This window comes from Ictidomys tridecemlineatus, chromosome 7 (genome assembly GCF_052094955.1).
Source record: "Ictidomys tridecemlineatus isolate mIctTri1 chromosome 7, mIctTri1.hap1, whole genome shotgun sequence".
Lineage (NCBI taxonomy): Eukaryota > Metazoa > Chordata > Mammalia > Rodentia > Sciuridae > Ictidomys > Ictidomys tridecemlineatus.
In genome coordinates, this window is record NC_135483.1 from 147,489,014 (window position 1) to 147,561,102 (window position 72,089).

The window sequence follows — 72,089 nt, forward strand, 5'->3', positions numbered from 1 at the left end:
TTTCTGCATTTGCTCTTTCTTAACTGCCTTCTGTTCAAACTAATTCTTATGCCAAACTGGCATATTTTTGGGTGGCATATTTTGAGTCTCATCAGGGTAAAGAGGGCTGGTGAATAGATTTCATTTAGAAAGTAACCTTTGGTCAAGGACTTTCTCACAGAAAGGGAGAAGAGGGTTCTGGGACCAGAGAACAGAGTACAATGCAAAAACAGGTAGCAGAGGACTGCTAGAACTCCAGGTGGGGAGAGGAGGGCCTGGGAGGTGGAGGAGGCAGGTTTCACAAGGTCATTGGCTTTGAACTTTAGGGAGATGGGAAAACATTGTAGGGTTTAGCCAAGAAATGACATGATCTACTGACCTTTTAAAATCATTGCTGGCTGGTAATATGACATTTTATTATTACTTAGCACTCTTATGTGATGGTAAATCTTGCCTATGTGGAGATATCATAAGATTTTTGAGAGAAATATATATAGAGAAGTTTTGATTAAAAATTTCTAGTCCTTGGGATGCAAAATATTCAGACCTCTCTCAAAAACTATAGTAAGCTCCTTGAGAAAAATGGTGGTAAGTTGTGTTTTTATTGTCGTTTCATTCATTGTGCTGATATGTGTTCCATGATTGGCCTGGTCTTCCTCTCAGCAGATTAACTCTAGATTAAGAAGTTCTGAGGTAACAGATGCAATTTGCATCTGTGCCACAGTGAGTCTTCATGGTCCAGATTTGGTTGGTAAATGGCTCAACAAAATCATTCATTCTTGCATTGGACCCTTTGCTAGGTGCTAAGAATACAAGAATAATTAATGGGTGGTCTCGTTCTCAATGGACTTATGACCTGGTGAAGATGTGAGAGTGATGTGTTTAGGTTCTTTTTCCTTATTTCTTAGACAAGAAACAGAACTGTATCTATTCCATCAAATATTCTCTTATCATACTCTTTTTTTTTTCTCTTGACTTCTTTTTCTTTTCCTTTTAGTAAGTACTTTCATTTAAGATAATATGCTACTAAGATTTTCCTGAAACAGTTTCGGAAATATTTTCTGCTAAATGTCTTCTCATTAATGTTCTTAGGCTATTTAAATGGTTACATATGTAAGTGGGAAAGTTAGATGACATAACATTTACGTGCTCCCTCTAATCTGATGGCTAATATTTGCAGTGCTGTCTAAAGCTGATATTGCTCACCATGCTTCATTGATGGCAAATCTACATTTTGTCTTCAAATAAATTCTGTAATTTTTGGTAGAGTTCACAAGTCGATTTATTTCCTAAAAATAGAAGGAAAACAAACTAGAGTTTCTGCTTAAGATTATTTGGAAAACAGGAGAACATTCCATTTTTGAGTAATTGATCCTGCTAATTGAGGTGATTTCATAGCTACTCACTTTCTTCCTTTCTACCTAAGGTAACATGATATTTTTGCCACCTGGTAACCATTTAGTGGCTTGCTGTCTGTCAAATTGGAATCATTAATCTAAGATCCACAAAACACACTGACCTCATCAAGAACTATCAGCCACATTAATCACATGGTGAGCAGTAATTAATACCCTTGCTACACATCTCAGCAGATGCCAAGAGTAACTGTGCCCAGAGACAGAGCCATTAGATGGCTGGTCTGAGAGTGGTGGTCTTTTAGGATGAATTGAGACATACTGAGCAAATTTTCTGTACAAATGAATGAGAAAATCAAGGACCCCTTCTTTATCTACCTAGCATCATTGCTTGAAGCATACCTACTGATTGTGTGAATATCCTTTATTCCCCTGGGTAAAACTAACCACCTTTACTAACACAGAAACTTTGACTTGTTTCTCTGAAGGTACTTACCATGATTTCCCATTGCATACTTTCCCTCTCTCCTACTGCTTCATGAGCACCTAGACGAGCAGATAGATGTTGTATTTTTATTTCTAACTTTTGACTAGTACCAACCCTGGCTCTTGCTACTATATGATGTGGTACGTATTACATGAATGACTGGTTATGGATATGCAATACTTAAAATTATAATAAAGTTGTGTGCTTCTTAAGTAGAGACTGGCTGGTGGTGTCACACTCCTAACCTCATTACCTAGCAGTGTATTCCACAAAGAAAGCACTCAATAATTGCTCACTGAATGTACACTGAGGCTTCAGTACGGTGCCTTTCCCTTTGGGATATTGCTGCTAAGGTGCATATTGGTAAATGGGCTCACACACCAAATGAAGTTTCTTCCTTCCTTTGTCTCTCTCTCTTTTTTTTTTTTCTGTGCTGGAAATTGAACCCAGGGCCTCCTGCATGCTAGGAAAGTGCCTTACCACTTAACAATAGCTAGACCTTCCAGCCTTTTTAAAATATTTTATTTTGAGACAATATCTCTCTAAACTTGTGTCCGTGCTGACCTTGAGCTTGCCATCCTCCTGCCTCATCTTGCAAAGTAACTAGGATTACAGACATGTACCATTATACCTGGCCAATAGAATTTTTAGAAGATACATTAATATCAAAGTAGAAATCCTATGTAGGAGGTTAGAAAACTTTTAAAAAAACCCTGTAGAGGTACTTACCATAAATGAATTTTTTTATGTATTTCCCTCAAAGCAAAGTATTAGCAAAAGTCCCAAATTTGTTTTCAAAATTCTCAGAGACCTTCTGATCCAAAGGAAGGAGACAAGATCTAAAATAAAAGCTCCATCTCTAAAGAATAAAAATAAAAAATAGACACATAAAATTAACTCTAGAAAAGTTACTAGATATTACAATGCCAATTTTACTGTAGCTACTAAGGACATCAAATAAAAGTGAAGTACATCCCCATGCTTCTAGTAAAACACACATAAATACAATGTTTTATGTCAAAGAACTTAGCTTATACTATCAGAAAATTTTTTGCCACTAGAACTAAACAAATTATATATGAAATGCTTGTTAGTGAATACATGAACTATTAAATAATTGCTAAAGTTTGGCTTTTAACTGTCCCCCTAAGGTACATGGGTTGAAGACTTGGTCCCTAATCTATGGTGCTATTGGGAAGTGGTGGAACCTTTAGGAGATGGAACTTAGTGGAAGGGAGTTAGGCTGAACTCATTATCTTGAAGAGGATAATGGAACACCCATTTCTTCTTCTTTCCTTTGCTCTCTGGCTGCCATGAGGTAAGCAGCTTCCTTTGCCATCTGTTCCCCACCAGGATGTTCTGCTTCATCACTGCTCTGTCTAAAGGCAATGAAGCCAACTGATCCTGGTGGACTGCAATCTCTGAAACTGTGAGCCAAAATAAATCTTTCATCTTTCTAAGTTGATCATCTCAGGTGGTAGAATGCTGACTATCACAATAACATAATGGGTTTCTCCCTTTTAGACTCAAGAATGTGCCATATGTAAAGCAACTGAAATTCCCTTGTGATTTTACTGAGCTTTAATTTTAATAGAAAATGAATGTAGTGTATAGAAAATCTGGAGGATGGAGGAATGATGATCAATGAGGAAAATATCTCTATTGTGCAAACTTAAAGTACGTTATAAATTCTAAATAAAAATGATAATTAGCCATGGTAAAAAAAGCAAATGAGGCAGATAGAAGCATTCAAGACTTGTCTTTCTAATTTAGTGACCTGTTCCTTTTTGACCTGATGCTTTACTCATTTGATGTACGTGTCAATTATTCATTTGTTTGGTTTCAGCTTCTTGCTCAGTCTGACCATCTCTGAGTCAAGCTAGTTTGGTGTCTCTGTAGAGTTCATGGTCTCCACTTCTTTTGCACGTCTTTGAGAGGCCAGTTGCTTAAAAATGCCCAATTTAGAAAGGTGAACATTTCCTTACCCTGTCCTTGCCATTTGGATTTGGTTTCATTTAACAATTTAATTTCAAAATTGAAATAGTTTAAAATAGGCTATTAGTAAATATACACCATCTCATCATTTTGGGGAGGGTATTGTTGGGGATTGAACTTAGGGCCTCACACATGTAAGCACATGATCTACCACTGAGCTATACTCTTCAACCCCATTTCATGGATTTTAAAATAGTCTTTCACAGCTATCAAGTGCACCACTTTCTACATTTTTAAGCATTAAGCTCTGTTTCTTTGGGCTCAAGTTTACATCTTATGGCTTGTAATACTACACAGTTATAATATGAGATATTTTATTTACTCATCAGCTTTAATGAGTATTTTTAAAGGATGAAAGTAATAATACTTTAACTCATATAATCAAAACATGGAAAGTGATTATTTATACCTGCAGCGATGCTGTATGTCTAAACATTTTATGTCAGAAAGCACATCATCTGGATTTGCCTTAAAAATCCATGGTGAAAGCACTTTTATTAAACTGAAATAATTTAATAATTCCCACTCTGAGAAGATGCTTTATTACAGCACATGTCTGAGATACTTATGTTGGGCTCATTGTAAAGAAAATTAAAAGCAATCAAGCCCACAGTTTATTTTTCAAGTATTCTGATAAATGACCTTGGCAAATCGTTTCTCAAGTTATGTTTCAACCTCCTGATATTTATTTTGTTAGAATGAAGCCTTTCAATTGGAAATAAATTGGTACTATCCCCTGAAATGAGGTTTAAAGATTTTTTTTTTTTTTTTAAAGAATGAAGCCTAAAATTCAGTAGGGAAAACTTGGAGGATTATTTTGAGTAACCAATACTATAATATTTGTAGAAGGGAGAAATGCTGAAAAGAAAAAAAAACCATTCAAAAGTTAGAACAGACCAGCTGACTATGAAGCTGAACTAATAGACAATAGAACAAGAAAGCATGTTTGACAAATTATTGTATGAAAGCTGTAGGAAAAGCCCAGTTATCAGAATTTGGCTCTGATAAGATGTAGGTTAGCCGAGAAAAAAAGGAGTACCTAAGTTTTTGATTTTCCTGAAGTTTCTATGTGAGGGGTGTAAGATATTTTTATTGTTAATCCAGTACAATAATTGAATCCTGCTGGCATTAATGTGAAAATGAAAATTCATCAGATAAGATAAACTCTGTCTCAGCACAGATAGTTGGGAATTGGTATATAAGTCACATCTAAAGTAAATTATGTGTTTAAAACAAAGTAAAATAACTTATTCAGATCCACTTTTAATTAATAAGTGCTAGTGTTTGATTTTAAATGCTTAGCACAACTTAAAAGCATAGTGAATGTAAGGTAAGCATAAACTTATGATTTAACAAGTTTAAAAACAGTACATGGTTATAGGACTTTTTGATCGTATATTTTTGTTCTTAGAATGAAATCTCTGAAGGACAGGACCATGCTTTCTGGGTCTTGCTTAATAATTAGAATAACCACATAAAGTGGATTATGAAAGAATTAGAGAAGAGCAAATATTGAGAATATCTTTTCTGCAAGTACAGCAACAAGCTGAATGCCAGCTGTAGCTTTTGCAAAATAAGCATGACCATTTGACCCTTGTCCCATAGTACTTGTAGAAGGGAGAAATTTTGAAAGGAGGATAGGAAAGGTCATGGAGAGAGGGTGAGTGTGTACGTGTGAGGGTATGTGTGAATCTGTGTGTGTATGTGTGTGTGTACTGAGGAGTGGAAACTGAGAAGTATCATGGAGTAGAAGAAATAACTCCCAGAGGTATTTCCTCTGGCTGCCTTTATTTATGTCTAAATTCTGAAGGTAGGCTAAATAACAATGTCCAACTTGCTGACAAGCAAGAAAACAAGAGATCTGTGGAAACTGAAGTCAAGAAAAATGCCAAAGAGAAAAAATATTCAAAAGCCAGACGAGACCAGCTGACTGTAAAGCTAGAGTGAGTGGTGTCACTACTGGTGGTCAGAAAGATCAGGAAAAAGGGGCCAGGGAGACTATGGAGGCAGATCTATCTTGAGCCCGGAGAGCGACTTCCTGGAGCAGTTAAGGAGCAGCCCTTAGAAGTATTTGAAGAGAGCAACAGAAGAAGGGTCCTGGTGTGAGTAAAGAATGGGCAAATAATTTTAGAAAATCACCATGTATAGTACCCATTATAGCATTTTTTTTTCTTCTCAAGTTTATTCTTTTATTAGGTAGCAGTTAGAAATGAGCAGTGAAATTTGAACCAAAAACATAGCAGGGTCACAGGGTTTCTTTGAAATTGCCTCTAATGAACAATCAAGTAACTTGTAGAACAACAACAGGTGCACTAACCATGAGAATAAATGGGTGGGGAACAAAGGGAATAAATTAAGAAATATGTCAGGAAAGAAAGATCAATGGGGCTAAATCCTGGCAGGGTCTACTGAGGTCATAATAAAGTTAGGATTTATGGTCATGGGTTCCTCAATGTATTTTGGAAGGGAAATTTCATCAGTAGTGCAGGTGCACTAAGATGAACTCTACCAGGTCATTGACACCAGCACCCTCATTAACATAAGATTGACTTGTAGTTGAAGCCCCCCTGAATAGAATGGCCACCATGACAGTTCTGGAGAGGACCAACTAGGGCCAAAAACTTCACTGCCCCACATCAAGGAGGAGTTGGACATCTGATCTGTAAAGACTGCAGGAGGCAGACCCCAGTTCTCCCAGTAAACACCAAGGAGCAATAAATTAGGAAGTAGCCTTGTTCCCTTTGTTGCTCTGCTCAGAAGCAACCCGCTCTCCCTCTTAAGAGTGCTTTTTTTTTTTTTTTTTTTTTGGGAACCAGGGATTGAACTTAGGGGCATTCAAACACTGAGCCACATCCCCAGACCTAATTTGTATTTTATTTAGAGGTAGGGTCTCAATGAGTTGCTTAGCACCTCGCTGTTGCTAAGGCTGGCTTTGAACTCGAGATCCTCCTGCCTCAGTCTCTCCAGCCACTGGAATTACAGGTGTGCACCACTGTGCCTGGCTTGAGAGTGCTTTTTGCTTGAGACTTACTTTACTTTCATTATAATAAAGTTCTCTTGCTTGACTTTTGGTGTCTAACTTCAAATTTTCTTTTGATGGAAAATAAGAACAGAGGTTTGGAGCTTCAGATCCCCACTTACCTGTGATGCTTTCTTTATTATTACAATTTAAATATTATCCTCTAAAACTACAGAGTACCTGACACTGGAATGCACATATGAATAAGATTTCCTGCCTGTCCTGAGTTTACAGTCTAAAGATAGGAAATCCCATATTTATTGAATATAGAGAGAGCAACGTCTCAAGAGAACCCTGTACAGAGTACTGTGGGAACATGTTAGAGCATTCTTGAGTTTATATCTTGAAACTCAAAATTAGTGTGGCGCAAAAAAAAAAAATAGTATTTCACATACCTAATATTCTGATGCCAAATTACAGGGCTGGTGTGGTGATTCCACAGTAGATGAAAGGAACTAGGTTCCTTCTATCTGCCATTAACATGTGTTACTTCATTCACAGGGTCCACAGTGGTTCTCACACCCATCCTCACTTTATCCAGCAGGAAGAGGAAAATGAGAAAGTTGAAGGCACTGAGAATCTCTTAGAGAGAGCACAGATCAGAAGATGAATACACCCTTTAAGTCCACTTTTGGACAGAAATTAGTTTTATGGCTATACCTAAGTAAAACATAAGTGAGAAACAGAGATATATTCTTTCTGATGGGAGACCATGCTTTCAGAAAAAATGAGAAGTTTTATTGCCTTTAAGCAAATAATGGATTGAGAAGAAGGTATAGCAATCCCTGCTAGAGAACTCATTTCTGTGTGTGCGTTAAGAGATGATTCTTCAAGCACACATTGGAAATTTTCAGGCAAACCGCATGAGAAATGGTGTTCCAGGCAGAAAGACAAGCATCTTCCGTAAGACTATGTGTCTAGACCTGAAAGGGTTCCCAAGTATACTGATTATTTGCATATTTGTTACCCTTAAAAGGGCTGTATAGGGATCAGCACAGATTTTGAATAAAAATGGTTCTCAAACAGGAACTCTTCATCTTTTTCTAAAGATGCATAAATACTAAAGGGTACATGCTGATAGTCTTTGACCCTTTTCATCCTCTAAGAGGAATTCTTTGCTGTCAGTGCCAGGTTCCTGGACTTCTGATATATTAACCAGGATACTGGATAGAAATACAACATTTGCATAATAAAATGATTCTCTTGAAGGTCATTATGGGAACAGAAGGTTCTGGGTTGAGGATACTTTTGGAAACACAAATATGGAAAATTTAGGGGATCAATTGCTTTAATTCAAGGGACTTAAGAGATGTCTATTCAAAGAGATTATAGAAAAACACATTTCTGTAATATTTGTTGTATTCCTGGTTCTTCTTTTTGCTGCTTTTTAAAAATATTTTAAAACTAATATGTTATTCTTTTATGCTTTGGGTCATAAGATTTTTACTTCTTTTGGATATAACACTATGCTAAGATTTGAAACTGGATAAGAAGTCACTATTTGAAGAACTTAGTATCTTACTCTTTTCCAAATATATTTTTGACTTTTGAAAAGCACTAAGCTGAATAGATTACTACCTATATAATGAGATCTTCAGTTCTAAAATAAAATTCACTTTCCAATCTTTCCCCTTCTCATTTTCACAAAATTTACCATTTGATATTCTCACCTTTTGGATCAAGCAGTGACTAGCTAATAATTCTTCACAGATCTGCTTTGTAGTGTGCTTATTCACTCTAACATTTTAGTGTAAGTTGACATAGATTTCAATTTTCTGATGACTGAACAAAGTATTGCCCTCGTACAGAAGCCAGAAAACTTAGTTGAAGGAAGATCTTTGAAATAATTTTCATCTGTTTACTTTTTTGTCCAAGACTGACAGCTACAGAATTTAAAAATGCATATTAGCAAAATGTCTTTTTCAAGAAATGCATGGTTTATGGATGTAAAAGATAGTACTTGTAACAGGAAAACTGTTCTTTTGGATAATATGACTTTTTAAGACAAAGTTTTTTTTCCTGGAATGCATGAAAGACATTTGCCACATTTTCTCTAATTATAGTTTGTTATCAATTTTAAGCCTTTAAAAAATATGAGAAAGGCTAGAAAGGAATTGTCCTTCTATGAAGTATTTTTGTAGGACAGATTTAAAAATTCATCATGTGTGTCAAAATATGACAATTATTTATCAAGTAGACTTTAGGACTGTTTGATGGTCTTATTTATTTTCTGTAAGCAATCCCTCTTCTTCCTTTGACAAATGAATACAAACAACATTTACAGACTGACATATTTTTCCTGAGCAATCAACATTGGACTTAATGATCTCCAGTGATGATCCCCCCCCCCATCTTTTCTGGCCCTATTTTCAGAATATAATGGAGCACAAAAGCAGAGATTTGTGGCAGGCGCTATTTGAGGGCTGTGTAGTTTGGGGCCTGGGAGATGTCTTGTTTATGGAATGATTCCTCCCATTAGCACTACCTGACCTTCAGTCTGCTCTCCCTTAACCCTCATGCACCGCAGATAACATGCCTGGGGACAACCAAGAGCCTATAAGCCACAAATCTTTGATTCGATAGCAGAAAACCCAAATTATCTTGTCACCATTTCACACAAATGAAATAGAAGCTCAAGATAAGGACAGCAACTGTCTTCCACCAGATGGCAGTGGTCTTTGTGCAAAGAACAGAAGCATAACATTCACTGGGTCTGATACCAACTGTGACAAAATCTTGCCCTTGTGAATTTAATGCTTGTGAAAGCCATGTCGTGGTTGTTTGCTCTGCCATGGGCTGGGTTCTCAAGAACAATTAGTCCTATTTTCTCAGCAGAGAAAAAATGCTGCATATATAATACAATGTCTTATATAATGTCTTTCTCTAAGGAGCCCAAAGTATTTTGCAGCTGTTATTTAATTAACCTCACACTATGCCTCTGAGGCAGGAAAAAGGAATTACCGTATATCCTATTTATCACAGTGAATTTAAATAATTTACTGATATCATTCATAAGGGGGAATGGTGGCACAGGGAATAAAACATTTGTTGAGTTTTAGTCCACAGCTCTAGTCATTAAGCTAAGTTGATTTTTTTTTTTGCAGGAAGTGATGTTTATAAATTTAGAGGAGATCCTGTTCAGTTTATATTTACAAAACAGTGGTTTTCACATTTTAATTTGAGACCTTAAGTATATTAGCTTTTGAGGATATTGCTTAAGAATACAGGGTAGTTTTTAAAATGCAAAATCCCAGAACCCCATCCTCAGAGATTCTGCTTTCACGGGTTTGAGAGCGGCCTTGGGGATTTACATATTTTAAATATAACAGGTGATTCTGAAGTGCTGTTCCCACCCCCCCTACACACACACACACATTTTGAGTTACTTCTCCACAAGCCTCAAGTAATATACTAGTAAGACAGAGAAATTGACCCACTTTCTGGAAGTTAAAATAATTTCTTTGGAGAAAAGACATTCTGTATTACATAAAGCCTGAAATATAACACTTTCTTCAACTTTTTGAAGGATAAATCCTTAAGTGTAAATTATTATGCCTTATTCATAAGTTTTATTTAAAATCAGTTAAAAACTTATGCATAATTATTTTTAAATCATGCTTTCAGAAACATAACTATAATGATTTTTGAAAAAAATTATCACATGCATTATCTTTCTCTTGAAGTTCAATGATTCTTTTACATAGGCTTTAGGTAAGCAGATTCTAAACTACCTGGAGTCTTTTACTTTAAAAAATATAAGGGACCCCAAAGAGATTGAGGTACCTGCTATAATGTAAACATTAACTGGCTTCTGGGAGTATGAAACTATTAATTTTGTTCCAAGACAGAAATCAACACAAAGATTTTTAACTAGGGTTTGCCTTCTTTTCACTTGGACCCACATTATGGTTTGAATGTGTTCCTGAAATTTCATGTGTTGGAAACTTAATCCCCAAATTCATATACTGATAGTATATGGAAGTATTATATAAGATCATAAGGGAAATTACGATTAGATAAATTCAGACCCTGGGATGGGAGTAGTGAGGTGATTTGCCTGGTCCCTGCCAAGATTTTGAAGCTCTTCAGGAAGAGGACCCTGATTCTGGCTTGTGCTTGCCCTGGCTCTCCTTGTCCTTGGCTGGGTCCCTGCATGCCATCTGTGCTCCATGGAGCAGAGGGAGCTGATCCAAAGGGCCAAGTTGACTGAGCAGGCCAAGTGCTAGGACATGGCCATCTGCAGGAAGGCTGTGACCCAGCAGGGTGCTGAGATATCCATCCAGGAGTTCCACCCACTCTTCAGGTCTATAAGAATGTGGTTGAAGACCAGAGGTCTGCCTGGAGGAAAGGACACCTCCAACAAGAAGCTTCAGCTGATTAAGAATCATCAGGAGGCCAGGGAATCAGAGCTGAGGTCCATCTACACCACTGGTCTGAAATTGTTGGATAAGTATTTAAAAGCCAATGCAGCTAATCCAGAGAGTAAGTATTTTCTATCTGAAAATACAGGAAGATTACTTCCAGTGTTTTGCTGAGGCTGCACTTGGTGATCACAATGCTTTGATTCAAGCAAGAGATACAACCCGAACATCCAGTCTACCTAGGCTGGCTCTTAACTTGTCTGATTGTACTGTGAGATCCATGATACAGCAGAGCTTGCCTGCACACTGGCTAAAATGGTTTCCGATTTGTTCATTGCAGAACTTGATATACTGAATGAAGACTCATAGAAAGACAGCACCCTCATCATGCAGTTGCTTGGAGACAATTTAACATGTGGCCATCAAATAGTGTGGAGAAGACTGTGATGCTGCAGAAGGGGCTGCAAGCGAATGCAAAGAGGATGTCATCTTTCTTCTCTTTGAGAGAAACCTTTTTACCCATCTCCATTTCTCATCACACTTGGATTTCCCATAGCAAAGGAGCCTGTTTGTGTGTATGGAATCATTACAACTTTGGGAAAGCTCCATCCCTTGATTTGTGTTTGTCTTGGCCTTCCTGGCGTGCAGTTACTGCTGTGGAAAAGTATTAATAGATTCATTTCATATAAACATAAGTAATGTCCAAAAATTAGGTAGAGGGCTAAAAATGTACTTGGCATTTAAATAATCTGAACCAATTCTACAAGTGACTGTGCTTTGTATTACTGTGAAGATATGAAAATGTAGTTAAGTACAGTTTGAGGAGTATTCTACATAACTTCTAATGTCTACATTTCCCTCCCTTACCCTACTTTAGGTGCTTCCTTTCAGTAAGCAACTTTTAAGCTCTGAATGTATTCCCTTTTAGTAGGAATTTGGAAATACTAAAATCGAGTGGAAAAATACTTTGTATTTCTGGGTTCAGGGTAACAAATTAAAATGCCTCCTATATTTTATATATATATATATATATATATCACAGATGGAAGTTGTGTCCATCTGTGACAATAAGGAGCTTACTGGTTCATTTGCTGCTGTTTAAGTCAACAACTTCTCTTCCCAATAAAAATTCACTTACACCTTCAAAAGGCAACAAGCTAGCACGTCTGCTCCATCTGATGCCTTCTACCATGTTATGATGCTGCAAGAGGGCCCCCACCAAATACCAAAATGATGTCAGTACTGTGCTTTTGGACTTCCCAGTCTCTAGAATTATAAGCCAAACAAACTTCTGTTCTTCATAAACTATCAGGTCTCAGGTTTTTGTTACAGCAACAGCAAATGGACTTGTAACATTTGTAACTTCAATAAAATGGAGAATTTTGGCTGACTGCTGAGTCGAGAGATGCCACATTTTGAACAAGTATGAGATTAAGGATTTTCAAGGGAGATATTAGAGGCTGTGTGAAGATGGCTGCATGACTCATTACTCTTCACTGGCTTTGAGCATACAAAAGGGCTAAGGGTTGCATTTTGAAGGCTGATTTTTCAAAGAGGGCTACTGGTATTCAATGACTCACATCCATCCACAGGGGACTGACATGCTTCTGCCTTCCTTCAAGTTGTAATTTAAGAGAGCAAAAACTTAACATGGACTTTGGTAGTTTGATGAATACAATGAGTGGGTGTATAATTCTTAAATGGAAAATGTTATGGGCAAGACAAGGCTAAGCAAGCCTCTTTGACAGCCATATTGCTCTCAAAGAAGCTGTGTGCTTATGTCACCATATCCTTGCCAGTCCTTGGCAGTGTCCGGCTTTAATGTTTGCCAGGTTTTAAAACTAAATTTCTTAGTTTTGTTTTAATTTGATTTATCTTATGACCAATAAACTTGAGCATTAGAAACTTGCTGGCATTTTGATATTTTTTTTTGTCCATTACTCTGCTAGAGTCACTAATTTCCTATTGATTTGCATAAGTTCTGAACAGATTCTACTATGTATGTATGAGTATATCATATCTTTGTGTGATTCTTTGATGTTTTTAGAAATTGCAAATATATTTTCTTCCATTATGTAGACTATTAATAATTTTGCAATACCTTTCACACAACAGAAATTCCTAATTTAAATGCAACAGAATTCATTTTTTTTCTTTTATCTTTGTAATCTTAAATTTTATCTTGGAGATACAAAGGGTGGTTTTCTTATCGGTGTCAAATTAATCATCAGCTATACTATATGTGTTTACATTTATGCAGAGAGATACTAATTATTTTTATTCTGCTTAATGCCAAAAAATAATTAAGATGATCTGTAGTAAAATAATTATATAATTTTTGCTATAAAAATAGATGCCTTTGGAATGTCAAAAGCAAAGGAAGTACTTGAAATCTATCTAAGGTGGTATTTCTCAACATGAGGCCTCTGGGTCATTTGTATGAGTTAATTTTTGTATTTGTTAAATAGGCAAATTTGAGGTGTTAACCCAGATCTGCTTAATCAGAATCTCTTTATGTGGACCTCCAACATTTCATTCTTAATCTTTATATATCATAATTCTGAATGTCTACACTAAGAACTGTTTAATACTCCTAATCTAAGAGTATTAATTTTGAGATTTAAATTTGGGTCTGAGCTCTTAGGCTGCAAAGACTATGAGGAAACATTATAGGATATAAATTTTAATTGACAAAAACTTAATGAATACATTTTTTTTAGTGGAAATGAGCTTTATCCTAAATTCTTAAAAAATATATCTCTATTCATGTTGACTCTTCATGAATCCTTTTGCAGAGGACCCTGAACAACATACAGACAATCTCTTTAAGAGGGTTTTAAAGAATGCTCAGTAATAGGTTTCATGTGGCCTTTGGTTTATTTAACCTTCAACAAAATCTAAGAGCAAAACATTAAAGTAACTGGATGAGTGCATTTCACAAATGAATTTGAGTTTCTTTTTACACTGTATCAAGGTTAACAGTGACTATAGCTCAAAGAGTTTTCCTTGGAGAGGAATTTTCTTGGTGGAGTAAAGGTAGTCACCACAGGGCTCCTTAGGGAAATACTAGTTTACTTTTTTTTTTTTTGATCAAAATGTAGTGTTAATATTAACACAGAAAAAGTATTAATGTTGCATTAAAGGTCATTGCAAAATGCGGGGGAGTATGGAAAGAGCAATTTTTGTTAAAAGACTTTCACCTTTTAGCTGAAGACTGAATTATTCCAGGATTTCTGAAGTGCTCTTTCTCTCTCTTCCCACTGCTATAGAGAAACAAGAACCTGAGGTGTCCATGGCAATGACCTTGTTGTTAGATGTCCTACTAGGAGCTCATTTTGGATAACTTGTTAGGATTACCATAATTTGTTTCATAAGTACTTAGCACTAGTTTAGTATACCAGGAATCATAGAATTGAGTTAGAAAGAACCCCAAAAGTTATCTAGCTTAGTCTTCATTTTATGTGGGAAACCTGAGGCCCAAAGAAGTAAAATGATATGGTTTAGATGATTTATTTATTAGTAAAGCTATGAATAGAATTCAGCCAAAATGCCAAAATGCAAGAGAAAATCGAGGACAGAGCTTTATCCTTCTGGATAAAGAAGCAAAATCAACAAGTATCAGATAAAATACTGTTTCTAGAATTTCCAGATTTCCTGTTGAGTGAAAATAATAGGACCATTAGCAGGGCCAGTTCTGTGTGTTGAATGATTTCCAGTAGTAATAATACAGGATATCTCTTCTGCCTATTAATTAAGGAAAATAGCAACCGATCAAGATTCCATAACTTCTAAATTAGATTTAGAATGAAAGAGACAAATCCTTATTTTTGAACGAGCTAACTAATAAATAAAATGGCATTTTAACAGACTCTGCTGGGAAGGGCTGGGATTTACCTAATCCCAGATACAGGTGCTTCCTTCTCTTTCATGGTTTTATTCCTTGCTCGATGACCTGGCATCAATGTTACTGACACTTTAATCCTAATTTCTAAAGCCCTATCAACAAACATTTCTTTTCCTTCCAAATGAAATAGAAGTTCCATGAAATGATTTGAAGTAATAAAAAATTTTGTCCATTATAAAACCGATCAAGAGGTAAGAAATAAAATCTTCTCATCTCTCCTTAGCAGTCCTAGATTGGTAAAAGTTTAATATTGTCAAATTTTTATAAACATTCAGGAAAGAGCCAGAGAAGCCATTAGCATTGAAATCTGACTTAATGAGATGAGTCACTCCCTTTGCTTTGCTATTGGTTAGGAAAGGAGGTTGAGCAGTCAAAACTTCATTAATTGCTTATAAATATAGCTCTAGTCATTTAATTATTATTTTCTGGTACTAGGGATTGAACCCCGAGGCACTCTGACACTGAGCTACAGCCCAGTCCTTTTAATTTTTTTTTTTTTTTTTAATTTTGAGACAGGGTCTTGACAGTTTCCCAGGCTGGCCGTGACTTTTTGATCCTCCTGCCTCAGTCTCCCAAGTAACTGGGAATAAAGGTGCCTGGCTTACTCATTCAATTATTAATTTAAAAATAAAAAGGACAGATAGTTTGTTCAACATAGAATAGCTCTTTGTGGAGCCACAGTAGGAGCTATTTAGGTAGGTTCAGATAAACCTTCATGTGAAATACCAGCATGCTTACTAGGGCACCCATCAGCTGGAATAGTGAAGAACAGGGAGGTTCAGAAGGCGGGTGAAGCCCCCTCACACAGGGCAAACGGGATCTCATAAGGTGAGCTTGCCCAGAAGACCATAGGCTTTCTTTCTAAAGTCCATGACGTATATATAACAAGGTTATGAGCAAGAAACCATGAGAAGTTACACTTTCTCTCAGTTGAAGAGGCTTGGAAGAAGCATGCTCTGGGTACCCATGTTTTATGACTTCCTTTATTGATAAATCAGAACCTGAATTCTCTTATCCAAACTGAGTTTTTTCTCATTTATCCTTTCTTCCTCAGGGTAAAGATTCTCGGCAGGAAGACAAAACAATCTATTTTACTGATGTGAATCAACTTGTTCTCTTTGTGAGAGTTTAGGTGCCAGTCTCTGAGAAACATACTGTTGATCCAGTGAGAGTTTATTAATGCCGATCATACTTTCTATTTTTAAAACTTCTTTCTCTAGTGCAATAATAGTAACAGTTGAAAACAGTCAGCCATCTGTATCTGAATCTTTGGATTCAACCAACCACAGATCAACAATATTCAAAAAAAGAGAGACAAATGGCATTATGTGAAACTAAAACTCTTCTATACCACGAAGAACACAATCAACAGAGCAAAGATAACATACAGAACGGGAAATAGCATTTACAAACTATACACCTGACAAGGAGTTAATAACAAGATTATGTGTGGAACTCAAAGAAAATAGCAAAACCCAATAATCTAATTTAAAAATGGGCAATAGATCCAAACACATTTTTTTTTTGAACCAAGAAATACAATAGTATTTGGAAAAGGCTCTTTTTTCAGGTATATGAAAAAAGGTTCTAAAGATTTCTACATTGCTCATCATCAGGAAAATGCAAATCAAAACCACAATGAGATATCACCTCATTCTAGTTAGAATAGCTATTATCAAAAAGACAAAAGAAAAGGGCCAGTGAAGAGGTGGAAAAAGGGACCTCTTACATACTGTTGGTAGGAACATGCATTAGTACAGTCACTATGGTAAATATTAAGGAGGTGTCTAAAAATTAAAAATAGAAGTACTTTATGATGTGGCAGTTAGTCTCACTACTGGGTATATAAAACAAAATCAGTCCGTTGAAAATATATCTGTACTGCCGCAGTCCGGCTGGGCAAAATAACCGGGAGGTGACCAGCAACTTGAAGGTTGAAGCGGGAACTACTTTATTGCAAGTGAACTCAGCGGGAACTGAGCGAGAACTCAAAGTAGCAGGCTCCTAAGGTAGCAGAACTGCTTTATTGCGGGACAGCAGAGGTATATATACCTAACTGATTACACACAGCTTGACTCAATTAACATCATCTAGATACAGCAGTCAGCCAATAAGGAATCCTCATCATCTTAATGGGTCGCTGGCGTTGCTTCACAAACCACTCCTCATGGCAAACTGCCAGGTGCCATCTTGACTTGATTTGCATCCCCAACACTGTACTCTAATCCTAATTACAATGACTTGATTGTTGCACAGTGTATACATGTATCAAAATAGCACATTGTACCCCAGGAATCTGACTTTTTTTTGTGTGTGTGTGCTGTTGGGGATCAAATTCAGGCCTTGCACATGCTAGGCAAGAACTCTACTTCTGAGCTATATTCCTTGCCCTATAACTTTTAAATCTGTAAATTTGTAATGTACAAATTTAAAAATGAATTTAAGACACCTTTTTAAATTTGAAAAAATTATGCATTAGTATTGGACACTTGCAGACTTTTTTCTTTTTCTTTCTTTCTCAGATTGTTTCTTTCTTACCATTATTCCCTAAGCAATATAGAACAACTATTTATGTAGTGTTTACATTGTATTAAGTATTATTGTAGTCTAGTGATTATTTAAAATATACAGGAGAATGTGCATAGGTTATATGCAAATGCTTGCCATTTTATATAAAAGACGTGAGCATCTGCCAAGTTTGGCATTCCTGTGGGGTCTAGGAACCAATCCCCCATGGATACTAAGGGATCTCTCCTTTTGTTTTGCCTTGTGAGGAAAAATAACAAATTTAATCTTACTTTCCCTTCATTAATTTTTCATAATTTTATTTTCTGAATTTGTAGTCACATAAAAAGCATACTCTTGTGTAATCCCAGGTTACATTTTCCTTAAAGACTGTAAATATAAACCTTTAAAATTCTGCATCCATAGTTTAGGGACATGAATTAATTATTTGGAATTCTTCACCATTGCCTGTGACTATTTTAACTTATGTCTGCAGTAGCCATATGCTCTAAATGTTAACCAATACAAATTAAGAAGATGTATTTTACTTCTTTTTGAACTGTATTATTGTCTGGATGATCAATGTGGGAATTATAAGGCCAGAATTATACATTGCCTACTATTAAATATTAAACACATGATTTGAAGTATTAGATAATTTTTTTTTATTTTTCTAATTTATGCCTTTTGGTGACCTTCACATAGTTATGTGAAGGTAGTTTGAGGATCAAAGAGAATTTAAGGTATGAGATCACTATCTTTAGTTCTCAACAATCAATCTGTAAGAGGAATGTAATTTTACGTAAGAGTTGCATGAGGATCACCAGGTGCAGTGTAAATGGTTGTTATTGCATTTTCTTCTTATTTCAATTGGATCGTTAAAGATAGTCTTAAATTGGATCTGATATGATATCTATAACCAATATATAGAGAAAAATTCAAGCAATAGATTTTATTTACCTATATTTTATTGAAGAGTGACAACTGTAATTCTGTTCTGTTTTTGACATTCATCACATATGGAATTTGCCCCTTGATTAAGGAAGATGGCAAAAGTGAGCTAGGCTGTAGTCCTGATCTCCTCACAGCACAGGAAGGAAGACAGTGAAGGGAAAGCAGAATTGAGAGGTAGGTGACAAAATAAATGCTCTAAGACTCCATATTACCGTAGCCTGAGACGTGGAGACACTGGAAGACAGGGTGCCATAGTATTAACCAGACACAGAGTGCCCTAACCACCTCCCCAACCTGAAATGGTAGACTGGACAAGAATGGGGTGTGTGGACATTCTCTTAAGCTCTGCCACTTGCAAATGGCTGGAAAGACAGATGAAACTTAAAGCACAGGGGTAACAGAGGCTCCTTAAAGCAACACAAACTGAACAGTGAAAAGAAAGTGGAGCTGGGGGTACGCAGCCATCTTGTGGAGCCCTCCTTTGAGCAGTCACCCTCTTAAATCAGCATGGGGTCTTCCCTCACCCACACAGCTGCAAATTAAACCAGAAGGAAGTACCCTGCAGGCGGACCTCTTAAGAATCCAACCAAAAAGAACTTCTTGAAGGACCACTACTAAGCCCTAAATCACCAAAATCCCTCTTGTCCTCTCCTTCCCCATGAACAAGGGGAATGGAGTATGTTGGAGGGGACCTGTCCTGGAAGTGTGCCTCTAACCCTGTTCAGCCTCTGTGACCCAGGCAAGGGTGAAAAGTGCTGCCCCACATCTGCTTGCTTGCTCAATTCAGAACAGAGGCAGCAATGAAGTACCTTAGGCCTGGAAGAAAGGAAAGCAGATTCACCAGGCCTCTGACCATTGAGAGGTACCTAGGAAGACTAGGAACAATTCCTGGAATCTAGATTATAGGACTGGACCAGAGGAAAATTGCCTGAATATCCAGTGGCATAGAAACTCAGCAAGAAATTGCCTAAGGCTATACAGCAGAAAGGGGCTGATACCAGCCTTAATAGGTGCATAGCCTGAACTGTGAGCACAGCTGGCAAGTGAAAGGACATTGGGTACTTGTGGGACCTTGCATCAGACTTAGGAAGCAGAGGTAATTTACATATGCCATTCACCACCTAGGGCCATAGAAACTAGAGTCCAGGTGAACCACGGGAGGCTATTCACCACCATACCTGAGAGAGCAACATTGGCTGGGGAAATACTTGTATACCACAGATCACCCACGAAAAATCCACAACCAGATTTCCTTTGCTCATGGACAGCCACCAGGACCTTTAGTACTGGGAAAAGGATCCAAAAGAGGATAACAGTTACTGGTGATACATAGCAATCAAAGGGACACTCTAGAGCCTGCATCCTGACCTACTGCATACAATATAAACACTGTACCATCCCAGCAGTCAACTTCAGGCCCTTGAGCTGACAAATCAAAAGCTGCTGTTTGGAGTATCATAGTAAAATTGCTCCCAGTTATCCTACAACTCAGGAGAGATCCACAGTCAAAGTCTGTGAACATCTGCTAAATGTCCAAACCCCAATGAAATCCAAATCAACAAGAATTTTCAACTGGACAGGTTATACTAAAACAACTCAAACTTTAACTTTGATCATAAAAATAACTCCTTAACTTGAACAATAATTGTTAATCTAATGGCCAACAAAGTACCTCCAACCCATTTGAATGTATTTCATCTAAAGGTTTAAAGCATTATTTGGAATCAATTTTCCTCTGTTTTCTTAGCTCTCGTTTATACCTGCTTCCTTTCCCCCATTCACCCTTTTGTATACTCTGTTACACCTCAAATTACACCCATTCATCTATCTCTCCTTTTTACCTTGGAATAAATTACCCGTTGCAGCTTCTCTCATCTGTCTATCTCTCCTTTCCCTCTCCTATTTACTCAAACTTTCTTCCTCTCTCCTTTTAACACTCACTGAAGGGTATAGTAATTTACCAAATTTCATAACTAACTCATTGACTTGTTCCAGAACTTTATTATAGGCACATGCCTGAGTTTGAGGAACAGTAGAGATCAACTACAACAAGTTTTTGTTCTTATAAGGTTGAATAGAATGACAGCTGGCTCAGAAGTGACTATAGTAAACAGGGCTCAGTGGCATCACTTTTAGCGAAACTGATATTGGGATCAGCAGAGGTCACATGTTGAATGAAAATATCATTCTCTGCATATGCACCCAAACTAGGACTCTTAAGAAAAGGAACTCCCAAAATAGTCCTTCACTTAAAAGAAGTCACAACCACATCAATGCATGGGTAGACATACAAACAATATAAAAAAGCAAAAGAAAAACATCCCAAGTAATCCCAAATGACTCAACAGACTTTACTGACACCACAGTGTTTTGAGAAAATATCAGAGAAGCTAAAGGATGATGTAAGGAGTGAACTCAGAGAGAAAATGCAGAAAGTGAAAGATCACTTCAATAAAGAGAGATTGTGAAAAAGAAACAATCATAAATCCTCAAAATGAAGGAATCAGTAAATCAAATTAAAAATTCAAAGCATCACGATTAGAATAGACCACTTTAAAGACAGATTTTCAGGCCTGAAAGACAGAGTATATAATCTTGAAAATAAAGTTGATGATAGAGAAAAGATGTTAAGAGACCAGAAACAGATCTATTTAAGAAATCTGGGATAACATTAAAAGGCCAAATTGAAGATTCATTAGGATAGATGAAAGTTCTGAAATATAAACTAAAGGAATGCACAATCTTTTCAATGAGGTAATATCAGAAAAATTTCCAAATCTTAAGAATGAAAATGGGAATTTAAATACAGGAGGCATATAGAACTCCAAATATACAAAGTCACAACAGATCTACTCCAAGATATATTATTATGAAAATGCTTAACATATAGAATAAGGATAAAATTTTAAAAGCTGCAAGAAATAAATTATTGGTGACATTTAGAGGTAAAACAGTCTAGATTTCAATTGATTTCTCAACCCAGTGTTTAAAAGCTAGGAGGTCTTAGAACAATATATACCAAGCTCTAAAAGAAAATGGTTGCCAACCCGGAGTACTAGACCCAGCAAAATTAAGACTTAGAATTGAAGATGAAAAAAACCTGTTTCATGATAAACAAAAGCTACAGGTATTCTCATCAGAAAATCTGCACTACAAAAACATACTCAATAAAATATTTCATGAAGAAGAAATGAAAAATAAAAATGAAAACCAAAATAGGGAGGAATTACACTAGAACAATGAAAGGAGAATGAAATCCAATTTCACACATTTCAAAAAATAAGTCAAAATGGCAGGAAGTAAAAATCATCTTTCAATTATAATATTGAATACAAATGGTCTCAACTCTTCAATTAAAACACATAGTTTGGGCCAGGTGCTGTGGCACATGCCTTAATCCCAGTGCCCAGGAGGCTGAGGCAGGAATATCGCAAGTTCAAAACCAGCCTCAGCAATGGCAAGGTGCTCAACAACTCAGTGAGACCCTGTTTCTAAATAAAATACAAAATAGGGCTGGGGATGTGGCTCAGTGATTGAGTGAGTTCAATTCCCAGTACATCCCCCCCCCCAAAAAAAACCCCAAAACCCAACCAACCAAACAATAAAACCCCACATAGGTTTGCAGATTGTATTGAAAAATAAGACACAACAATAGGTTGTCTCCAAGAGACTCATCTCACAAGTAAGACACCCACAGGAAGGTGAAAGAATTTGGTAAAAAACATACCATTCACATGGATCTAGTAGACAAGCAGGAACTATTATTCTCATATTAGATAACATAGACTTAAAGCCAAAATTAATGAGTAAACAAAGAAGGCCATTTCATCCTGCCTAAGGGAATCATACACAATAATATAATGATCACAAATATTTATGTCTCAAACAGTGGGACATCTACATACATCAAACAAACCTTTCTCAATATTAAGAATCAAATAGACCACAACACAATAACACTGGGTGACTTTAACACACCTTTCTCATCACTGGATAGATCATCCAACAAAACTAAAGATGCTTGTATTTTGATAATTGCTATTCTGACTGGAGTGAAATGAAATCTTAGTGTAGTTTTGATTTGCATGTTTCTAATTACTAGAGATGTTGAACATTTTTTCATATATGTATATATTTTTTTGGTACCAATGGTTGAACCCAGGGGTGCTTAACCACTGAGCCACATTCACAGCCCTTTTTTAATATTTTATTAGAGACAGGGTCTCACTGAGTTGCTTCGGGCCTTGCTAAATTGCTGAGGCTGAGTTTGAACTCTCAATCCTCCTGACTCAGCTTCCCAAGTTGCTGGGATTACAGGCATGTACCACTATGACTGGCTTCATGTTTGTTGGTCAATTGTATTTCTTCTTCTGTGAAGTGTCTGTTCAGTTCGTTTGCCCACTTATTAATTGGATTATTTGTTTTTTTTGGTGTTAAGTTTTTGGAATTCTTTGTATATCCTGGAGATTAATGCTGTATCTGAGGTGCATGTGGTAAAGATTTTCTCTGATTTGGTAGACTCTCTCTTCATGTTATTGATTGTTTCTTTGCTCTTGATTTACTTCTTGTGCTTTAGGAGTCTTGTTGAGGAATTTGTTCTGTAAGCCAATATGGTAGAGATTTAGGTTTGCTTTTTCCTTCTGGTAGGCACAGGATCTCTGTTCTAGTGCCTAAGACTTTGATCAACTTTGAGTTGTGTTTTGTGCAGGATGAGAGAGAGGGGTTTAATTTCATTTTGCTACATGAGGATTTCTAGTTTTCCCAGCAACATTTGTTAAAAAGACAATCTTTTCTCCAATGTATGTTTTTGGAGCTTTTGTCTAGTATGAGATAACTATATTTTTGTGAAACGAAGAGTTGGTTTTTTTTTTTGTTTTTGTTTTTTTAGTTGTCTTCTATTCTGTACCATTGGTCTATGTGTCTGTTTTAGTGTCAATATAATGCCACTTTGTTACTATGGCTCTTTTAAAAAAGAGTTTAAGGTCTTTTTTTTTTTTTAAAGTTCTGGTGTTGTGATGCCTCCTGCTTCACTTTTCTTGCTAAGGATTGCTTTGGCTAATCTGAGCCTCTATTTTTTTCAAATTAATTTCATCATTGCCTTTTCTAATTCTATGAAGAATGTCATTGGTAATTTAATAGGAATTGCATTAAATCTGTATAGTGCTTTTGGGAGTATGGCCATTTTAACAATGTTAATTCTGCCTATTCGAGTACATAGGAGATCTTTCCATCTTCTAAGGTCTTCTTCGATTTCTTTCTTTAGTTCTATAGTTTTCATTGTAGAGGTCTTTCATCTATTTTATCTTTATTTATTTATTTTAAAAAACTCTTTTTTAATATTTATTTTTTAGGTTTAGATGGACACAACACAATGCCTTTATTTTTATGTGGTGCTGAGCATCGAACCTGGGTCCTGCCCATGCTAGGTGAGCACTCTACTGCTGAACCACAATCCCAGACCTCTTTCACCTCTTTTAATTTCCAAGTATTCTTTTTTCTTTTTTTTCAGGCTATTGTGAATGGGGTAGCTTTCAGTGGGTTCATCACTGATATATAGGAACACATTTGATTTATGAGTGTTGATTTTATATCCCGTTAATTTGCTTAATTCATTTATTAGTTATAGAAGTTTTCTGGTGGAATTTTTTGGTTCTTTTAAATATAGAATCATGTCATTGGCAAATAGTAATAATTTGAGAATATAAGTAACAATTGGTGAGGATGTGAGGAAAAAGGTACACTCATATGTTACTGGTGGGACTGCAAATTAGTGCAAACACTCTGGAAAGCAGTAGAAGAGTCCTCAGAAAATTTGGAATGGAACCACCATTTGACCCAGTTATCCCACCTCCTCAGCATATACCCAAAGGACTTAAAATGAGCATATTATAGTGATGCAGCTACATCAATGTTTATAGCAGCTCCATTCACAATAGCTAAACTATAGAACCAATCTAGGTGCCCTTCAGCAGATGAATGGATAAAGAAACTGTAGTATAAATACACAATGGAATAGTACTCAGCCTTAAAGAATAATGAAATTATGGTATTTGCTGGAAAATGGATGGAGCTGGAGAATATCATGCTAAGAAAAATAAGCCAATCCCAAAGAACCAAAGGCCAAATGTTTTCTCTGACATGTAGATGCTAATTCACAATAAGGTGGGGAGGCTAGGGAAGAATAGAAGAACTTTGGATTAGACAGAGGGGAGTGAAAGGAGGGGAAGGAATGCAGGGTGGGTAGGAAGCTTAGTAGAATGAATCAGAAATTTTTACCCTATGTGCATATATGATTACATGACTGTGTAATTCTAGGTCATGCACAACCAGAAGAATGAGAAATTATACTCCATTTATGTATGATGTGTCAAAATGTATTCTACTGTCATGTATACTGTAGTTCTACTGTCATGTATAACTAATTAGAACAAATAAAAAGTAAAGAACTAAAAAATACAATTAATAATTTAGACTTAACAGACATCTGTAAAATATTTCAACCATCAATACTGAATTCACTTTCTTCTCGGCAGCAAATGGAACATTTTCTAAAATAGACCATATTTTAGGTCACAAAGCAAATCTTAGAAAATACAAAAAACTAGAGATAATATTTTGCATTTATCAGATCACAATGGAATAAAATTAGAACCAATGTTAGATAAAAAATAGAAACTACTCTAACACCTGGAGAGTAAATAATGCAGTTTTGAATGATGAATGAATAGCAGAAGAAATCAGGGGAGAAATAAAAAAAATCCTTAGAGGTGAATGAGAATAGTGATACAACTTATTAACTCTCGGACAATATGAAGGCAATTCTAAGAGGAAAGTTCATAGCATGGAGCTCACACATTATAAGAAAAGAAAGATACCAAATAAATAATCTAACATTACCTCTTAATGTACTAGAAAAATAATAAACCACACCCAAATCAGTAGAAGACAGGAATAATTAAAATCAGAGCCAAAATCAATGAAATTGAGATTAAAAAATAATACAAAAAATTAATGAAACAAAGAGTTGTTTTTTTCCCCTGGGGAACCTGGATTTTTTAAAAAAAAATTTCAAAATGCTAATTTGGTATATATGACAGCAGAATGCATTACAATTCCTATTACACACATAGAGCACAATTTTTAATATCTCTTTTTGTATACTAAGTATATTAACACCATTCCTGTCTTCATACATGTACTTAGGGTGATGATGTCCATCTCATTCCACCATCTTTTCTATCTCAATGCCCCCACCCTTTCCCTCCCACCCCTTTGATTTATCTAGATTTTGTCTATTCCTCTCATGCTCCCCCTCACCACCCAACTATGAATCAGCCTCCTTATATCAAAGAAAAAATTCTGCATTTGGTTTTTTGGGTTGGCTAACTTCACTTAGAATTATACTCTCCAACTCCATTTATTTACATGCAAATGCCATGATTTTATTCTCTTTTTTTATTGCCAAGTAATGTTCCATTGTGTATATATGCCACATTTTTAAAAATCCATTCATCTATAAAGGGCATCTAGGTTGTTTCCACAGTTTAGCTATTGAAATTGTGCTGCAATAAAACATTGGTGTGGCTGTGTCCCTGTAGTATGCTGTTTTTAAGTCCTTTGAGTATAGATTGAGGAATGAGATAGCTGGGTCAAATGGTGGTTCCATTCCAAGTTTTCCAAGGAATCTTAATAATGCTTTCTAGATTGACTGTGGCCTAAAACAAACAAACAAACAAAAAAACAAAACAAAGCAAAAAACTTGGAAGTAAACCTAAGGAAAGAGGTTACAGACCTCTACAATGAAAACTATAGAATGCTAAAGAAAGAAATCAAGGAAGACCTTATAAGATGGGAAGATCTCCCTTGTCCTTGGATAGGCAGAATGAATACTGTCAAAATGACCATACTTACCAAAAGCACTACACAGATCTAATGCAATTCCAATCAAATTCCTAATGGTATTCCTCAAAGAAATAGAAAAAGCAATCATGAAATTCATCTGGAAAAATAAGAGACCCAGAATAGTTAAAGAAGTCCTTAGCAAGAAGAGTGAAGCAAGTGGCATCACTATACCAGACCTTAAACTATATTACAGAGCAATAGTAACAAAAATATCATGATATTGGCACTAAATAGACTGGTAGACCAATGGTACAGAAGAGACTAACCCACTTAATTACAGTTATCTTATATTAGACAAAGGTGCCAAAGACATATATTGGAGAAAAGATAGCCTCTTCAACAAATTGTGCTGGGAAAACTGGAAATCCATATGCAACAAAATGAAATTAAACCCCTATCTTTCACCATGCACAAAACTCAAAGTTGATCAGGGACCTAAGAATTAAACCAGAGACACCGTGCCTATTAGAGGAAAAAGTATGCCCAAATATCCATCATGTCAGATTAGGCCCTCTCTTCCTTAATGAGACTCCTATAGCACAAGAATTAAAACCAAGAATCAATAAATGGGATGGATTCAAACTAAAATTCTTCTCAGCAAAAGAAACAATCAGTGAGGTGAATAGAGAGTCTATAACTTGGGAGCAAATTTTTACCACTAGCACATCAGGTAGAGCACTAATCTCTAGGTTATATAAAGAAATCAAAAATCTAAGTACCAAGAAAACAAAAAACCCTATCAATAAATGGGCCAAGGAATTGAACAAACACTTCTCAGAAGATGATATATAATCAATCAGCAAATATATGAAAAAATGTTCAACACCTGTAGATTACTTAGAGAAATGGATCTCACTCTAGTCAGAATGGTAACTGTTAAAAATACAAACAACAATAATTGTTGGAGAGGATGTGGGGGAAAAGTGTTGGTTTTTTGAAAGGATTGATAAACACTTGGTTAAACTAACCAAAAGAAAGAGGAAAAAACAGTCAAATTATCAAAATCCAGGATGAAAAAGGAAATATCACCAGAGACACTACTGAAATCCAGAGGATTTTCCGAAACTATTTTGAAAATTTATGTTCCAATAAGCCAGAAAATTCTGAAGACATCAACAAATTTTTAGAAACATATGACCTACCCAAATTGAACCAGGAAGATATAGAAAACTTAGATCAATTTCAATTAATGTAATTGAAGCAGCCATCAAAAGTCTTCCCACAAAGAAAAGCCCAGGACTGGATGGATTCTCAGCCAAGTTCTAACAGATCTTTAAGGAAGAAATAATAACAATCCTCCTCAAAGTATTCCATGAAATAGGAAAGGAGGGGACTATGTTAAACTCATTCTCATATGAAACTGGTATCACTCTGATACCAAACCAGACAAAGATAAATCAAGGAAAGAAAATTTCAGACCAATGCTCTTGATGAATATAGATAAAAAATTTCTTTAAAAAATCAGCAAATTGCATATAAAAACAGATTAAAAAGATAGAGCACCATGATCAAGTGGGTTTCATCTCAGGGATGCTAGGTTAGTTCAATATATAAAAACCAATATATGTAATTCACCACATAAACAGACTTAAAGACAAGAATTGCATGATTATCTCAATAGATGCAGAAAAAGCATTTCACAAAATACAGCACCCATTCATCTTTAAAACATTAGAAAAAGTAGGATAGAAGGAACATTCCTCAATATTTTAAAGGCTATATATATGACAAAACCAAGGTCAGAATTATTCTGAGTAAAGGAAAATGAAGGCATTTCCTCTAAAAACAGTAACAAAATAAGGATATGCCACTTTCTCTACTCCTATTGAATATAAGCCCTTGAAACTCTAGCCAGAGCAATCAGGCAACAGAAGGAAATTAAAGGGATGTAGACAGGTAAAAGAAGAGCTCAAATTATCTCTGTTTGCCTAGGACATGATCCTGTATTTAGAAGACCTCCTAAAATCTCTACCAGAAGACTTCTAGAACTCATAAATGAATTCAGCAAATTCATTTTGTAAAGGGTACAAAATTAATACCCACAAATCAATTGTATCCCTCTACTCCAATGATGAATTAGCTGAAAATAAATTAGGAAAACCATCTCATTCACAATAGCCTCAAAATAAACAAACAACTGAAACCACACACACACACACACACACACACACACACACACACACACACACCTAAAAAAACTTGGAAATCAATCTAACAAAAGAGGTGACAGACCTCTACAATGATAACTGTAGAACACTAACCAAAATAATTGAAGAAGCCCTTAGAAGAAAGACCTCCCATGTTCTTGGATAGGCAGAATTAATATTGTTGAAATAGCCATACAACAAAAAGAACTTAAGATTCAATGCCCTTCTCATTAAAATTTCCAATGATGTTCTTCTTAGAAATAGAAAAAGCAGTAATGAAATTTATCTGGAAAAATAGGAGACCCAGCATAGCTAAAGCACTCCTCAGCAAGAAGAGTGAAGTAGGAGACATCACAATATTGGACTTCAAATTATGTTACAAGCTAAAGTAACAAAACCAGCATGGTATTGGCACCAAAATAGACACATAGACCAAATGGTACAGAAGACACAGAGACCAACCCACATAAATACAGATATGTCATACTCAACATAGGTGCCCAAAACATACATTGGAGAAAAGATGGCCTTTTTAACAAATGGTGCTGTGAAAACTGGAAATCCATAAATAGTAGAATAAAATTTAATCCCTATCTCTCACCCTGCACAAAAATCAACTCAAAGTGGATCAAAGACCTAGGAATTAGACCAGAAATCCTGCACCTGTTAGAAGAAAAGTAGGCCCAACATTCCAACATGTCAACTCAGACACTGACTTCCTTAACAAGATATAAATTGCAAGAAGCAAAATCAAAAATCAATAAATGGGCCAGGCTCAATGGTGCATGCCTGTAATCTCAGCAGCTCAGGAGGATCACAAGTTCAAAGCCAGCCTTAGCAACTTAGTAAGACCTTAAGTAACTTAGTGAGACCCTGTCTCAAAAAATTATTTTAAAAAAGGGACTGGTGATGTTGCTCAGTAGTCCCTGGTACCAAAACCAACCAACTAAAGAACAAACAAACTAAATATATCTCCAAATGGGATGGCATCAAGTTAAAAAGATTCTTCACAGCAAAGGAAACAAAAATGAGAAGACAGAGTGAAGAAAATCTTTGTCATCTGCACCTCAGAGAGGGCATTAATATCCAGGATACACAAAGAACTCAAAAATCTTGACACCAAAAAAAAAAAAAATCAATCAACCAACCAAAAAAACCCTCAAATATCCCAATGAATATATGAGCAAAGGAACTATACAGAGTCTTCTCAAAAGAGGAAATATGAACTTTCAACAAATATCTGAAAAAACATTCAGCATCTCTAGCAATTAGAGAAATGCAAATTAAAATTATCCTAAGATTTCATCTCTAGTCAGAATGGCAATGATCAATAATACAGGTAACAATAATGTTGGTGAGGGTGTGGTAAAAATAGTACATTGGTACATTGTTGGTGGGACAACAAATTGGTACAACTACCCTGGAAAACAGTACAGAGACTCCTCAAGAAACTAGGAATGAAACCACCTTTTAATCCATTTGCCCTGCTCCTTGATATATATCGAAAAGATTTAAAATCAGCATAGTATAGTGATACAGCCACATCAATGTTTATTGTAGCTCAATTCACAGTAGCTAAGTTATGGAGTCAACCTAGGTGTCCTTCATCAGATTACTGGATAGAGAAATTGTGGCATATATACACAATGGAGGATTACTCAGTCATAAAGAAGAATGACTTTATGACATTTGCTGGTAAATGGATGGATCTGGAGACTATTGTGCTAAGTCAAACAAGCCAGTCCTCAAAGCCCAAGTCCCTCTCTGATACATAAAAACTAATCCACAATAAGAAGGGTGGATTAAAAAAAAGAATAGAAGAAAGTTCATTGGAGTAGACAAAGTAGAATGAAGGGAAGGGAGGAGAAATGGGTAAGGAAAAACAGTGAAATGAATCAGATATAACGTTCCTATGTACATGTATGTATATACCATAGTAAATCTCACCATGTTTACATCCACAAGAAATTAATTAAAGAAATAACTGTGAATAAATTGCATAAAGATCAGTAGAGAGAAGGAAGCAGGGGGTTGGGGAGGGGAGAGGATGGAGAGGTAATGGGACTGAATTATAACAAGATATGTTTCATGATTTTATAATTATGTTAAAATGAATTATACTGTCATGTATAGCTAAAAACAAACAAAAAAACAAATAATTAACATCACCTATGAAGGGACATATATCCCCTAATGTGTCACCCTAAAAAGGACAACTCGCTTACATAGTGTCCTTCTAGGGATACAAAAGATTATTCTCCCAATAAGCTGAATATAATCAGTAAGAAACATCAAACTGAACCTAATAAAGGTCATTCTAGTAAAAAAAAATGCCTGTCATCATGAAGGACCAAGTTAGAATATAATGGTTCAAACCTAATTCTATCCTACTGTCACTCCATAATGCAGGAAAACGTTATCTTTCTTCTTAGTTGAAAAGTTTCTCTAGACAATTCTTGATAAGTTTTGCAGAATTCTTCTTAGGCTCAACAAGCAAATCTGGGAATGACCTACTGTTTCTACTCCTACTGTTGGTGGGCAAAACACGAAGTTTCACTGTACATGCATCAGGTTTATATCTTCTTTAGAGGCAGGAAAATGGACAATTCTCTATTTGAGCTGTGTCTGTAAATCTTGAATGCTGAAATCTGGTCCAATAACCAGAAAGATACATCCCCAAAGGACTGTTGATACATGTGTGCCTTATCTCATACTGTGGGGTTAATGATAACTTTGGGCAAACTTAATTAATGAAAATAACCCTAATTTATCAATGAAAAGCAAAAACAGCAGTAACTGAGAAACTTAATTGCCTCAAAACAAAATGAATGATGTGTGGATAAATTAAACAGTCTATATGAAAACAGTGGACAATCCAGCCATAAATTCCTAAGAAATCATAACAGAATGTTTAAAATTTGGCCATTGTGTGGCAGCCAGATTTCATAGTAGCACATTATCTTTCAAATCCCAGTAAATTCTAGTAATGTGCTAATTTTGTTAGTACATTTAATAACCTTAAAACCCTCTGAGTAGTAGCCTTTTGTTATGCAATTAATATCTTTCTTTAATAACCTAATAGAATGACTCATGATTCCATTTTCACTTCTGGTGGGAGGTCTAAAAATATCTTTTCCTGGGAGGTTCCAGATATAGAAGTGGCCAGATTATGAATCTTTTTCTCCCAAGATCCTTTCTTCAGGATTTCATGCTGAATACGTGAAACTTGCTTGTCATAGCCCCTCTTGAAACTTCTGTTTGATGTCGGCCAACTTTGCCAGTGAATGGCCATGTGCCAGCCTTATTTCTCAATATACCTCAGACATCAATCACCCTTTCACTGAACAGGTGAAATCACAGTGATAGTCTATAGCATAGCAGACAACAGAAGATAACCTAAAACCCTTGTTCTTACATTTGCTGGCCATTTCTGCCATGGGAATCTACAGTATTATCTTTCCTTGACCCCTGCCTGACACCATGCTAACAGGACTCCTTTACTTTTCTGTACATTCTTTTCAATCATGATTAAAATTTTGTAAAGGTCTTGAGATTTACAATTACATTACATTAACATATCCTTGTTCAAATTCTTAGACAGTTCTTGTTCTCCCACTAAGCAGAGAAAACCTAAGCATCCCCATTTCCTACACTTTATTGTATATAAGTAAAACAAAAGCCATGGAATTACCTGGTATTTACAAATTCCTGGTATTTGTAAATACCAGGGAATTCCATGGCTTTTATTTTAGGTACATTTGCATTTTTTTGGTATATTCCTGGAAGCTCATCACAAGAAGTTTTGTGTGCCCCTGATTCTTTTGTATTGATAATTTTTCCTGTATCTGTTATTTATATATAAGAGTGATTGTAGTACCCTTGAAAATTCAGACTACTTTTATCTATATATAAATGTTATTTAAGATTGACATATTAAAACTATTTTAAACTTTCACTGAATGTAGGATTCTGCAGTCAATGAACAGAATTCTCTCAATAAATTTTAGAATTTTAGATTCTAGAAATTCTAGATTTTCAGGATTCTTTATGTTTGTTTGTTTGGTACTATGGATTGAACCCAGAGGCACTTTACCACTGAGCTAGGTTCCTAGCTCTTTTTATTTTTCATTTTGAAACAAGGTCTTGCTAAGTTTCTGAGTGTCTCACTATGTTGCTTAGGCTGGACTTGAACTTGTGATTCTTCTGCCGCAGCCTTCAGAGTTTCTGGGAATTATAGGTGTGCACCACCATGCCCAGGGATTTTCAGGATGTATGGAGCAGTAAATGATGGTAGTTTTATTCTTGATGTTAGCCAAGACTTGATTTGTTTGTTTATTGTTGAAATTTAGATTTTTTTTTGCTACAGTCTGATACCCTTTTCTGGAGAAAAATGAGCTGGGTTACATAGCATGATTGTTTTCTACATAAATTCTTTGAAATTCTACAGGGTTTAGTGAAACAAAGTATGAATGAAAACCCCTTTCTGAAACTGTATTTTCAGTGATTGTTTACACACACACACACACACACACACACACACACACACACACACACACTCCTCCCCAACTCCCCCAGCGGAGCTCCTCTGCATGCAGAGTGCTGGAAACATCAGAATGAGACCCAGTCTCTGAGTTGGAAGCTGGCTTTTGGTGTTGCCTTACTTGAATTGCCATTTGCGCGGTCTTCTCTTCCTTTGGGAGGGAAAGACGGGGGAGCACAGTCTCACTGGTAAAAACAAAAATAAAATACCACAATATACACACACCCTTTCATTTCATTAAAAAATGAGCAAGAGACTGGTTTAAAGAATTTCATGATTTCGTGGAGCTGGCAGAGACCTCAGTGGTCATCCCATATTTTCACTCACAATGTAGAAAACTTATTATCCATCTACATCCTCTTTGTACATCTTAATTCTTTTAAAATGTCTTCCCAAACACTCCCAAATCCTTCTTCAAATGCACAGGATTTTGTCTCTTCATAAAAGACTTTTCCTTTGAATGCAGTCGCTCTTCTGACCTCCCTCTGACTGTGACTCCTGTCCTTTCTACTTGGCTTTCTTTTATGCATCTATGTATAAAGGGGCTCCATTAATCCTAGTATATATTTAATCCCATATTAAGATACTTTTGTTCCATTCTTACTCTTGAGTTATTCTGCAGCTTTTTTTTTTCTTCCTGAGTTGGGAGCCCCCAAGGTCCTAGGGTTGGGTTTGTTTGTTGTTCTCTGTAGGTATTCTTTGACCAATAAACTTCGGTGTGTCACAAAAAAATTTCAGATTCTGTAGTATCCTACAGAATCTCAGCTGTAATCTTCAGAAGGCACTTGTGCTTCCCCCTTGACAATACCCTGTTGTGCACAAATTTTTTTTCTATAAAGCAACTTTTAGTAAAGCATGATGATTGATCTGAAGACTGACTTAATCTAAACCACAGAGTCATCACTGTAAATCTCTTCCATGAATAGTTCTGTGTTGTGTATCAATAACTATAATAACAGTTAATGCTGGTGATTCTGAAGATGTTTTAAAATCAAATGTTTGATGATTAATCAATCCTATTCCTCTCCCTCTCAGTTTGAGTTCAATTAAAAAATAGATGCAAGTTATGTGCAGTATCATAATACAAATTTTTATTCTGATAAGGCTGGATTATAGACCTACCACCACAGTCAGGTTTCCTGAACTCCTTGATAACCTGAGTGGTCATCTAAGAAGAGACTTCAATGTTTTACAGCCAACGTTAAGTTTACTGGATGCCTGGGGAAACATCATGGTATTACAAAGGAGGAGGTGGGTTCCAGGTTTTGGCAAGTCATAGGCTGTGTTCTCATTGTGTTTTCTGCATAGTGGTAAGGGCAACAGGTATCTCCTTCCTGAGGACAGGCTATTGCAAAAGGGAAGTTCTTGAAGAATGAGTCATTCTTGTGTGATGTTCTTTCTTTCTTTTTGTGGTACTGGGATTTAACCCAGGGGTGCTTTACCACTGCACTTCACCCCAGCCATTTTTAAAATTTGTATTTTGGCCAGGGTCTTGCTGAGTTGCCCAGACTGGCCACTAACTTGCCTCAGCCTCCCAAGTTGCTGGAATTACAGATATGCACCAGTGGGCCAGGCTGGCTCAGTGTCACCAATCAGATAAGTCATTGCTTCTCTCTAAGAAAGAACTGAGAGAAAACTCTTTTCAGTAGTTTTGAAAGGGCAGTCATTCTTATTCACACTCAAAGTAGAAACATCTGGAGAGAGAGGGAGAGAGAGAGAATGTGTCCCACTTTTAATAACTCATATTTAGTGAGCATTTATTATATATCAGGCACTGCGCAAAGCACTGTATAGTGTAAATATATGGTCTCATAACATCCCAATAGTGTACTTAAAATGATACCTGGGATTCTCTTTACCCATATTCTGTAACAACCCTTTCTTAGGAGAACTCATCTTATTTGATCATAGAATTCTATTCTTGGCACTTCCAAGCATATTTACTGAAATGAACATTTACTATAGCCCAGCTGGACCACTGATCATTCTTTACCCCTCCTCAGGTGTAGGGATGTGTTCAAAGGGTGAATATGTGCCCCAAGCAGTTACAAATCACATTATCTGAAAATAAATTTGTCTCCTCTATTCTGATATTGTTACTGGCAGGAGTTGGGATTGGGTTCATGTTCCATGGAGTTGAAGAGAATTCACTGTGAACACTGCTGGGGTAAGCAAATGAGCAGGAATTTTATTAAAAAGAAAAATGAAAGATTCAAAACTCCTGGTGCCTCGAGTCTACAGCACTCCTTCTTTTAAACGCACCTAAGGAGAAGTTGATAAGGTCCTTTCAGTTGTTTTTTGATATTTCAATTGTCCTGAGGGCCAGATTAAGGATTATGCAGTTGCTTTTGGCAAGATGGAGACTTATGCCCTTTCTGAGAAACTGTCCAGTGGTTAAGAAGGCTGTTCTCCTGCTTGTCCTCTGGTTGACCTTGACTGTCCCTTCCTTGCTCTCCACTGACTATCATTTTCTATCTCAATATTTGTATGTAATCTTAGAAATTAAGTTAGAGAATTTTTTTTTTTTTATTCTCTGAGCATTTATTGATTGGGGAGCAAACCTTCAATACATGATCCTTTGAAGGACGTTCTAGATCCCAACCCATAACAGAAATCCTTGTCTGCACATTGAAAGTGCCCAGTAAATCACAGCAAGTGCAGACCCTCTTTAATTTGTGATGGGGTTACATTCTGACAAAGTTGAAAGTGCTGTGAGTAAAAAATGCATGTAATACATCTAACCTCCCAAGCATCATAGCGTATCTGCAGTATCCTGTCAAGGTCAGTTGTTTCCTCTGTGGATTCAGTGGGTGATAGGGAGTTGTGGCTTGCTGCCACTGCCCAACACACCCAAGCATATCAGACTGTATATCACTAGGGAAAGAAAAGATCACGATTCAGAATTTGAAGTACAGTTTCTATGGGTATGCCTATTGTTTTCATACCATTATAAAATCAAAAATTGGTAAACTGAACCACTCACAGTCAGGGATTATCCATCATTAAGTACAGTGAAAGTGTACTTAATTATGGTAAAAAAAACAAAACAACAACAAAAAAAAAAACATTGAGACCCAGCTGTGTTCCTACTGTTAGACTTGCGGTTGTGGCATCTCTAGCGGTGAAGGCCCACCTTTGGGGCAAGGAGGAAGCAGAGCGCGAGATCCTCCGTTTCTGCTTCTGTTTCAGCCCTGAGCTCCAGGTGGATGCCAAGGCCACTGCCCGCCCAGGCCCCTGAGAGCGGATACTGAGCCGGGTGGTCGCCTTGTTCCCCCGCACGGCGTCCGGGCGGGTTCCAGACACACTACCGCGATGAGGATGGAGACTGGGTTGCATTTTCCAGTGATGGGGAGCTGACAATGGCCATGTCCTACGCGAAGGATGACATCTTTCGCATCTACATTAAAAAGAAGAAGGAGTGTCGGCGATACCACCTGTTCCCCAGCCCCTTTGGGCACCATTCTGGGGGCTTCTTTCACAGCCGCTGGCTGCGGAAGTTGAAACATGGGGGCATTTCGAGTGGCCAGGCTGGGAGATGGGTCCACCAAGAAACTGGAGCCCACGTCCTCCTTGAGGGGGTGATACCCGCCCCCACCCCACAGCAGAATCAGCTTCTGGTCCATGGGAGGATCCCAGAGTGAAGAAATTAAGTTAGAGAATTTTTTGAGATCAAAGTAAGTGTTAGTTATGCTGAACTGTTTGAGAGATAATAGTTTTTTTTTTCCTTTGAAATATTCAAACAAGTGTTGGGGTTGTGGCTCAGCCATAGAGCGCTCACCTAGCACTTGCGAGGCCATGGGTTTTAAACTCAGCACCACATTAAAATAAATAAATAAATAAACAAAATAAAGGTATTGTGTCCAGCTACAACTAAAAATATTTTTTTAAAAGAAATATTCAAGTGATAAACTATTTTAAGAATTTTTCTGATATTCTTAGTCAGAGCTTAACTTGGAGCCAAACATAGAGTAGGTGCTGTTAGCTAAAATCATGAATTTAAGATGAATTTAAGAAGGGTTGATAGATAATTTTGTAGATGATTTATTATATATGCAAGTTAGCAATAGCTATAGAATTAGTCTAAAGACCTGTTCATGGAAACAGGAACTCTCCTGAAAATTTTAGTTATAGGTCTTAAAATTGCAAAGATGCTAGCCTTTCACCTGAAGATAGAATGTTTCTTTATATTTTATTTAAGTACTTGATTTCATTTTAATCATTAATGTTGCTATTACCATACTTTAACATGTTGTTCCTGGAAACCTTCAATTCCCCTTTCTGATAGGCCAAGCTCATTCTTTAACATGATTAGCATCACTTTATTCTTCACATGCAAACCATTAGCATTACATAAGCGCAACAGGCCTGAAGGGTTATTTGCCTTTCACTGTTCCTTCCCCATTCTTAAGATCACTTTCCTCTTTAATCTTAGAAAGTTGATACACTACTAGACTTCCTTTTAGCTAATTTACAAATAAACATACATTGACATGGGGAAACAAAATCATTTTAATACCATTTACATAGAGTATTTCATTTGAAACTCCTCACGTGTTTAGATGAACCAGACAATTTGAATAGGCTGGCATCCTGTGATCCCTGACAAGCGTCATCACTTTTATTTCCCGGAAGTGAGGATGTGAAGTAGATATCAATTAATTTGCCTTACATGGACTCTACCTTCTCCCGAGTGAGATAGACACAAATGTGTCTCCTCTGATCTCTGGATCATCTTTCTCCATGACTTATGTCTACCTGAGATTATAATATTACATACAGTATCTTTGGAGGTTATTCTTAGGTAAATGCCCATTAAGCAATCATGGATTTAATTTATGTAGATGATTCTTATGGAATCTTTTGATATTTTATTAATCATAATCTACTGGCATATGACCTTAATGCCAAAATATGCTGCCATATGGATCAAGCATATATTGTACAAAATAATTGTGCAGAATTACGTTGGTAATTTATTAGTATGTTCACGACCATCACTGTGTTTGAATGACCCTGGGGTATAGGAAATTTAGAAACTAGTAATTAGTTAGTGGGCCCCATGTCACATGAAGAGGTGGGCCCTATGTCACGTTACAGCTGTGAGAAAATAAATAGAACAGTTGTTTCTACACTTACAAACTAGGTATCTCTTAATTACATTGCCAGACAATCAACATTCTTAGAGAAAAGAAAAAAAAAAAACCTCAGAATAAATCTGTCTTCAGTCCTTGTCAGTTAATATTTTAATTTCAAGGGATAAATGCTCTCTCTAGTCATTATGTGGTCTTTGCCCATATTAGCTAAATTTCTTCTTTCCCTTAAATAAGCAGACTCTTGGCTTATTGACTTCTCAATATACTAAATGATACAAGGTCTTGGAAAGCACCTCATTGATTTTTGTTGAGTGAGTTTATTGGTTCAAACCTTAGAATATAAGATTATTGTTGAAATTTAAATGTTGAAATAGTCACTGTGAGGAACATTAAGGACAATTAAATAAAATTTTGACTGAAATTCAGGATAAATTGGTATTTACACAAGATAGCAGTAGTTCAAAGATAAATATAACAAATTATTTCTGTCTGGATTTTTTTTTCTCAGCCATATTGAAAACAAGTGTTTGCAATAAGACAGCATTGATTTTTGTTCCAATCCAAAGAGCTCTTCTCTAAGTCATAGCAAATGCAAGTTTAAATCCAAAAAGCAGAAGCCTTAAAATACTTTCCATAAAGGGACCAAGTCCTGGTTTTCTTTTTCACTTATTCAACAACAACAGAATATGTATGGACGGTATGTAAAGATGTCAAAAATTTTTCGAGGTATAAAATTTTTTTAGGTTACTCCAAAGCAATAAAGTGACTACTGATAAATGAGACAAAAATGAATTTATATATAAAATGGCTTATCACCAGTTATGCTAGCTGATATCTTGAAAAGAGTGTTTGAAGTAATGTTATATGATTTAGCTGCAACTGTGTGTGGCAATAAATTCAAGTCTGGAGTTATCCTTCAGTCATATAAAATATTGAACACAGCATATCATTTTAAAATGATGTGTAGTGCACCATGTAGAGAGCAAAATGACAATCTACGATAATACTTTCTGACCCCAGCTCTCTGACAAAGCCACAGTTTAACTGGTTTATTGACAGGATAGATTATTACAGATTAGAGTGGTTCACAAAAGATGGCAGCTCCAATTCTTTTGTAATAGTTTAACTGAGCTGTTCCTGAAAACCCTTCATGCCGGCAGCTCGAAACATTACTAATAGGCACTCTTATGTCTAAACATTTATCTGATAACTTCTTACTAGCAAGGACTTTGGAATCTTGATTAGTTTTCATTAATTATTCCTCTATGAAGTTCTAGAATTTTTACGTCATTTAAAAATGTGACACTAAAGCCTAGGGAATATGATTAACCCTTCCATAAAAATGCCATTAGACCACTTGTTCTCCAAGGCTCAACTCTGTCCTTGGTCAGTTGACTCACACTTATATGTGGAGTGAGGGGGACCAAAGCAATTAGTCTTTTCAGAACCATTCCACTTTGGGCAAGTGCCTTGATCCCATTTGTTTCTCTCCTTACATGACTGTAAATAAAAATATCACTGACTTTCATCATTTTTCTTGCTTTACAGGACTATTAATCGAGTTCATGTATTATTTTGCTTTTGTAGAAAAAAAATCTATGTATATGAAATATAATTAAACACTTCTTTGTTAGTGCAAACACTTTGAAGAAAAGGTTTCATTTCATGCTTAAGGGATATTGTATTTTCTTAGAAACCCTTTGAATTCTCTTCATATGTTTCTGTGGAATATTTAGTAACTGAAATCTCCTTCATTTAAAGTGTCATGAACAACAGATGGTGCCCTTAAAAAGACTAGTTTCATATTCAAGTTATTTTGCAATAAAGCAATGTCCTTGAATTGTATTGTAAGTAAACTTAATGCTTGTGAATATAGAACAGAAAGCCAAATGAACTAGAAGCAGAAATGAAGAGAGAATAAATAATCTTGCATTTCAGTAATTTCATCATTATTGTAAACATCAATCCTGATTACAGAGGTGGACAGTTGGTATCATTAAATTCACCCCCTGTCAATACAATTTGAAAATGAACAGAGGTTTCTTGTGAGACTTTTTGAGGTATACATGTCTTTGTGATCCTCGTGAATTCCGTTAATCTTTTTTTTTTTTTTTTTTTTTGGTACTGGGGGTTGAACTCAGGGGCACTCAACTACTGAGCCACATCCCCAGCCCTATTTTGTATTTTATTTAGAGACAGGGTCTCACTGAGTTGCTTAGCACATCGCTTTTGCTGAGGCTGGCTTTGAACCCAAGGTCCTCCTGTTTCAGCCTCCCAAGCCACTGGGATTACAGGCATGTGCCACTGCGCCTGGCCAAACTTCCCTTAATTCCTTAATGTAGTTTCCCCACGTGCACGTAAGCCTTTCAGCTTTCTGTGACCTTCACTGCATTCATCATAGACTTGCATTTTGCTTGTCTGTGGGCCACTGGTCCTGCTGAAGTTATATCTTGTGCTTGACCATCTTATCTTATTTCTAGAAAAACTGGTCATGTCATCAGCTCTATGAATATGGTGCAATTGTGCTTTCAAATATAGTTAAGTCTGGTACTGAGAGATGTGAGAATTTATGTAATTTGTTCACACTAGGTACAGATAATAGTTGCAATATGAAAACTTCTGTAGTTTGAATATATTCATTGCCTTCAAATTTATGGTATATTTCCCCCAGTCCCCTGTCTTGTATTATCCCTTCCTAACATTTATGAGGATGCTCACCACTTTTCCCTTCTATGCCTCTATTCTAGTTAGTACAAGAAAAGATAAGAGGAATAAAACCAAGCTTTGCCTTTTGTTTAAATCTCCCCACTTGGCAGGAATTAATGGCAAAATACCACAAAGAAGATATTTATTGGAGTAATTATGTAATAGTTAAATTTATGTGTCAATTAAGAGAATGTATTTGGATGAGGTTAACATTTTAATCAAACCAAGGAAAGCAGATTGCCTCCATAATGTGGAGTGATCTTACCCAATCAGCTGAAGGCCTGAATGGGTGGTGGGGGTTAACCAGCTTTCCTGAGAAAGAAGGACTCTTCCAGTAGGTGCCCTTAAACTTCATCTGTACCATCTGTTGTTCTGTATCTACTGCTCATGGGCCTTTAGAATGAAACTCACTATTTGGTTCTACTGGGTATCCATCCTGTGAGCCCACCTTGCAGATTTTGGATTTGTCAGGTTTCATAATCATATGAGCCAATGTATTATAATAAAATCTTTCTATATGCACATATGCATCCCATTAGTTCTATTTTACTGAAGAACCCTAATATATAATTGATTCCTGGTTTGATGGGATATGGTGGATCAATGTAGACTAGGGAGTTGCAAAGAGAATGTGGTAACAAGGTTGTGGCTTCACTGTAAATCTGCAGTTAACTACCTGTTTGGTTTTGGGTGAGACTCAGCAGACTTAAAGCTTCTCCATGATCAAAATAAGGATATTCAAGCAGATAAATCCCAGTATCCTTTCCAGCCTCAACACAGGTGGTTACATGAGTAGATGATCTTAGCCTGGGAGAGTAGTTTCTCTGGTACATCTTCCATTGCTATCATTGTATTAAGAGTTATGAGAAATGTGTACCAAAGGAGAGCATTTGTCAAATACAAAAGAATGTTTATCATAAATGAATTAATATAAAATGGCAAGGTTCATACATCTTCCTTTACACTCAATAAAAATCAAAATACTCAATTCACCCACAGAACAATCAAATTTCTACTATCAGCAATTTCTTGTCCATGTTAGACATTATGTCTTAATACCATTGATGGAGAGTTTAATAATTCTAGAAGAAAAAGGAAAAAAAAAACAGTAAGTAATCAACCTTCAAGACCTGTGTCTCCCAGGAATGTTGGTTGAGACTCCCTGAGGCAGCAAATGCAAAGTTAATGGGAGATATGGATATAATTGCTGCTGTATCTGTGCCTTAAGCATTTCCTGTTTCCTATTACATGTTTCACAGAATGGTTTTGTTAAGTGATTTCTTTCTCTGCTCCCCCTCCCGCCTACCTTTTGAATCTTGCTTTAAAAAAAAAAAATCCCTATAATTAATTTCTATCCAGTAACTTTTCTTCTTTTGTTCTCATTTTTCCTAGGCATTCTTTTATAGTGAAATGAAATTAAGTTTTTAACTAGCTATGTATACTTCTCATCTACATATCAGTTACTATTATCAACATTATCAGGCTCATTATCATTGCAGGTTTTTGTGCATTTGCTGTGTGCTACTTTTCTAGACACTTAGTCATTTATGGAGGCGATGCCAATCTCTGAGAATTTACAAAAGAACACAGAGAGCACATAAATGATCTTGTAAATGTGAAGCATGTGCTTAGATTAATAATATAGTATATTAGCTCTTTATCAAAATTGTAAGTAATTGCAAGCACCAAAGAAAATGCTGATACAGGAGCCATTGTTAACATTTCAAGAATGATCATTAAATTGTCCTAATACTATTGACTATGAACTGTGGTCCTTAGTCTAAAAGAAGGTAATTTGGTGGTACAAATTCATGTAGTATATTCTGTTCCAGTTCTTTTAGAGTGTTTTGAGCATTTGTATCTACCATCGTTAAGCCAAGCCCTCTTCACAGCTTCTGCTCTTGTCACAACCTCTCTGGGCTACTAGGAGCCATCTTCTTGCCAGCTATGAGCAGGGACTTCTGCCCAAAGAATCTGTAGTCATTTGTCATTGTTCTGTAGTGACTGAGTGTCCTGCATCAACTCAAGCATGATCTTCCATTCTGTAACATTTCAAACCAAGAGACTTTTTCTAATGTTGTCAATCTCCCAATTCATTTAATAAAGGGTCTTCAGGAAGTTGATGATATATCAATCCACAACATGAGACAACTCCTTCCTATTATACTTTCAGTAGTTTTTGTCTCCTCCACTCTCCCGAACACTTTCTTGATGAGCAGAGGGATAGAAAAAATAGGAGTAGAAAGAATTTGCTTTTTCAGAATATTTTTTTCCTTTGGTAATGACCTTAAGATTAGAGGTTGTAGCTCAGATTGACCCAAATCAGAATATGATGCAGTGCTTGTATCTACCCCCAAACTTTGATTGACTTGATTTTTAGCTATTACTGAGAAAAATAACCAAGGACTGTATATTTAGCTTTTTTTTTATCATTATTTTGCATTGGTATCCAGTGACCCAACTCCTGAGGAGTTGAGTTTATCATTTCTAAATTCCATTGGAAATTTCACCTGTAGCAACTGATTCCCATGCAGCTGCTGCCTCACATCCAGGGTGACTTGGTAGCTACCCAGGCACTCAAGGTCATCATTTCATGTCCCCTCATCCTTTCCCCAAATGATACTTCACCATGCTTATGTGAGTCAGTCATTCTAAAGAATCTTACTTTTTATGTCAACTGCATTATTTTAATTACTTCAGAAAAATGACAAAATTCAATTTTAATTCATAATAAAATAAACTCCCAGAAAACTAGGAAAATAATTTCTTCAATTTAAAATAACAACATCTTAAAATAACAACAATAAAAACCACCCCTACTCTCTAATTAACCTCATAGTTGATGGTCAAAAACTGAATGCTGTCCTCTAAGGTCAATTATAAGGTAGAAATGTTTGCTTTGATGTCATATTTTTCATTGTTAGCATTCCTTTGTTTCACATATACATGAACCAGTTCTATGCTGAAATTATCTCTTCATGTATTTTGTCCATATTTTCTCCTGGATATGATATCATTTATATTTTGTAGTTGACATTTAAAAATTCTATTATCTGAGCCATAGCTGGGTCTTCTCTTGTCAATACTTTTCTATCTTAACCACAGGCCACATTCTCATGTTGTTTTGTATGTCTTATAATGCTAAATTGAGCAGAGAACATTTTTCATAAAAGGATATTAGACATAAAGTTCATATTTACCTCTTAAAAAGGACTTGTCTTTTGCCGGGTAGCTAGAAATGCACCTAGGTTAATGTAGCAATCTGTTATTCTTGATCTTGGCATTCGTTTATTTACCTTTCATTTTATTAATTTCATCATTGGCTTCCAAATCAGTGGTGTTTGGAGATTCAGCACTGAAAAGATAACTTCTTACTGCTTTAGAGAAAAACTACTAGCTTTCTTATCTCTGGGTAATCTCTCTATATATTGACTGTCAGTCTTTGGGTGGCTGGGGAATTGTTTTGTCTTAGAGAAAAACTGTGGGTTAGGGTCAGCATGTGAGTACAGGCATACTCTCTTGCTGTCTCCTTTGAATTCTAGTGTCTAATGCATAGTGGTGGTTAACAGTTTGCTATAAGTTCTATTTATTCCTCCTTAAATCCATCTGTGGTCCAGTTGTCCTCATTTTTGTCACTATGCCTGGGACCTAAGCAGCTGTGCTCTCTTTGGCCTTTTGAAGAGCTTGTTGATTTCTTCAGTCAATTTGCTTAGATTTCTTTGTATCTTCAGATTTCTAATTGGCTTAAAATTATGATTCTGCTGCTCATTTGATCTGTTTTGGTTGTTAGAATGAGAGCTATGGTCTATTTTGATTTTCTGTACCCTAACTGGACTTGTGCTAGACAATGTATGTATGCTGTTTTCCCTTCTAGAGTCAAAGACAATGTATGTATGCTGTTTTCCCTTCTAGCTTGGTCATTAATTTCCAATATTTCCTGTCTAATAATAAAATCATTTAAAACTGTGGATTGTCATCTGAATACCTGAAAAACTTTTATGAAAAGTTTTTATTGACATTAACTTTTTACATATTTTAAATGGCAGTTTAGATTTCTAATCTTGCCAGGAAGACTAAGGAAGAGGTGGAGGTGGTGGTGGTGGTGGTGGTGGTGGTGTGTGTGTGTGTGTGTGTGCGCGCGCTAGTTGAATTCTAGTTACTTTAGTCATATTCAGATAGTACAGTCAGAATAATTTCTGTGGGGAGACTCTTGGGATTCACTTTATTTCCTAACACTTGATGGCATCGTCTTTGAGTTAGGGTACTGAGATTGTCTGGTGTTCATATTGATAATTAATATTTATTGATTGTAAGAATTGTTTTTCTTCTGGTAAATAAATGTTAACCATATACTTCCAAAAAGATCTATGTAGGTGTAAAATTGGAACTATATTATTGTCCATTTTAGAATTTCTATTTTTTCCTAATTGATTAAAGACAGAGGTGAAATTGTATTCTATTAGCTTATGTTTCAAAATTGTATTCTATTAGCTTATGTTTCTCTTAATTTCATGTTATATTTTCTAGAAAACATAAATATTATGCTGTTACTGTTATTTTTTGAAAATATTTTAGTTTTTAGTTGTAGTTGGATACAATACCTCTATTTTATTTATTTTATTTTTGTGTGGTGCTAAGGATTGAACCCAGGGTCTTGCACATGCTCAGCAAGCACTCTACCACTGAGCCAAAACCCCAGCCCTGTTTCTGTTATTTAATACACATGGTTCATGTGAATTATACTTTTTTTTCTTATTAGTCTTTGTACATTATTCTTTCATCTGGTTAATTATCTTTGCAATTGCACAAGTTTGATATTATTTAACTTTTGCATTCATTCAATAAACATTTTTCCATGTTTAAAATTTTAAACATTTTTTTCACTTTTTTTAGTATGATCTTTGTAAACAATGCCTGGTTCTATTTTTTTAATGATCAATAACGATCCCTTTGTCCTTAATACATTTTCATTTGTTGCCATAACTGTGTATTTTGCTTAATACTTCCATATTTTTTTTACTTTCTATTTTTGACTCATTTTTCTTTCTTAGAACACTTCTCTCCCCTTTTTCCTCCTCCTTATTATCATCCCCTATTCTTCATCATTTTTCATTTATTTTATGCTATATGGATAACATTTTTGTTATGTTTATTTTATAATTATTTTTAAATTTTATATTGCTTTAAATTTTAATAATTGTAAACTTTACTTTTAATAGATGCTTGATCCTTCAGTTTTTTATTTTTCTAAGTTAAAAATAAATTGGTCCTTCTTGACTGCTCAGTCATAAAAGATAAATAATACAAAATATATGTCTATAATGTCCCTTTGGTATGCAAGGTATTACTATTATTGCCAACTTTCCTTATTTCTGAGATTGGTTGACTTAATTTTCAGCATTGTTCATCTTTTTTACATTTCATAGCAATTTTCCTTGGAAACTTGAATGAGACCTATCCATGCATTACCAGCTAGATCCCATTTTTTGGATTTGCCTCTGTTAAAGATTCTAACAGAAATGCTATTGATTTTTCTGATTTATCTTTTTATTTAGCCTATTTACTGAATTATCTTATTAATTCAACCGAGTTTTCAATTGATTCTCTGTAATTTTCTGATAATTTAGTTATCTTTTAGAAACTATAAATATTTTGTGTGCAATTTTCCAGATTGAATGTTTCTAAATGATCTCTTTTATCTTGTTTCATTGGTAAGTATGATTTAGATATTGGCTCCAGAGAAACAATTACTTTAGCAGTCACTACATTTTTTAAAAATAAATGTTTATGAGCTAACTGTGTAATAACCAGCTATTGCATATTTAGACTTGGCTAATATTTAGACTTGGCTAATATTCACACCTGTAGCTTTCATAATTCTTTCCTTTTTCTTTAACTGAAATATTTCTAAGCAACTGGGTCCCCCCTTTTTCGATATTTTGCCAACTAACCACGCTGGCTTCAAGATCATGTTTATAAATCCCTTAATATCTCAAGTCAGAACAAATATGAACCTAGTATTTTATATTCATTTAGAGTAGCTTTGTGTTCTATCTCCCTGTATTCACCTATGACATGTTTTAGTACTCTTCCTAATATGCTTGTACCACCCTCTGTTCTACAGTTTGACACATAGAGATTATCTTTAGATGAAAAAGGGCTCCTGTGGGGACTCTTTATTATTTAACCCAAGGGATTAATCTGATGAATGGTATTAACACAGACTTAAATTTTTTTTATTAGTGCATTATAGTTTTGAATATTAGTGGGATTTGTTGTTTTATGTTCAAATATGCACACAACATAATTTGGTCAATTTCATTTCCTAGTACCTCCCTTTTCCCTTCTCTCCTCCCTTCCTTTGGTCCACTTTAATTTTCATGAGATTTTTCTTCCCCCTTTTCCCCTTTTTCCTCTCTAACTTTCACATTTGAGAGAGAGCATAGGGCCCTTGACTTTCCAAGTTTGGCTAATTTCGTTAACATAATGTTCTCAAGTTCTATCCATTATCCTGCAAATCACATACTTTCATTTTTCTTCGTGGCTGAATAGAAATCCATTGAACACACAGGCTTTCAAAAATAGATTTTTGTTTATTACAAATGCAACTGAAAAAAGGAAATAGTGGAAACTGCCCTAGTCTCAGGTCAGAATACTGTTTTGTGCTCCACATCCTTCTTTGACTATGTTTGCCTGGTGTTCAATATGAAAGTAATGTCTCCATTTGGACACTGATTTGACCATCCAATCTCAAGAAAAAGCCAAAGAGACCCATTGGCTTTGGTTTCCACCACCCTGTAGTGGTCATATCTCTACTTAGGGCTTAGTTCACTTAAAGTTTTCTTTCTTTCTCTTTCAGTTCTCTTCAGTGGTTTATTTCCACTATGATTGCTCTACTACAAGCTGGAGCTGAATCCACCATTCCTTAACCTGATCTCTTAGGGGAGATGTTTAAGTCTGACCTTCCCTTTCCTCACTGATAGGAGCTGGTCATCTCTTTCTAATGACAGTCTTCCTCTCAACAAACTGTTTTTCCATGTTGGTTAGAAGAAGGAGTATAATATAGTGGAGTCAGCTCTCCCAGGAAGTTAGGAGATTTTTGTTCTATAATTGTGACCCTGTTACTCATTTGCTTGAACATTTTTGTCAAAAGTGAACAAGAGATAAGATGGAGTAATAACGAACGTTCCTAAGGACTAGCTGAGAAAATTAAAAACCGCATGTAGAGCATTTCAGTTAGAGTCAAGGAGTAAGTGCAAATGGCCAAATGGAGGGGAAGGATATCTTTTTCTTTCCACAGATTACAGAATTCTGGAGAATTTAGGTATTTACATATCTGCTAAAAAGTACCCAGAGCTAAATTTATCACTTCTTCTGTTGATTATTTAATTTTTCAGAAATTAGAGCTGAAATTTGGAAATGGTTACTCTGAATCTAATCCTGGGCTATAAGGAAGAATTGGTTCATGAAGTGTGGAACTTCTGGAACTTGGGATTGATTGACTGCTATCCTCCACCTTGTCATGCAGTCCTAAAGGGGAGCAGTGGGCAGAGGTGGCTGCCTTGGTTTTTAAGTAGCATCTTTCAGCCTTAAAGTGTAGAAAGAAAAGTCTCCAAAGTTTGAGAGCTATCAGGGGGAAAATTCCAAATATAAAACATCTATGTGAGTTAAAAGGGATGAAGACAAATGGAGAAAGTAATACGACTTTTTGCAGAGCCTTCTGATAAGATTTTGAGTATTTTCAAAAGGTAAAGGAGATGCATGACTGAAGACTTATGTAAAAAAAATTAATATGATCCTGTAAAAACATATCAAAATGGCCAAGGGTAGAATTAGCTGAAATCTGCAAACAGGGGAAAAGGTTCAGGAGAGAGAGCCCACAGAGTCCTGAGTTTCTGTGTGAATGTATGTAGAATGTCATGACAGGAGCGATCCAAGGAATGTCAAGACCTCTTTGCCTAGTAAAATTTATTTATTTTTTTAAATAAAAATTTCAATCATATAAAAATAGAATTAACCCATAAGTACCAAGTATGCATGTCTTGATATTACTTTATATGTGTGTGTATTAGTCAATTATCTATCACTGTGGAAAAAATACCTGAGAAAATCAACTTAAGAAGGAATGATTTATTTTGGCTCATGGTTTCAGAGATTTCAGCCCTTGGTCAGCTGTCACCTTTGGTTTTAGGCCTGTGGGGAGGCAGAACATCATGGCTAAAGGTCATGATGGAAGAAAGTTGCACACATCATGGCAGTCAGGAAACAAGAGAGGGAATATAGTCCCCAAAGTCACACCTCCAGGGATCCAATACCTTCCATTTGGTTCCACTTCCTATAGTCTCTACCACCTCTCAATAGTCCATTCAGCTAAGAATTCATCAATGGATTAATCCATTGATAAAGTCACATACCCACACCATTATAATCTTATCAAACAAATTCAGAAATAAATCCCTAATATTGCTTAATAATCTGTCCACATTCATATTACCATTTTATCTCAGAATATCTCAATATATTTTAATATTAAGATTTAATCAAGGAGTATATATCATACTTACATATCTTAAGTTATTAAATTTGTTTTAATCTAAATAGTTTTACCCCCTTTCTCCCTCCATCCTGCCCTTTTACAAGGCAGCAGCCTAATTTTCTTTTTAATACAAAACCTCACATTCTGATTTTGTCAAACATTGCCTCATGATATCAATTAGCTTCTATTCTCTGTATTCCCTCATTACTAAGTTTCACATAAGGGTGGATTAGCATTAGTTTAAACATTTTTGGCTGCTAGGCTTCATAGGCACATTGCATCAGTAAGTGCTTGATATTTGGTTTTCCCACCTAGGCATTGTGTTTTGGAATTCTTTTAACTCCATGCTCTATGGCTTGCAGGTCACTTCTCATCCCTGTCATGCCTCAGGTGTGATCCCTAAGATATTCCAACTCTGTCTCTAGCTTGGTTAATCCAACCATTCTCATGCAGTCAACAACCAACCCTTTTAAGACATTGAATAATTGATTTTCCATAGGATATGAAGTCAGAATGTCATTCAGAGTAGATTAAATTCAATCTAGAGGTGAAAGACTGCATTTATTGTATCTAAACTGTCGTACTTATGTCATTTAACTTGTAATTGGATATGCCTATTAGAGGAGGAATTCAGACCATCGGCATTCATGCTGTTCTTTTTGAGGTATCTATTTCCATAGCTAGACTAAAGAAAGATGTACACAATCCAGCTCTTTCTCATGTTTCAGCTTCATGAGTCTCTGGGTAAAATTGTAATTTGTAGTAGAGATACATGTCAGCACATTGATCCTCTGCCAGTAATAGCTAAACAATAGAAACTATGTTGCAAGGAGCACCTGTCTCTTTAATAATTTACAATAAGGTACTAAATAAATAAAAGAGTGAAATGGAAAAATATTCCCAGCTTTATTCTCTCTGAACTTTCACATTGGTGGCATACACATTTGTGAAAAAAAATCTGCTTGTTAAAGCCACTGATTTGTAACTACATAAAATTAAATTTTGTTATTGAAGATGTGTGTTTGTACTTGCAGCTTTACATTGGCAGATTGGCAGAGTTGTTGGAGAGCAAACATCCCAATCATTGTAGGTATAAATTTGGAAAGAAAACTTTTTGTATTTACTAAAAATGTTCATAAAATTATTTCTATTGGCATTATTGACTTTGTGTGACCTCTTATGTTTTAGGCTAACAAGAGTAACTTTGTTCATCATTTCAGTTCCCCTTTACTCTAATTCTCATTTTGTCTAAAACAGGGTTGGTAATTTTTTGTGTGTGTCAACAGGCACACAGGCAATATTTTAGCTAGTGTGGGTCTTCTGGTCTCTGTTGCAGTTGTTGAACTTTTCTATTGCAGTGCTAAAGTAGATATGGATAATATATAAATGAATGAGCATGTCTGTGTACCAATAAAACTTTATTTGTAGACATTTTAAAAATTTTTAAATTTTAATTTCTTTGATTTTTATGTCATTAAATGTTATCTTTCTTTTGATTCTTTTAAAAAAATTGAAATGTAAAAAAAAATTCTAAGTTCTCAGACTGTACAAAAATGGAGTAGGTCAGATTTAGCTTATATAGTTTGACTAGTAGAATTTTCTAACCTCTGGTCCAAATCATTTATTGTTAATCCTTATCCATTTCTCTGTGCAATTCCCGCTCTTTTCTCTCTCTCTCTCTCTCTCCTCCTTTTCTCTTACACTCTTGTACAAAGTTAAAGCACTAGTGAGTTTATTTTGTGCAATTTTAAAAAACAGTGGCAACCTATTAAATTATTCATTTTTCCTAAAAATACAAATATAATCTTGTGATATTAAAGAAATGATGGATAAATATAGCAGTTGTCACTAATGTCTTTAAGCTGAGTTATACTGTTATTGCTTTCATATTTAAATATTAATTATGAAGGTCAGAATCAAGGTTAAATCATGTGCCCCCAATAAGGTTTTGCTACATGTTTACTTATAAATTAGACTGCCCAAACTAATAAAATCAGCAAGCATTGTGAATTTAATTTTTCTTCTATTAGATGTAACCTACAATTGGTTAATTAAAAAATATTATCTGTACTCTCATAAAGAATGATCTGGATTACTTTAAATTTCATCTAATTAAGCAGATACTTCATGGAGGCAAATTTCAAATAGACTCCAAAGAATTAGCCAACAAATTTCTGTGGTGGTTTGAAGCATATCCACAAATTAGGCTAGGGGGTGTTGCTCAGTGGTAGAGTGCTTGCCTAGCATGTTCAGGGCCCTGGGTTTGATTTCTAGTTCTACACAATAAGTAAAATAATAATATCTTCATAAATCTTTTGGTACCTTTCTAGATGTGAGAATGGTATATTTCCATATGATATGTTTGTCCTTTTCTACTGAACGAAGAACTTACTTAGTTTAGTCACTTGTAACCAATACAAAGTAGTGTTGCAGTATAATTTCCAAGGGTATCAGTATGTCAGAAAAAATCATACAACTTGAGTTTAATTCTTTGGTGACACTCATTCTGGGGGAAAGGACTATCATCTAAGAAGGTCAATTTTTTTGCCATAGTGGAGTATTTAAATGTGGGTGCCCTGACTGACAGCTGAATTTCTAGCCAACAGCCAGTCCTAACTGACAGCCATATGAGTTGGCTTATCTTGGATGCCTAATCCAATTGAGCCCTCAGACAACTGCAGCTCCAGCCAAATTCTGACTACAACCATATCAGAGTTCCAAATGAGAATTGTCTACTGAGTCATTCCTGAATTACTAGCCCACACAATAGTAAGCAAAATGAAATGGTTGTTTTAGCTGGTAAATTTGGGAGTAATTTTTTATGATGCTGTATAGTAAATGAAACAATATATTTAAAGTAGCAATGAAGCCATTTTAAGTCAGTACTACTGGATTTCTACTCTTAGTTTGAATATCAGTCTTGTCATGTAATACCTGTATGAAGTTCAGCAAATTAGTCAGCACCTGTAAATATCATTTTCTTCATTTTGGAATAGGAATAGTAATAGGACCTACCTCCTAGGGTTATATGAAAATTAAACTAGATTATGCTTTGGAGTGCCTGATACATTGTAAGCATCTACAAATAATAGTTCTGACTATGAAACACATATACAAGATAGGCTTCATAGGCATGCAATCTGTGCACAGGGCTCTGTGGTCAACAACCATACCCCATGCATGGTTTAACACTCTTTTGTTGCTTTTTGAAATTCTACAATGATTTTTTAACATGGGGCCTTGTGCTTTCATTTCACAGGAGGCCCTGCAGGTTACACTGTTAATCCCACATGCATGTGTGTGTATGCACACATTATACACACTTATAATGATGAGGCGTTAAACAGTATGTTTAAACCTTGCAATATTGCTAACATCTAGCAATTCTGTGTTTCCAGTCATTAAAGAAAATCAAGGCCACCAACTGAGAAATTGTTTCATTTTCTTGGATCAGGAATTCTGAAATGGCTTAACAGGGTAGATAAAGTCAACATCTCTTGCAAAGTTACAGTTCGAATATTAACAGGGATATCAGTCATCTAAAGGATTGACTGGGTTGAAGGATTTTTTTTTTTTTTTTTCAGCTCGAGCATATGATAGTTAGCAGGAAATTTCAATTTCTTTTTATGGAGGTTTTAGAACATGGCAGCTGACTTTCTCCAAGTAAGAGTTATCCTAGAAAGAAAGGAACAATCCCTAATGTCTCTGTACCCTAGTTTTGGAAGTACATACCTGCCATATTCTGTTGGTTTCAGAGACCAATCCTCTTTTGATGTGAGAACGAGCTCCATGAGGCAGGAATGCTGGAAAGTGAGGATACCAGGGGGCTGTCTTAGAGGGTGGCTACCATACAAGTCAGACTGCAAAAGAATATTTTCTGTCATTTTGGAGGTCTCTTAGGCTTTATGAAACACTGTGATAACCACTAAGGAAGCCTTCATCTTTAAAAGTTGGGGTGTGATTTAAAAATTTGCTGAAAATAAATTGTCCAGGTTTTTGAAGGTGAATTACTCAGAGATATTTTTAAAATTAAATTGACAATTTTTTCTTTTCTTTATTCATAAGGAAGCAAACCACTATACATCCAATGAGTTTACTTAGTCTTTAATTCCACAAATAATGCATAAGGAAGGGCTATTGGTAAATTGTAGATACTGGGGCTGATGCTCTAGAATCAGTATCATATGAAACTTTAAAAAAAATTTTTTTAAATGTACAGAGTACCATATGATGTTTTCATGCATGTGTTCATTGTGTAATATTACAATTAAGGCAGCCGTATCTATTTGCTTAATTATGACTTTGTGGTAAAAATATTTAAAATATTTTCTTCTAGTTTAAAAAAATGCAGTACATTATTATCATCAATTATTCTCCTTTGTACACAGAACATCAGAACTTCCCACTCCTAGCTTACAATAACAGTGCCTATCAATCAACTTTCCCCCCTCTCCCTTCCCTACATTCTTCACAGCCTCTGATAAACACATTCTACTTTCAATTTCTATGAGGAAAAACCTCTTTTAGATTCCGCACATGAGTGAGGTCATGTGTACTTACTTGTCTTTCTGCATCCTGGCTTATTTTAATTAAATTATGATCTGTATTTACATCCATGTTATCAGAAATGGCAGGATTTTATCCTTTTTTTGTCCCTGGAGAGTATCCCATTACATATATGTACCACATTGTCTTTATCTATTCATCTATTGATGTACATTTAGCTTGTTTCAATTTCCTGGCTATTGTGAATAGCACTACAGTAAACATCGGCATGCATTTGCCCCTTTGACATATTGATTTCATTCCTTTTAATCTATACCTCAAAATGGGATTTCTAGATCATATGGTAATTTCAATTTTCAGTTTAAGATCCTCCATGTCATTATCCACAATGGTGGTACTAATTTACATTTTTATGGATAGTATAGAACTTATGAAAGTTCTGTTAAACACACTAACCAGTATGTGTAAGGGGAGTCCTTATTTTAGAAGAGACTTCATAGTGGATTTGAAAAGGGATGAGATTTTGAGCAGCCAGACTGGAAATCAAGTTCTTGTTTTTGCTATATATCAGCTATATGACCTTGGATTAATACCCGATCTCTTTGAAATTCCTTTGCTACTACTGTAAAATGGAGAAAATAATATCTAAATTATCGTCTTATAAAGATTAAATGTGAAACCTAATAATCCCTCTACAAATATTAGTTCCATTTCCCTATTAAAGAGATGCAGAAATGTCTTCCCAGGGATTAGGATGAGAAGAATTAGAGAACTCTAGAAGTGCAAACCTTTATGAACAATAGATAACCGTCTAGAAACTCTCCTTGCAGTTAGAGCAAACTTGATTATTAAATAGTTTGCCAAGAGGGATATTGTCCTTTTGACCTAAAAGATCTTGCTGTGAAGTAGCTGCTTTGGGACAATTTCTTTGAGACAGTAATATACTCTGGCCAATCGCATCTAAGAATTGATTCAAGTTTAACCAGAAGGATAATTGAATTTTCATCCAGGCTCCATCATTGGTGATCCCCTTGCGTCCAGTCTTCCCATCTGAAAATTCATCCTGGACTCTGCACCAGCTTAACCTTCCCAGGGCACCACTTACATGTGCTCCATTCCCCGAATGTAAAACCTTTAGATGTCTTCTGTTGCATGTGAGATCAAAGCTAAATTATTTAACAAGTAATTAAACATCTTCAACAGTCTGGCCCCATTTCTCAACTGCTCCCTTAAACAAATTTTCCCTTCTCATTGTCTCATGTCCTTGTTTTCCCACCACTTTTATTTTTGAGCTCATGCTATAATGCTTTTCTTATCTTTGCCTATCCAAACTCAACATAATTTAAATCCCTCCCTATTCGATTTTAACACAGTCTTCTCTAGAAGTATTGTATCAGTACACCAAGCTGTGGCCGTGTACACACAAATAAATAAATTTAAAATAGAATATGATTCATGCCACAAGCATAGTTCAAATACTAAGGTAGATAGAGTTTGAGAAAAGATTCCTATAGTAGTGAACACAGGGAAGGGTCTTTGAAAAATAGCTTAACATTTCTGAAGAGATAAGGAGGGGCTGGTCTTGATAGAGGAAATTGCATATGAAGCAAATGAAACCTTGGAAAATATAAGGTCTTTTCAAGGAATGATGAAAACTTCATCTGGGACAAAGAGTAAAATACCTTGGAAGAAATATTTTAAGGTGTTTGGCAGATTGGATCCTGATTGTATGGACATTATAAATGTCAAGATAAGATATTTGTACTTCACCTCTATTTCAAAAACATTAATCTGGCAGAAGAGTGACAGATAAAATGAAGGGTATGTTGCAGAGCTGAGCAGAGCTGGGATGACTTCATTATGAGACAATTGCAGTCATTTGGAGAATCTAGTGAGGACTTATTTTAGGGTGCTTGATAGAAGAATATAAAGAAAAGCACCAATGTGAGATGAAGAAAAAGATATGAAAGATAAAGAATCCACATCAATTAATGAATGAAAGGATGAATAGAAATAAGAACTTCACAGTTAGAGAGGGTATTTAAAGTTATGAATATGCATCTTGAGTCAGATTGCCAGGATGGGCACCTTGACCTCTATCAGGCTGAAAGACCTTAGCAAATTCCTCCAACTCTTTGCCTTAATTTTCTCATCTATAAAATGGGGATAAAACTGTGGGAATTAAATACATAGTAAGAAAAAGTATTATATTTCCCTTACCCACTACAATCTTCATGACTGATATCACTATAATGAAAGACAGATTAGTAAGAGAAAATATACAGATTTATTTAATATAAGTTTTATGTGACACAATAGCCTTCAAAGGACCCAAACACCCAAGGAAAACTTTATTTTTATGGACAGTCATACAGAAGTGTGATTAGAGGGCACAGGTATGATCCAGTGGTACTGAACTGGGAGAATTTACCCGGGCCTGTTCAGATTCTTCTTGGCTTCAAGGTATAGGGAACGACCCCTCTGACATGAGGGTCTTGTGACCTACTTTCAGGTGAAGAAGATCATAGAACAAAGGCTGGAGAATTTCAGTGTGACCTTCCCATTTTTGTGGGTTTTTCTCAATTTCCTTCAGCTAAAAATAGTTTGATGGGATGCCATATTTTGGAGTTTCATACTATTATCCTTCCCTCAGATTCACAGAATAATTTGTGGCATGTAGTTATCTGTAGAAATGCATTTGCTATTATGATTTTGTGCAATCAAATAGGTGACTACCTGGTAGCTTGTGTACTGAGAGCCTCTCTGGGACAGTGCAGTGTGTTGAGAGAACAGGTAAGGAAGCAAGGTAGTGGCAGTGCCAGCTTGACTCTGTACTCTTGTTCATAGTAGCCCCATCATAAATATGTTATGGCTTAATTACTCCTAAACATTCTTGGTACAAATATTTTTTTCTTAAGTAAAAATAATATTTCATCCTCAAGAGATAATTTTACAAAAACAGCCTAAATTTTTCAATAAAAAGAGGTTCTGTAATATTTATTAAATGTTCATCCTAGGCTAGGTATATTGATGTTTCATAAATTTATTCTCAACCATAGGAGACAGGCTATAGAAGATTGCTTTTATGGTTGCAGGGTGGAGCCTCAAATATCATAAATTCATCAATCCTTCTTTCCTTGCCTGAAATTAGAAAAATGATAAAAGAATATTTTTAGATATTGGAAATAAAACAAAAAGAATACCTATCAGCCCTATTAGTTAGCATTCTGCCACAGTGAAAATAGTGAATTAAAGAAGAAAATGAACCCCAACAATGAAAAGGAGGCAAACTTAATTGTTGGCAGATGATAGGACTGCCACCTGAACCACATGGGAGAGTTGACACAAAATCTATTATAAATCTGAAAATTCTACAAAGCAGTCACAAAATCGATCAATATGAATCAATAGAATTTTCAACCAACCAACATTAAGAAAATATAGGCATATCTAAAGATATTGCCTGTTTGGTTTTAGGCCACCACAATAAAGCGGATATGGCAATAAAGCTAAATTACATGCACTTTTTGGTTTCACCGTGTTTATAAAGTTATGTTTATACTATACTACAGTGTATTAAGTATGAAATAGCATTTTGTCTAAAAAGCAATGTACAAACCTTAATTTGAAAATACATTTTGAGGAGTGGGTGTATAACTCAGTGTTAGAGTGTGTGCTTAGCATGCTGAAGCCCGAGGTTCAGTCCCCAGCATGAAAACAAACAGAACAAACAGGTTTTGCTTTTTTTTTTCCCCCTAAAAAAGGATAAAGATATCTGAGCTATTAGAGAAAGAAATAGACTCACTTAAAACAGGGTTGCAACAAACTTTCAATTTGTAAAAAATGTAATATCTGTGAAATTCAATTAAGAGAAGTACAAGAAAATGATGTATTTCTCTATGGACAAAAGATACCACTTGTAATGCCATTTAAAAAGCAATCATAAAATACCAAGTAATAAATCCAAGATGGAGAAAATGATTAAATAACCTAGAGGAAATAAGGATCAGGTTTTCAATGCAATTCCCATCAAAATCCCAATGGCATTCCTCAAAATAGCCAGAGCAATCCATAGCAAGAAGAGTGAAGCAGGAGGCATCACAATACCAGATCTTAAACTATACTACAGAGAAATAGTAACAAAAATGGCACGGTATTGGCACCAAAATAGACATGTAGAACAATGATACAGCTTCTTCTCAGCAAAAGAAACAATCAATGAGGTGAAGAGAGAACCTACAGAATGGGAGCAAATTTTTTTTTTTCTGTTTCAATAATTTAATTTTGAACTCCCAATTTTACCCCAAATGCAGATTGCAGAATCACGTCAGTTACACATCCATAATTTTACATAATGCCCAATTAGTAATTGTTGTATTCTGCTACCTTTCCTATCCCCTACTATCCCCCCTCCCTTCCCCTCCCTTCTTCTCTCTCTACCCCATCTACTGTAATTCATTACTCTCCTTGTTTATTTTCCCATTCCCCTCACAACCTCTTATATGTAATTTTGTATAGCAATGAGGGTCTCCCTTCATTTTCATGCAATTTCCCTTTTCTCTACCTTTCCCTCCCATCTCGGGCCTGGTTAGTACTTGGATGGGAGCAAATTTTTTACCACACACACATAAAATAGGGCACTAATCTCCAGGATATATAAAGAACACAAAAAACTTAACAACAACAACAACAACAACAACAAACAACAACAAACAACTTAATAAGTGGGCTAAAGAAATGAACACTTTATAGAGGATGATATACAATTAATCAACAAATATATGAAAAAATGTTCAACATTTCTAGAAATTAGAGAAATGCAAATCAAAACTAAGATTTCATCTCACTCCAGTCAGAATGGCAATTACCAAGAATTCAAACATCAACAAGTACTTGTGAGGATGTGGAGAAAAATGTACACTGATTCATTGTTGGTGGGATTGCAAAATGGTGCAACCACTTTGGAAAGCATTATGGAGATTCCTTTGAAAACTAGCAATGAAACCACCATTTGACCCAGGTATCCCACTACTCAGTCTATACTCAAAGGACTAAAATCAGCATGCTACAGTGATGTAACCACATCAATGCTTATAGCAACTCAATTCATAATAGCTAAACCATGGAAACAGCCTATATGCCCTTCAATAGATGAATGGGTTAAAAAACATGTGGTATATATACACAATGGAATATTACTTAGCCTTAAAGAAGAATGAAATTATGGCATTTTCAGGTAATTGGACAAAGTTGGAGAATATCATGCTCAGTGAAATGAGCCAATCCCCCCAAACCAAAGGCCAGGAGCTGGGGCTGGGGCTCAGTGGTAGCACACTTTCCTGGCATGTGTGAGACACTGGGTTCAATTCTCAGCACCATAAATAAATAAATAAATATCAATAATTTAAAAAATTAAAAACAAAAACCAAAGATTAAATGTTTTCCCTGATAAATGGATGCTGATCCATAATGTGAGGGGAGCAAGCCAGAATGGAGGAACTTTGGATTGAATATAGGGGAGGGAAGAGAGTGGAGCAGGTGTGTGTAGGGGGGAAGATGGTGAATGAGAAGGACATTATTACCCTATGTGAAGGTATGATTGCACAAATGGTATGACTCTACATTATGTACAACCAGAGAGAAGAAAAGTTGTGCTCCATTTGTGTAAAAAAATTCAATTAATTATAAAAAGATATCAGTTCCTATATATATATAAATTTATATATATATAAATTTATTGCACACTTGATCAAAATACAACATTTTTAAAAAAAGAGGAAAGGAAAACTGTCCAATTGATTCCTAAGTTTATTTTTAATTACATAAGAATATGTAAAATTTTAACCATGTTTTAAAAATCCCTATAAATTATGAATATATTAGAAATCAGAACAGACATATAAGAAAAACCAGAAATATACCTGATTATTTTTCAGTTTAGATAATTTAAAAGTCATTAGGGAAAAATTAATTTGTGTATCAGATAGTATTCTGACATTCGATTAGCCATTTAGGAAAAAGATTAATCTAGGGGCACTACCTCATTTGCACTAAGAAATAAGTGATTATGTTGTACTTTTTATGAAAATGCTGATACGAGACCCTTTTGACCTAATGTGTGGTTTGACTGAATGTGCTATTAAAATCTAAATGTGAAAAATAAAAAATAGGTTAATATTTATTCACAATTTAAAGGTGTAAAGATGTTTTTGAATAAGGTAGAAAGATTTTTTTTAATAAAATATAAACTCCCAAATATGGGAAAGATGGACTCATTTGTCTATGTAATAACAAAAATAGTTTTTAAAATATAAAATAATTGCTATAAAATACACTCATTAAACTAAAAACAAATCTGAAGCTGGGAATGTATTTGAAATACATAAGACAAATTGATTATTTGGCTTACAAGGGACTTGTACAAATCAATAATAATAAATGCACAAGTCAACAGAAAAATAAGCAAAATAAAAACACCAATTGTTGTAGAGTCATATGTATGTTCAACTTCATTCATAAATACCAGTCAAAACAACAATAATGTATCATTTTCACCTATAAATTTTTTATTCTATAAATTTTAACTAGCCTACTACTATAGTATGTAGGTCTTCACTTGGCAAGTATTTATCATCAACATTTATTGAATGCAAGATGTTTACACATATAAGAAGGAGAAAGTTTGAGGATAGGTTAAGACCAAAAGGATGAAAAAAAAATATAAACCAAACAATCAGATATTTTTACCTACCACAAACTAGGGGCCTTAAAACAACAGAAATTTGTGGCTTTATAATTCTGGAATCTCTAAGTTGGAGATCAAGAGGTCAGTGGGATGGACTGTGAGGGAGAATCTGTTCCATACTTTTGATGGTTTGCTGGCAATCCTTGGCATCCTTGACTTAAAAATCCATCACCCTGAACATCTTCACACAATGTTCTCCCTGTGCATGTCTGTATCTGTGTCTAAGAGTCCCCTTTCTTATAAGAACACAGAACAGATTAGGGTGAACCCTAATGACCTCATCTTAACTTGGTCATCTGCAAAGATCCTTTTTGCAACTAAGATCACATTCACATATAGTGAGTTGAGGACATCAACATTTTGGGGGGTGCATGATTTAATCAATGACAATTTGTAACACTCAAAAATTTGTGAGGTGAGAGGAAACACACATTCTCATATAGATGTTAGGAACATAAATTGGTCTTATCTTTTGGAAGACATTTTTGGTCCTGTGAAATATTTATGAAAAATTCAAATGCTCATAGAATTGTCCAGGCACTCCTACTCCAGAAATTGTCCCTATAGATATGCACACAAGAGAATGACTTTATTGCAGCATTATTTGTAGGAGAAAAATAAAACAAAACAAAACCAGACAGCCTAAATGTCCCCCAGCTATTTCCACACATGGAAAACTGCCTGATTCTTTTTAAGAAATGAAATAGGTTTATGTTCACTCATTAGAAATGATCTCCAATATGTAGTAGTAAAAATGCAAGGCACAGAACAATTTTGTATGAATCTCTCATATTCTCTCTCTCTCTCTCTCTCTCTCTCTCTCTCTCTCTCTCTCTCTCTCTCTCTCTCTCTCTCTCTTTTGTTCTCTCTTTTGTATTAGGAATTGAACCCAGGAGCACTTCACCACTAAGCCACATCCCCAGCTCTTTTTTTATATTTTTAATTACAGACAGGGTCTGTCTGAGTTGCTGGCTGAGACTGGGTTTGAACTCGCGATCCTCCTGCATCAGCCTGCCTAGTTGCTGGAATTACAGGCATGTCCCACTGCGCGTGGCTTTGTATGATTCTTTTGGTGTAAAAATTTTGAAAGATTATTCTATTAGTATGCCAGTTATCTTGAAGAATGTTCAAAATTATGGACTTGGAGCTCAGTCTGGAAAGGGAGACTTTTAATGTTGTATCTTTTAGTAGTATTTAAAGTTTCTTACCATTTGCACATATAATTCATTTTTTTCCCCTGGTTTTAATGTCATAGGATTTTACATGTATTGTGGGATAATGAACTGTTTTATTTTTGTTTTTATACTTTCTGTATTTAAAAAGGGACCAGTTATTATTAAATAAAGATGCAAAGAAAGTTCTTCTAGAATATAGCAGGAGATAGGAGATTTCTTGTCAGTGAGAACTTTTCCTGTAGAGTCATATTCTCAGGAACATTTAACACCATCCCATAGTTTTATGTGTGTGTGCTCCATGACCATGATGTTACTTCATTTTTAATTGTGTAAAGAGTGAGAAGTTGAGTTCTAAACAGCTCCAGAAGTTTAGACAGGGGGAAAAAAAATAGAACAAGTAGAAAGAGCTATGTATGTTATTTTTATGAAAGCTGAAAAGACACGGTTATTTATTTTGGGATGAAATACAAAGACTAAGCAAATGCAGTATTTTATTAAAAGGGTGCTCTCTTTCCCAGGGTAAAATGGTCTGATGTAGGATCTGCCCTTATTTACTGTAACCAGTCAAGGTCAGTGGAGTTAACCCACTTCCCGTGGGAAAAATAGTATCCACTTGCTCATGGTCAGCTCACTTGTTTCCTGGATGTGTTAAGGTCGGTAAAGACACAGTGAACATTTTCTCTATTAACTCTGTGGAAGGAGTATTTCAAAGTAGCTTTATATTTTAAATAGTTTCAAGATACTACGCTAATAATTTCTGAAGACAAATTACCTTAAGAATGAAAAATATATGAAGTGTTTTGATGAATAGCAAGAGTCTACTCACAGGGAGTAGAGAAATCTTTCTACCCAGTTAATTTACTTTTATGTGTGTTCCCATAGGATACTGAGTTGAAAGTCACTTTTGCTCTGTGAAACCACTTGGGGTTTCTTTTCAGCCACTGTAGGTTTCTTAATGCAATATAGGATTTCATCCTTCAAAGCATCTCCCAAGCTAAGCTTATTACATCATCTGGCTTTTGAAGACTTTTTTTTTTTTCTTTTAACATAGAGGATTTTGAAATTTTGGACTCGTTTTTGGTTAGGATGTGATCCATTGCTAAGGTAGGTAGAGTCAAGTTTATTCCTCAACTCCCAGATTTTTCAAATCTGTCAAAATAGATTTCTTACACAAGTCAGGTAGTTCTGAGCCTGTTGTGTGGTCTGAGGAGGCCTGAGTATGTGAAGTGGTAGAAAAGTATATCTCTTAAAACGTCAAGCACTTTTGCTGAACATATAACTTAAGTTGCTTAAAATAGACCCATGAGAAAAGGACTTTCATGTTCTTCATATTTCTAAACATCTGGAAAATACTTGGATAATGCAGGATGGCTAAAATCTATTCAAGTTCTTTTTCTGAAAGCAGCAGTTCTTATCATTGTTTAATTCTCCTGTCCTCCTGCATCCTTATCTTTAGTTTTACTAATGGCACTCCCACGTTTCAACACAACGCTAGAAAACTTGCATCAACCTTGGCCTCCTTCCCCTCGCTTGTAACAAATACGTGTTTTACAAATTGTTCCTCTGTGATATATCTTAAAATGATTTCCTCCTCCTTTGAATTTTTCTTTTTCTGTGGTAGGAAGATTGAATCCAGGGCCTTGTGCTTACTAGGCAAGTGCTCCCCCACTGAGCTACATCGTTACATCCTGAGCTCTTTTTAGTTTTTTATTTCCAGATGGGGTTTCACAATATCAGTGGCTTGAATTTGTAAGCCTCCCACCTAAGCCTCTCGAGAGCTGGAATTACAGGCATGTGCCACCATGCCCAGCCATTCTTTGAAATGAGAGGGTACCTCAGCAGTTCTTTTTTCTATAGTGACCATTTCAGAACAGAATTTTTTGGCTCAGTGAGCTTTGTGATTTACACATATCATTCTAGCCACCATAGTAATTATGTAAATATGCACTATTATAGTCCTTCTATAGCAAACAAGAAAATGAACTTCAAAGATTAAGTAACTTGTCTAAAGTCACACTGGCATAGCTGAAAATCAGATCCAATGTTGATTGATTTTAATGTTCTGTACATTTTTAGTGCATTATCCTGCTTTATCTACTTATAATCATTGTCTCTTACCTTATTTGTGTGTATGTGAGTGTCTATTAATTCTTTTGTGAGCAATAAGTTCTTTTAAGATAGAGTCCATGTATAACTATTTACATTCCCTCTTTATCTAACCTAGGGCCCTATATTAGGAAAATAGCTTGAAACATTTGGTAATAGTTTATAATCGGATGAAAGTCTTTTGCTTTGTAACATCTGAGGCAAAATTGAGGCTTTTATCTTCACCAGAAATCCCTTTTGTAAGAATTAAGCTGTGTGGATGGATTTGCAAGCCATTTTATTCTCTGAAAACATAAAAAGAATCTGTGAACACAAGGTATTCATCTCTTCAAACATATGAAATTCAAATACAATTGCCTTGGCATTAAACATTTGAATTTGTATGCAAGATGTCAGAGTTATATAATTTTTCTGTCAGAGATGGTTGGATGTGCTCACTGGCTTTTCAGATTTCCTCATGTATAAGCAGATGTACTTGTAAGGACAAATGCACTTTCTAATATATGGAAAACTTTATTAGCTCACTGTAACAGAAAAATGTCTCTCTCAGCTCTGGAACATTTATAAGAGAATGAATGTTGCATTAGCCAAAGAACAGGACAACTTGTAATGAATTTGTCTATCATATCACTCTTTATTTTTTTCTTTTTTTCTCATGATCCTAAGCTTGTATTCCCAGGACGTACATGAAGTCAAAAGAATGATGGGACTTGCAAATCCAGTGCTAGAATTACATTAACGATATCGTATCTCAAAGGATTGCCTTGAAAAAAAGACACCAGATCTTCACCATGCTTTTTGAACCTGAAAAAATCAACCTGATAATAGCTATTAAAATTGAAAAGAGCAAAGCTTTAGAGTCATAAAATTAGGGTTTGACTTTTGGCTCTTTGCTTGTTGACCATGATCTGAGGCAAAACCCAACTTCTTTAGGTCTCAGTCATTTTATCTGAAGAATTGTGAGGACTGAGTGAGAATGAGCACGTAAAGATTTTGTAGATGGTGAAACACTGCGCCAATGCAGGTTTTTATGGCTGCTCATGTGAAGACAAATCACTGTCTTAACATCATGGTGTGGACACAAGAAATAGTTTATAGTGTCAAGCAGAAGTTAAGGAGCCATGGTAAATCAGGAAAATGAGTATGTGAGTGTTCGCAAAGAAGTGGGCAGCATTCTGTCTTGTGCTGATAGAGGAATTAAAAATTAATAGGAGACTGCCAAGGAGGTCAAAATAAATTAAGCACCTGATTTGATAAGAGTTTTTTAGTCAGGTGTGACGATGCTCACCTATTAATTCCAGCTGCTTGGGAGGCTGAGGCAGGGGGATTACTTGGGCCCAGGTGTTCCAGGCTAGCGTGGGCAACATAGCAAGACCCAACAAAAAGAAAGAAATAGTTTGATGAGAGTTTTGAGAGCAGTCAGAAGTTATTACTATCATTTCTGTTCTACTACTACTTGTACAACTAGCATATATTTAGCCAGATACTGCCCTAAATCCAATGGATGTTACATAAATACAGGTCTTATGACTCTAAAGCTCTTGCTCGCTTAAATTTTTAATGCTCACAGCAATTATTTAGGATAAATCCTGATGCTGTCCTCTTTTCAGATGAGACATGAAAGGTTAGCTCTTTCTCAAGGTCACACAGGAATATAAACATGATGGTCAATATCTGGCCAATTGATATAATGGATAATTCTCTAATTAAATGGCCTATAATGGTTATAGAAATAAATTTGCATTTAAAAAAATAAAACTTACTGAGGAGTTGTCACATTTATTATTTCATTTTCTTTTGGGGGAAAATGTCATTAAGTTTAAAAAAGATATCTCACACACAATATTATATACTGTTATGGCTTGGATGTGGTGACCCCTAAAGCTCATGTGTGAGACAATGCAAGATAGTTCAGAGGAAAAATGATTGGGTTATGAGAGTCTTAACTCAATCAGTGATTTAATCCCATGATAGGGATTAACTGAGTGGGTAACTAAAGTGGTAGGGTGTGGCTGGAGAGGTGAGAATTAGGGCGTGGCTTTGGCATATATATTTGTATCTAAATGTGATGTGATGTGAGCTCCTTCCCTCTGCCACACTCCCCCCTCCCTCCCCCCCCCCCACCATGATAATCAGTCTCACCCGGAGCCCTGAGGAATGGAGCCGGCCATCTATGGACTAAGATCTCTGAAACTATGAACCCTCAAATAAACTTTTCCTCCTTACAGTTGTTATGTCCTTTTAGTCACAGCAGCAAAAAAGCTGACTAAGACATACACTATATAATTTTGTATGTATATTATTTGTAATATATGAATATTATGCAAATATAATCATTTTGTATATATATTTTTTTGTTCTAGTTCAGATTAGGCTTTCTTAGAGACCCCACCCAAACCACATAATTCCACCTCTGGAAATTTGCCCAACATGAAATCCCAGGAAACCAGTCCAGTGCAGTCTGCTTTGGGAAACTGGGATTTTCTAGCCTTCTGTATGTAAGTAAAACTCAACCCCCCCAAACAATAGCTAGCAAGACATTAATGAAGTATTTGACCTTATTTTATCATCAGTGCATTTCTATCACTAGTAGACATCAGTGCATATGAATTAAAAATATGTGAAGTAAGCTTTGTTTGTAAATGAATTCTCATTATTAAAGCTTAAACTAGGCACAGGCTAATTAAAGCCAAAATCAGGAATAAAGGATTTAATAAGAATGAAGTAGGTTTCTCATATATAGCCTTCTTTTTTTTTTTCTTCTCCTCCTTGTTTGTATTCAACAGAAAGGAAAATAACTCCATCAGGGCAGGTTGTGTTTCCCCTGACCCCCTTCTGCTACCTACTGGTGGTAAGGTATTATTGAATGAGCACTTTAAATGATTTTCTTGGGAGTAGAGAATACATACCTTCGCTCCATGCTTCTCAAAATGTAGTCCACTAATCAATTGTTTCAGAACTACATTGATGCTACCTAAAAATGCAGATTCCTAGGATCTATTTCTTGAGCCAGGGGTTCTGAAAAATGGGTATTTTTACAATTGCATCAGGAGATTCTGAGGCACACACAAATTTGAGAGCCTTTTATAACTCATGCCTCTTGTGTACATTTTATGTTTTTCTTCAGTCTGTTACTTGGAATAGTCAATCTGTTATTTTATGATTTCCAGGCTGTCTCTCTGTAACTACCAATGGTTCTCATGACCAGATGGAGATTGCCACTCTCAATTAGAAAAAAATGTTTGAGTTCACTTCCTGTGGACCCTGTTCCTATTCTGTTTCTTGAGGATGAGTGGGTTAATGAACATAAAATATGACTGTTTTGGAAATGATTGCAAAGATTTTCATGAAGTATATTTAGTTCAGAAAATTAGAAAGGAAGGAAGGAGGATGTCTTAGGGGCCATTCATTTTTCAATTTCTAGGAATGACATGCAAGTCAGTATACATATGTATTTGGAAGTTTAAGTACTAAGAGGCATTCCTTGATTACAAAGGGTTAGGATACATTTGAACTCTTCATAAAGCAGATGGGTCCCACCACTTGTGGATTGTACTGCTCCCGGAAAGGTTTGGGTGATGATCTGCTTAGGCAGGAATTATGTAAAGCCCATCCTCTGGCTCTTTCAGCCTGAGCTGTGGTTCCATTGTCTCCCTCTAGACATTAAAGGATAGGATCAAGGTATCCAATTCCAGGAGAAGATGACTATGATGCAGATTGCAGATCTAATTAGTCTCATTTAGATTTGGCCAGCCAAAAGGTTGCACTTTTGATTTTTTTGGGCAGCTGTACAGAAATACATAGTGGGAACATCTTTCCTTTTCCAATCAGGGTATGTAGGTTGGGGAACTTCAAATACCTATTTTTTTTTCTGACTTAGAACCAGATTATACCTAAAAGTTAGAGTTACAGAAACCTTTCCTTTCTTTTTCTTAAATTGGTAACTATGTTCCTTTTAAGACTAGCTTGAAGATAAATATGATGACATCTTGAGTAGATTTAGGGCAGGAGAAGGGCAAGTTATAAATATTAATATTAGTTCCTTTTGACACAGCTAGTTCACCAAACTGAATTGCTTTTATCAGCACAATGTGAATGACTGCCGGCCTTCCTTTCTCCCCAATGGCTCTGTTCCTAAAGTCACAGTGAGCATATGTGGAAATAGCCAGATTTGCTACAAACACAAATGTTTGCTCTGGCTGTGCCCAAGACTCATTACAACAATCTTTGAAAAGCGAATTGTTTTGCCAAGTGAAGACTTAAACTGTAAACTGATAATTAATAATTTAGACATGTTACGTTCTTATTTTTTTAAATCCTAGCTCTAAGACACTTCATGTTTGATAACCAAGTGAGAGTTTCTATAAAGTAAACAAATTAAGTTATGAATTTTGATGTTCTGAATATGCCAGGGGGCCTCTGAAGGTCTGTGAGCGAGCTGAGAACCTGATCATTCATTTCCCATGCCGACAGCCAGGTCTGGAAATATGGAAAAAAGCCTAAACTCAGCTCTGAGAAATGGAATGGGGAGGACAAAGCACCTTTTATTTTTATTGCTTTTCGGGGATGTGCCATCACTCTTGCCATCTTTATTGCTGTCGTCACTATATGCATTTATTCTGTGTGCATCTTCTGTGACCTCACCCGTAAATGCAAGGTTAAAGAAGGATTTGTCTTTTCAATCTCCTCAGTACTTATATTCTGAACCACGTGATGGGCCTGTGGATTTGGGCTTAATAAGCAGAGTTTACAAAGAGTGGGGAAAATCATGTGTGGTGTGATTAATGAAGAGAAAACTGAGCAAGGCCAGTTAGAATCAGGAAGATGTTAACTTCTATTTCATGTCTTATTGAAATTTAGAGGCATTTCTTATAGAAAAGCAAATTTCAAGATATTCATAGCATGTTCAATAGTATTTGGACTATATTGGATTCAAATCATATATATGTATATATATATATATATATAATGTACATCCTATTTATAACATATACAACACATTTACAGGATTATATTATGTGAATTGGGAGCAGTTTAAAATATATACCCTTGGTCCTCTATCTACTTGGATTCCCTATTCACAAATTCAACCAACCATGGGTTGAAAGCAGAAAAAAGTATCTGTACAGAACATATATAGACTTTTTTCATTATTTTCTAAACAAATGAGGTGACAGTTCTTTGCATCATTAGATATTATATGCCTATCAGTAACCATGATTAAAGTCTCTGGCAGGGTGTACATGGGTCACATGCATATACTGTTCCACTTTACAAAAGAGGCTTGAGCCTGTACAGATTTTGATATCCTCAGGGGTCCTGGAACTAATGTCCTGAATATTGAGGATGACTATATATTTTTTTGTAGTTCTTTTCTTTTTTTAGTAATGGTACTAGAGACAAAACCCAGGGTCTTATGCATGTTAGGCAAGCACTCTGCCACTGAGCTACATTCCTGGCCTTTAAAAGTTTTTATTATGGGACAGTGTCTGACTAAGTTGCCCAGGTTGTCCTTGAACTTGGGATCATCCTCTTGTAGCCTTCCAGGTAGCTGGGATTGCTGTCATATGCCTCTATAGCTGACCTTTCTTATATTTCTTAATATTGCTTTTATTCTTATAAAGGATTAATTTCTCAAGTTATTCAATTCAGCTTACTTATCTTCCAAATACAAAGCACTTATTATTAAAAAACAGAAATCACACTTGCATAGAAAATGCCCCCTTAGAAATAGAGAGAGTATAAAAAGATTTGGAAACATATCATCTGTAGTTATATCTAGAAGCTGTTACATTTTAACAATACTTTTTTTTTCTGTTAAATATATTTGTGCATAGTATTGTATAACATTTTGAAAGTTAAAAAAAGTACAAAGTAGCAAATTTAGAAAAAAATCATCTGGTTAACATGTTGATGTATTTTTTCCCACTTAAAAATATGTATGGTATGCTCAAACACATATATGCTTGTGTTAAAAGCCAAAAATACACCTGATAAGAGTAGGAATGTTAATGGGCTTATATATAACCCAAATTATCCTTTCCCATTCCCTGGGATGCAGTGCCACTCCAGCTAAGGTTGAATCCTCATTCCACAATTTCTTCTCAGTAGGGCTCTCACCAAACTAAAGGGTATTCCATCCCCAGAAGAGAACATCCTCTCTAACTTTGGGTCTATGCACATTCTATTCCTTCTGCCTGGGACATTCTCCTCTCCCACCCTTAAACACTCATTTCACCTACTTCTGCTAACCCTTTTCTATTGAGGTTGTTCCTGACCTGTCTCTGAGTTAGGGATCCTCTTGTGTGCTCTTACGGGACTTGACACCTGTCACTCTAAAACATACCTCACCAGGTTGTAGCTGCCTGTTTGTCTGCATTTGCTACCTTACAGGAGGCTTTGTGCAAGCAAAGATTGCATCTTCCCTGCTTTTCATTGTACACTCAGCACCAAGCTGGTACACAGTAGGTGCTCAAAAAAATAGGTATTTCAAGACTCAATAAGCCAAACCCTACAAATATTATTCCTGTCTTATAGGAAATGATTTTCAGTGTGACATCTCTTAAATCTCTGATCTGCAAATTTAAAAGAAACACAAAACATTACATTCTTCTTTGCATTAGAAGCCTTTTATTGTTAAATGTCCTTATGTGTCCAACACAGCAGCTTTATTTAGTTTATCTCACTTGAAGATACTGAAAGAACTATGAATAGAAATTTTGATTAGTGGGCATTTGGTTTTGTTGTCACATTCTATAGAATTCATTTAGTTTTACATCACTACATTAATGATTAAAAACACTAGAAATCTTGTATTTTGTGTCTTCTTAGCTTTCTGAAACTTTGAAAAGGAGAAAAAAAATTTACTTTTATGTTACAATGTCTATCATATTGGGATCATAATGAATATTTCAAACAAAAGAATTGAGATAACTATCTTTGATATATCTGGAATGATATTTTGTGACTATCACTTATTAAACTCTTGCTAAAAATGTGAAGTCATCTCGTAGTTACTCTTGTCAATAGGGGACACCATGGGTTTAGGTCAATGTTAAATGAAGATACTTTGTCTGACAGAGATGGATAGAAATGGATGGAGGGAAAAATGCATGACAACTTCTCATCTTTTTTTTTTTTTTGTCCCTGATGCCCTTTTGGATGGATGAACATGTTTGATGAGATTCAATAGGTCATATGTGTAAACACATTATAAGCTTACTTCGGTTTTCATTTTCCACTTGGTTTCAAGTGGTATCCAAGGGGAAAATATAAACTAATGAAGAACAGTGAAAATTGGAAGCTCAGTGAGGGAAAGACGATTGGACTGAAATCTGAGCATTGATTTCATTGTTCAGTTAGTAAATGTCTGGGAGAACACCACATGCAGATTAATCTGCATTCTTAAATGTGCAAAGTTACCTGCCACTTAGACATGTCTATGCTTTTGAAAAAATAAGGTAGTATTTTCTAGTATAATGAACATCAAGAGTACCTCTGATTTGAAATTTAAATTTAGGCATGCTAGATAGTCTACAAAGATGGACATCAGTGTCTTCTTATCCTTGGCATTCATTTTGCTTTATAAATCAGAAAGTCTATTTTCCTTCCTTTTAAACTTGAGTGGATCTTTTGGCTTGCTTTCGCATTTGCTTTTTGCATTTGCCCAGTCAAAGGCAGCTCAAGTGATGCTATGCCAATTCCAGACCCAGCCCTCAAGGGCATTGGTAATTTCCATGATCTTTCTCTTGAAGCTGGCTGCTATGTAATAGACTATCTGAACCACCGCCATGTGAGGGAGTTCAGGTTAGGCATGTGGATCAGCCAGTTGGAAGACTACCAAGTGCAAGGCAAATGTGTTAAACCTTTTTGGATTTTCCAGTCAAGCTTAGCCAACAGTCGAATGTAGCTGTGTAAAGGAAGAACTTCCCAGTGGAGTCCTAATAAATTGAAAGATCATGAAAAATAATAAACCATTCTTTTAAGTCACTGTATTTTGGGTGGATGATTTTGCAGCAAAGAATAACCAAACAGTAGGTTACTCATTGCTTCTGATATCGATCTAAAGTTCTAT

General features: G+C 35.6%; 2 pseudogenes; both read left to right on the forward strand.

Moving 5' to 3' along the window:
- The first annotated feature begins 10,861 nt into the window (after nucleotides 1-10,861).
- On the forward strand, nucleotides 10,862-11,928 carry LOC110598095 (14-3-3 protein theta pseudogene; annotated as a pseudogene).
- An 18,727-nt stretch (nucleotides 11,929-30,655) lies between these two features.
- On the forward strand, nucleotides 30,656-36,803 carry LOC110598094 (sequestosome-1 pseudogene; annotated as a pseudogene).
- The last annotated feature ends 35,286 nt before the right edge of the window (nucleotides 36,804-72,089 follow it).